General features: G+C 36.1%; 7 protein-coding genes and 1 pseudogene across 9 annotated transcripts; 2 read left to right on the top strand and 6 right to left on the bottom strand.

Annotated features, from left to right (window-relative positions):
• Positions 1–511, bottom strand: part of LOC117638431 — a 2,548-nt pseudogene extending 2,037 nt beyond the window's left edge.
• Positions 512–2,185: 1,674 nt separating this feature from the next.
• Positions 2,186–3,733, top strand: LOC117638430 (receptor-like protein kinase 7). The gene has a single exon (XM_034373561.1). It carries the CDS (start codon positions 2,186–2,188, stop codon positions 3,731–3,733), a length of 1,548 nt encoding a protein of 515 aa, XP_034229452.1.
• Positions 3,734–6,954: 3,221 nt separating this feature from the next.
• On the bottom strand, positions 6,955–12,677 carry LOC117637226 (DNA replication licensing factor MCM4). The gene is made up of 18 exons (XM_034372064.1): positions 12,530–12,677; positions 11,774–12,442; positions 11,519–11,647; positions 11,350–11,431; positions 10,574–10,706; positions 10,418–10,489; positions 10,201–10,329; positions 9,996–10,109; positions 9,666–9,878; positions 9,482–9,580; positions 8,918–9,078; positions 8,554–8,650; positions 8,302–8,463; positions 7,915–7,995; positions 7,748–7,826; positions 7,523–7,659; positions 7,386–7,439; positions 6,955–7,294 (listed from the first exon to the last, which is right to left on the bottom strand). Exons 1-18 carry the CDS (start codon positions 12,564–12,566, stop codon positions 7,217–7,219), a joined length of 2,526 nt encoding a protein of 841 aa, XP_034227955.1. The 5' UTR covers positions 12,567–12,677; the 3' UTR covers positions 6,955–7,216.
• Positions 12,678–24,322: 11,645 nt separating this feature from the next.
• Positions 24,323–25,184, bottom strand: LOC117638429 (protein SHI RELATED SEQUENCE 3). The gene is made up of 2 exons (XM_034373560.1): positions 24,917–25,184; positions 24,323–24,723 (listed from the first exon to the last, which is right to left on the bottom strand). The coding sequence occupies exons 1-2, from the start codon at positions 25,182–25,184 to the stop codon at positions 24,323–24,325; spliced, it is 669 nt and encodes a 222-aa protein (XP_034229451.1).
• A 12,525-nt stretch (positions 25,185–37,709) lies between these two features.
• LOC117637476 lies at positions 37,710–38,650 on the bottom strand. Its single transcript, XM_034372372.1, has one exon. It carries the CDS (start codon positions 38,532–38,534, stop codon positions 37,932–37,934), a length of 603 nt encoding a protein of 200 aa, XP_034228263.1. The 5' UTR covers positions 38,535–38,650; the 3' UTR covers positions 37,710–37,931.
• Positions 38,651–42,862: 4,212 nt separating this feature from the next.
• On the bottom strand, positions 42,863–49,084 carry LOC117637727. 2 transcript variants are annotated; one of them, XM_034372709.1, is made up of 11 exons: positions 48,919–49,084; positions 48,570–48,679; positions 47,922–48,027; positions 47,133–47,231; positions 46,959–47,024; positions 46,714–46,830; positions 46,131–46,205; positions 45,557–45,659; positions 44,293–44,340; positions 43,185–43,306; positions 42,863–43,082 (listed from the first exon to the last, which is right to left on the bottom strand). In XM_034372709.1, exons 1-11 carry the CDS (start codon positions 49,000–49,002, stop codon positions 42,981–42,983), a joined length of 1,032 nt encoding a protein of 343 aa, XP_034228600.1. In that variant the 5' UTR covers positions 49,003–49,084; the 3' UTR covers positions 42,863–42,980. The 2 variants fall into 2 exon arrangements, with proteins under 2 accessions (XP_034228600.1, XP_034228601.1); XM_034372710.1 differs by lacking the exon at positions 48,570–48,679 and having other exon boundaries at positions 42,871–43,082; positions 47,922–48,007; positions 48,919–49,050.
• A 7,297-nt stretch (positions 49,085–56,381) lies between these two features.
• Positions 56,382–57,861, top strand: LOC117637816 (B-box zinc finger protein 20-like). Its single transcript, XM_034372839.1, has 2 exons — positions 56,382–56,992; positions 57,094–57,861. The coding sequence occupies exons 1-2, from the start codon at positions 56,807–56,809 to the stop codon at positions 57,532–57,534; spliced, it is 627 nt and encodes a 208-aa protein (XP_034228730.1). The 5' UTR covers positions 56,382–56,806; the 3' UTR covers positions 57,535–57,861.
• An 834-nt stretch (positions 57,862–58,695) lies between these two features.
• LOC117637026 (kinesin-like protein KIN-7D, mitochondrial) lies at positions 58,696–69,383 on the bottom strand. 2 transcript variants are annotated; one of them, XM_034371765.1, is made up of 25 exons: positions 68,709–69,383; positions 68,487–68,584; positions 68,228–68,317; positions 68,018–68,070; positions 67,075–67,140; positions 66,511–66,564; positions 66,119–66,178; positions 65,841–65,919; positions 65,673–65,740; positions 65,117–65,173; positions 64,917–65,021; positions 64,441–64,545; positions 64,065–64,172; positions 63,817–63,951; positions 63,535–63,717; positions 62,874–63,089; positions 62,150–62,290; positions 61,810–61,929; positions 61,643–61,693; positions 61,425–61,472; positions 61,127–61,264; positions 60,008–60,742; positions 59,416–59,545; positions 59,212–59,322; positions 58,696–59,019 (listed from the first exon to the last, which is right to left on the bottom strand). In XM_034371765.1, exons 1-24 carry the CDS (start codon positions 69,047–69,049, stop codon positions 59,237–59,239), a joined length of 3,267 nt encoding a protein of 1,088 aa, XP_034227656.1. In that variant the 5' UTR covers positions 69,050–69,383; the 3' UTR covers positions 58,696–59,019; positions 59,212–59,236. The 2 variants fall into 2 exon arrangements, with proteins under 2 accessions (XP_034227656.1, XP_034227657.1); XM_034371766.1 differs by having other exon boundaries at positions 63,817–63,948.
• Positions 69,384–70,490: the final 1,107 nt, after the last annotated feature.

Genomic DNA, 70,490 nt, shown 5'->3' with positions numbered 1-70,490 from the left:
TTATTTACTTAAGTTCCTCCAAACGTTTCCCAATATTGAACCAAGATGTCACTGTATGACCAAATTAATCTATCAAAAAAGAAGAGACTAGCTAGCAGGATCTAAATACCTGTGTGCATCAAAGTGATACCGATCAACGGCTTTCTAGTTATCCACATCATAAGCAGTGTAATGCTTGCAACAACTGGAGACCATTAGCCCTTTTGCCTTCACTCACTTCTTGCAGACCCCTGACATAAATACTCCATAAGTTGACACCACCAACAGGTCCTCCCCAGGTGTTTCTTGTCCAAGGCTCCATCTAGGGTCATGGAACACATTAAACATTTGAGCTCCAATATGTCAACCTGGCTCAACCAACATTAATTGTCATGGCTCTAGCCTCGGTTGACACAACCTGCCCATCTTTGACCACATTGTTGGATTAAAACTAGCAGCAGATAGAAGAATCACTGCTGGGAAAACTAGTAGCAATAGGCACAGTGCCATAAAAATTTTGAACTTGGCCCATATTATGAAAAATGCACGTTATTTCGCTAACCCTTCCATTACATTAATTAGATATGAACAACTGATTGTTGCATCGTTTTCAACGAGATTTCTACAAGTTTTAAACAAGGACAGATCCAGAATTTCAAAATGAGGTGGGCTAAATTTACCTTACGTACAAACTTACTAAAAGATAGATTACTCGACGGTACGAGTGAATTTCATTGATAACAAAAAATACACAAGGGGACATAATAAGCCCCTCAAAATGCATCTAGTACAACTTTAAATAAAAATAATATTAAACTAACAGAAAAAAGCCGTTAGTTTTTTTAATACAAGTGATAGTCTAATAGGGGAGAAGGTTTCTCACACATATACTAATAAATAATATATTCACAATGATGTTGAGAGATTAATTTAAAAAAAATTAAAAGCAATTAATAAATAATTTTGTGAGTAAAATTTTAAGCAAAATTAAAGAGTGGTAAATGATTTTGTTGGTGTGAAAATTTTGAAGAAATAGGTGGGTTTTATAGGGAAAATTGAATAGTACAAAAACTTTAGAAAAAGAAAGAAAATTGAAGTTGGTATTAATTTTCAAAAAAATTGCCATTTGTATTAATTGCACTAATAGTATAGATGAGTAGAATAGATATAGCAGCTGCACTGAGGAGAGTGAAGCAGCTCCTGAATGGAGGTGTGTGGGGTGAGCTTGGGTGGGCTGGGGTATTAACGTTCGGCTATAAAAAAATCAAATTACCTGAGCTATAGCCTAGGTTAGCATGTGCATAGGTATTAGGTCCGTCCCTAGTTTTAAATTGTCAGTTTGGTTTTTCAAATATTTCCTTATTTTCCATCTGCCTCCATTTTCATTTTGTCCATCACGCACACCTCATTTTACTTGATCAACTAAAAGCTGTTTTTTCAGTTTTTTTTTTCTCACAACCCCACCGTGCCCTCTCTCTCTCTCTCTCTCTCTCTCTCTCCCCTACATCGGCACTAGTGTGTGGCGGCGCCGTCACCGTCTACGAGCCCGATCTCCACAGCCCCTACTTCACCCCACGTCGGATTCCGGCCCAACCCTGACTGGGTCGTCAAGCTCGTCACCTACGAGCAAAGCCTTGGCCACGCACCGCCCTACCTGATCTACGTCGACCACATGACCACAAAGTCTTTGCAATTCACAGCCTCAATTTGGTCAAAGAGAGCAACTACAAGCTCCTAGTCGACAAACCACACCACACCACCCCAAGGAGTTCTCTTTCTCTTCCCTCGACGACGCCGTACGTCCCCATTCACGGATCACCCAACGGCGATCTACACCAACACCAGTGCTGCCGGCGCCGCTGTTTCTCGAAGCTTCTAGAAACACACGGTGAGCAGCTCTTCCTAAGTTGATTTAAGATTATCTATTTAATTTAAGCTACTCATAATTATTTGAGAATCTTTTAGATTTGTGTTGGCTCAAATACCTATTTACCCTTGACACTTGGCTCAACTGCGTATGAAGTTGGGAGAAGTTCCAAGGGAGTTCACAAACTGCCACGTGGCGTTTTTATTCTTACTAAAAAAATATTACGAAATTGAAAAATAAAAATAAATAAATAAAAGGGCAAAAAGAAATTCATTTAGGATTAAAAATTGAAGGGTTTAACTGTCTTTGTACAGGAGAGTTGACGGTGTCAATAACCAAATGGATGCTACGTTCCTCAACCTCCGCTGCCTCCTCTTTCTCCTCTGCCTTCTCTCCCATCCGAAAGCTGGCGCCGTGGACGAGCGTCAACTTCTTTTGAAGTTCAAGTCTACATTCGAAAATCCAAGCACCAACAGAATCCTCAACACATGGAACTCCTCAAATCCTGTGTGTAGTTTCAGCGGAGTTGTCTGCAATGGAAAGAAGTACGTTCGAGAAATCGACCTTACGGATCAAAACTTATCCGGGTGTCTGGTGCTGGACGACATATGCCAGCTCAAGTTTTTGGAAAAGCTGGTGTTGAGAAACAATGCTTTTCATCCACGTCTCTTCCCAAGTGAAGTCTTCAACCTCAAGAATCTCACATTGCTTGACTCGGCGAACTGTAGCCTCCAAGGACCAGTTCCAAAGAGTTTTGGAAACCTCTCGGAGCTTACAATCTTGGACCTATCTTATAACAACATGGTCGGGGAAATTCCATCCGAGGTTGGCAAGCTCACCAAGCTGTGGCAGCTCGAGCTCTACGGCAACCACTTGAACGGAACGCTTCCTTTCGGGCTAAGAAACCTCACAAACCTGGAGAATTTCGACCCCTCAATGAACTTATTCGAAGGGAATTTGTCGGAGTTCCGATTCTCGAAGAACATAGTTTCTTTGCCGTTGTACGAGAACAATTTATCTGGAGAAGTGCCAGCTGAGTTTGGAGAATTCAAGAAGCTTGTGGACCTCTCTTTGTACAAAAACATGTTGACCGGTCCTCTGCCTCAGAAACTAGGCTCTTGGTCTAAAGTTGACTACATTGATCTATCTGAGAATTTCTTGACGGGAACTATTCCGCCTGATATGTGCAAGATGGGGACGATGAATAATCTTTTGTTCGTGCAGAACAAGCTCTCTGGCGAAATTCCTCAAAATTACGCCAAGTGTACGACGTTGAAAAGGTTCAGAGTCAACAACAACTTGCTCTATGGTGTTGTTCCTCCTGGGATCTGGGGCCTGCCTCATGCAGAAATCATTGACATTAGATCGAATCGATTTGAAGGTCCGATTACTTCTCATATCGGAAAAGCTAGGACGCTTGCTTTGCTGTTCGTGAGTTATAATCAACTATCTGGTGAATTGCCAGATGAGATTTCCAAAGCAACATCTTTGGTGTCGATTGTTTTGGATAACAATAGCTTTTCGGGTAGAATTCCGAGGAGTCTTGGTGATCTGAAGCATCTGGGTGTTCTGTATTTGCAAAGCAACATGTTCTCTGCGTCAATACCAAAGTCTTTAGGAAGGTGTTTTCTCCTGAGCGACGTGAACATGGCCCACAACTTGCTTTCTGGTGAAATCCCGTCATCCTTAGGCTCACTCCCATCCTTGAACTCCCTAAACTTATCACATAATCAGCTTTCCGGTCAAATTCCAGAAACATTAGCATCCTTAATGCTACGAATTCTTGACTTGACGCACAATGGACTCACTGGTGTCATACCAAAAGCTTTGTCGATTGCAGCCTACAAGAGTAGCTTTTCTGGTAACCCCGGTTTCTGCAGCATGTAGTGAGCTGGGCATGCAGTATGCACAGTAGTAGAGAGAGCATACCAAGAATGGTGGACTCATATCTTCCAGAGGCCTGCAAGGAAGAGGCTATCAAGGTGCTAAGAATTGCCATGCTATGCACAGATAGGCTTCCTGAGCGAAGACCTTCCATGAGAAGAGTGGTTCGCATGCTAGAGGAGGCTCATGAATTGGGATTACAGGATTAAGTGAAGGTCTTTTAATATTTTAGGAATCTTGTCAAGTGCCTTGGTGTTGAATTCACCAGAGATGGGCAGTCATGACTTGGGTCTAACATCGTACTGCAGAACAGTCTTAAACTTTCCATGATCGTCAGTCTACTTTTTGATTATCAACATATGATCCTCCAACTGTCAAGGTGTTTCTCTTTGTTGACAGTTTTTGAGTGAACTCTACCACTGCTGTTAGCAAGTCACCTTTGTTTGCTCTAAAAAAATTTCACAAGAAGAAGATATTAGTGTCATACTTTTCCCTTAACGCGGTGACATAATGTCTGTAATTAACTCAAATCTGCACTTTGGCCTCCACAAAACTTGTTATATTTGTTAACTACCGGAACTGTAATTTGAACTTATAATTGAATTTATTTTATTAATGTCGTTTTAGTTCAAAATGGAAAGACCTACAGAATTATTGAAGCGTCAGAATTGAGACTTTTCATGTGATGCCTGCACTGCACTTGGAGAAACAGCTAGAAGCAGTTTTGTACTCTGTCTCCATACCCCAAGGGCAATGCTTGAAATCCCTACAGCTGCTGAAAATTTTATTGCAGGGGACTGGTTCAAAGCCACAGACATGGACAGAGCAGCATATTCTTGGCGTATTCGAAACCAGAGCTGAAACCAAGATGGGTGAGTTTTTTTTTTGGTTCAGATTATAAATTATTCTTGTGCACGATAAGATAGGCTGACTAGTCTGTGTCTCTTTAAATTACAATCTGTTCAAAGGTTAAGTGGCAATTAGAAATATGTGTGTCCTGAGGAAATGAGCAATTTCTGTCACAGGAATGTTCTTTTTTCTGTCATAGATTTCTTATCAAGAGCACCAGTTCTTGGAGTATTTCAAACCAAAAATGTCTCAAATCAAGGTTGTCAGAACCTAGAAAGAGCTATTATTCTACTCTTGGGTTTGATTGTAATCTCATGATCAGACTAGTTCAATTTACCATGCAAACAATTATATAAATAGAAAATTGTTGAGTCATCTGATTATCTACATATTCGTTTTATATTTATTTAGTGAACTGCATTTTATTTTGCACACTTGAGATGACCATACAACTTCTGATATGGATGATTCTCTTACAAGGCCCTTAAAGGATGACCTGAATTTTTTGTGCACATCTTAGATGACGAACCAATTTCGAATATAGATATTTTATCTTACAAAGATGACCTAAAATATAGATGTTTTGATCATTGAAATACATTGTGGAATAGCCTAAGAAAAACGTGCAATTTTCTTACAATTTTCTAAAGAGAAGCACAGCTATCACTCCAGTTAGGTTTGTCTAGCTCTGTCAAGTGGCACATTTATGTGGTTTTCACAATTGTCTTGTAATCCTTATGGGTCTCATTTTATCATGATTTTAGGTTTGCTGGCCATAATCATTTGGTGTCAAGATAAAATCTCTGATGTATACAGAGAGTTGCTTCCTATACTTTCCGAGGCTCTTGAATCTGGAACCGTGACATTAAAGGTAGTTTAATATGCTTGATATGCACCTAATTTTTATTAATAGGACTTCTCCAAGATGTATGAATCTCAGACTAAAAATGTTTTCATGCAGATGTTGAATTGTTTGGCTATTGTGGGTTTTGTTGGTTCAACTAACTCGGAGAGGAGACCGAAAGTGCCATGCAAATTATTTGGAAGTTCATTCATCCTGAATCTGTCAATGACGTATGTGCACCTTTAGCTTAACTTCAGCTTAACAATTTCTTATTTAACTTCACTTCACCAGTCCCTATTTAGTTTCTCAAGTATTTAGGTTATAAATTGTTACAAATGGTATCAAATTTTAGAATAAAGAGCTAAAGTTGTTTTGTTTAACTGTTAGGTCAACACAAAAGAGCATTCGGCAGAGGTTTTGCTGCAATATATTCTTGGCTGTTTCTTCTTACAAGCATGGAGGGATGGAGACTCAGCCACAACTCTTGGAATGGGTAAAATGTTAACTCAAAATAATCAAACTGATACAGAGCCGTTTACTACTTCTCAAACCGATTAGAGCACAATGATAAGTTAGTTCGTGTAGCAGCTTGTGAAGCACTGGCCTTGATATTTGAAACTGGTAGTCTTGATAAGTTTTGGAAGGAAGCGAAGGATCATAGCAACTGTTCACATATGCAACAATCACTGAGACCGACTCCACAAGAGGCTGGGCTGCCAGAAGGGTGTGAGAGTCTGGACTCACTCCCAACACCAGAATAAGCCAATAATTTCTCCAAGGCATTGGGCTTGCTCCAAGAACCGATCGAACAGCTGCTACTTGCAGACCAACCGTCTTGCCTTGTGGCTGACATGTTTTTCCCTTGGGCAACTGATGCTGCTGCAAAATTTTGCATTCCAAGGCTGGTTTTTCATGGGACTAGCTTCTTTGCTTTGGCTGCATCAGATTGTGTGAGGCGATATGAGCCTTTCAAGAGCATGTCATCTGATTGAGGACCCTTTGTCATGCCCAATCTTCCAGGGGAGATCAAGATGACAGCAGCCCAAGTGCCTTATTTTCTGAAGGAGAATATTGATAATGACTTGACACAATTAATGAAACGTGCTCAGGAATCTGAGGTGAGGAGCTACGAGATTGTTGTCAATAGTTTCTATGAGCTCGAACCTGTTTATGCAGATTATTACACAAGGGTCTGTGGGGAGGAAGGCATGGCATATTGAACCTGTTTATGCAGATTATTACACAAGGGTCTGGGGGGAGGAAGGCATGGCATATTGGTCCTCTTTCTCCGTGCAACAGGGACAATGGGGAAAAATCATAAAACAACATACTAGTTCATTTGTTGCATTTGGATTTAGTTCATTAGTTGTATTTGGATATGAATCAGCATGCCTAAACGAACTTATCTAAAATGCAAACTACCAAGCAAAAATTGTTCCATTTTTTCGTTTGATTCCCTTTAGACTATCTCTCCCATTTGATCTCTGATTTTCCTTAATTTTCTAATTACTAACCAAATAAAGCATACAAATTCTGTAACAATCAACAACTTGTAAACTAAAAAGGACTAGTTATATCCATAGGTAGCTGGTTCAAGAAATTGGTGGCATACCAACCCATGGAAAACACTACAATAATTTACAGGCACAACAATCGGCTGCAAAAACATCTATGGAAGAGTGATATATATCAGTGAGTCTATCTTGAGTTGCTTTGAGATCCCACTTAGTTTGGCAATTAATAAACCAATGTCAAGTGTCAACCAATTCATTTGTTCTTGCTGTCCTCTCCCATCATATTCTTTTGACACTGTCGCCATGAACAAAAGCCACAAATCCCTCACTTGCAAGTGTTGTGATTGCAGTCCTCAGCTGAAACACCAATAAAAGCATAACCATCAGCATGAAAATTCGGAGAGAGAGAGAGAGAGAGAGAGAGAGAGAGAGAGAGAGAGAGTATAACATCATTGAGGTGGACTTCATTGCCAGAGCTCTGCGTCTTCAGCTCCTCCAGCAACTGGAGGACATATTAAACAAATGAAGATGTTAGTTTTAGATAGATTTAAATTTATAGTTTGCACATCTTGTAAATAAGCACACCTCTAACAAACGCATTGAGGGTCCCCCAAGTTGCAACTTTTCCATAATTATGTTGCGAGCTGCTGATACCAGACTTTCCCGTCTCATTCTTTCACTTGCCGAAATTCCAGTAGTGATAAGATCCATGTCGATTGTTCCTAAGTATGAGTCAAAAACGATGTTAAACTGTTTGTCTTCGTGGAAAGTATAATTAAGAAAAAACAGACAAGTTCTGAAATGCTATACCGGTGGAGTGATCGGTTGCTGATTGCTGCATTGCAACTTCCAAAAGCCGGAATGCCTCCACAACATCATGCTTTTCAACCTGGCATACATCAAGTCATAATTTTATTTATTTTAGTCCTGATGAATCAAATTGTAAATGGTTAAGACACAATGCAATCTTTGCTAACCCATTCTGAGAAACGAATTCGAGCTAGAGCTTCACTAAGTCGTATCAAACTCTCAATCTGCCTAGGTGTTGCTGTTATCACCTGTTAAGTAATCAATTAAACGAACATGATTGATTACAGAATTGAGGAATGTGTTAATAGAACTTTAAGATCAAAAACACCTAAAAATGGCCACATTCAATGTATTTTGCAAATAAAGCAAGCAAAAAAAAAAAAGGAAAGAAAGAAAAGAAATCACATAAAACCGCAAAAGGAATCATCACTTGATGGGAAAAAGATTATATCATGTGACTATGATGTTACAAAGGATGGTAACATTCTTTTATTTATTCTGCTAAACGAGCACACATGGCGAGAACCTGGTAGGAAAATTTGTACAATTGCTACCTTTTTGCTACTGCCTGGAAAATTTCCTCTCCTCCTCAATTCAACATAACCTCTAGTCAACTCTTCAGCAGCTTCATCAGATAATTGTGGATGAATATGCTTTCGCGCATATCCCACATATGCAGTCAACGTAGCAAGGTCTAAGACATCCTGCTGTATTGTCTGCAAGTGGAGACATGGAATTTTAAAGATGAACAAGAGATATGCTAAAAATTAGTCTTTTCAATAAGTGAAATCACAAATTGATCATACCTCAGGATTCTCAAAGTGTAATGCAACAATATGCTTTGCAAGGCGCCTGTCTGTATGCTCATCAGCCTTGTCAAGGAGTAAGTAGATCAGATCGAACCTGAGAAAAATTTAACGGCCAGAGAGCAGCTCAAAATCGTTAAAGAACTCTAGTTATGTTGTCAACAACTTCATAATTTTAAGGTGCTATTGGGCTTCGATGACAACATTCAAGAATAAAGAACTTTTACAAACTATGCAAGATGACGAATTTGACATTCTTTACACCAATAAGTCATTAAATAAGACAAACATATGCAAAGCCATAGTTAAATCATCGTTAAGGACCTTTTGATATGCTCGTGGCATGGCATAGGTATCTTCTTACCTAGATAATAAGGTAGGAGGGAGGTGTATGTTGTCAATTACTGATAAGTGAGGATTATAGCGTGAACCACTTGGATTTGCACAAGCCAAGACTGAAGTCCTAGCATTAAGGGAAGCAATGATTCCTGCCTTTGCTATCGAGACAGTTTGCTGTTCCATCACCTGGGGGAATATAAGTGTATTTAGAAAGAAACAATCAATGGCTAAATAGTTGCACATAAAGGAATACCAGAATGCATTTTCTGAAAATGTACCAAGTAGTATACATAATACACCTAGCATCTTGACATACTGTGGACATCTCTTATATGCCAAAAATAAATTAATGGTTTCACAAAAACAGAAACAAAAATAGAAATTAAACTTTCAAACTTTAAAACATATAATCTTGGATCTTCAAATTGTCAAACATTAAAGCATATATTCTGGATTTTCACATATCACTCAACAAGATGTAGAAGATAAAATTTCCAAATTTATAAAAAGAGATCATTTTATAAGCATTTGAAAGAAAAAAAATGCACACATCTCCCACATATATATAATAAGTGACGAAATAACCAACCTCATGTAACATGCTCCTCGCACTGTCAGACATTTTGTCAAATTCGTCAATGCAACAAATGCCTCTATCACTCAAAACTAACGCTCCACTCTCTAAAACCTGAAGAATCATAACATATTTCCACTCAACTTCATATATTTGTACGAAATATTCAAAAAATAATTTTTTTAAAACAAAAACATACTGTTTCCCCTGTTTCAGGATCTTTTGCAACATAAGCAGTCAAGCCAACAGCAGAACTCCCTCTTCCACTAGTGTATATTCCACGGGGAGCTAGCTTGTGTATGTACTGGAGCAGCTGGGACTTGCTGGTTCCAGGATCACCAACAAGAAGAATGTTAATATCACCACGGAAGCGAGCACCAGATGGCAACTTCAAAGCATTCCCACCAAAAATCTGCATTTACAGCAATTAACAATGAGAATCGGTTCAGCAAATAATTAAAGACAAACTAATTTGCTCAATTAATCAACAAAATACTCAAGGAATCAAAAAGTTAAATATTTAAAGCACCTGGCAAAGAAGGCCTTTTTTGACATCATCTAACTCCCAGATGTTTGGTGCTAAAGACCTGGTTAATCGATCATATATATCAGGCTGTTTTGCCAGCTCTTTCAATTGTTCCACCTGCAATTCCAGCAACAATATGATCAACACAGACAATACAAGCAAAGCCTGATGCAACCGCAAATGAATAAGATAGTATAAATTGATGTACCTTTTTTTCATCAAAAACAATTTCATCTGAGTGTCCAGCCACAGAATTGTCAACTTCCACCGGATTTTGATCCTCTGCCAGCATTCTTGACTTGTCAGATTTTTTTATATGCAGACAATCAATGTATGTCTGCAATCAAAGAAAAGGATTGTTATATCCAGGTCTCTAGAATGAAAAAGGAGCTTAAAATTTCACAGTAAAAAAGATAGAAACATGCCTTGAACAATGATTTTACAGTTCTCTGAGTTGGTCCAACTCTAACGGTCATAGCCCTGTATATCCCAGTTACCTATTGGAAAGGAACACATTAAAGATAACAAAAAATATCTGTATCTTTCTTAGGGTCACACAAACGGTTACAACATGGACTTACCTCAATTCTATCACCGGGTTTTCCAGCATCAACCAGCTTGTCATGCATCAACAAGCTCACCGTATGCGGTGTTCCTCCTTCAGGGATCTCATCAGGAGTCTCCTGAAGCCTCACGATCTGTTTATCAGTAAATCTGATTCAAAAGTACCCATTAGATGTATATTCATCGTAAAACTCTATTTTCAAACTGTAAAAGTCATATTGTGAAATCGGTTGTTGCTGAATCAGTTTATTTCACAAGTTTTGTTACTCAGTAACTCTCCTTTCAGTTGTATTTCATAGAATAGATTGTGCCATTTCATAAACTGCCTTGATCAGAAGTCTGAACCTATTGAAGTTTAGGGCAAAGGGTTTAGATTTGAATGTTTGCCACTTCAGCCACAACCACGAGTAACATGATCTTTTGAACTTTGCTTCAGTTTAAAAACAATTACAGGCGCTGCAAGTTTTATTTGTCAATTTTTCAATATTAGCATTCAAAAGCCCAGAAATACACAGGTGTCCATGATTCGTTAAAAGCAAAATTTTATATGCATCACTGGTTTAAGCAAAATTACAAAAAGAAAGGAGATCTCCTGAGATGGAAAAGGTGAAATTAAAGAGGATAAGCATATTAAACACCTTAAAGAAGGATTGAAAAAACTCTTCTTTCTCTCTTTGTGCAAACATACTTCTAGAAACCATCAAACAAAAGACCAAATGATAGTCTAACAGCCAAACCAACACATAATTTCACGCTACAACCTTGAAAATTCCAAATTAATGCCACGAATTACCTGCATCTGTTGTGAACAAGTGTCATAGAATTCCTGGCTTGACATTCTTCCTTCAAGCATATTGTAGGCTCAGTTATGCGCCCTGATAGCACTCAAAACTCAACATATAAGAGAGGAATCCATCTACATCAACATGAAACAAATAAACATGTGATCCCAAAGAGATTACCTTTCTCTACCGGAAGCGGGTCAGAGTAGTAGCCACACACAAGGCATCTAAATATTGCTTCCCTTATCTCGGGTATTATTGAACTAGACCGAATAATCATTCCCTTCAATGAAACCATCCGCTCAATGTCTAGTAATACATTTACTCAAATCAGTCCACATATCCAAATACACATTACATTGATCAACAAACAAAAAGCCCAAAACCAAAAGAAGGAAAATTGGATTGAAATACAAGAAGATAAAGAAAACTAACCAGATGGGTTGAGATTTCTCATTGAAGTGGATGTTTTGAGATTATAAATCCGAGTTTGAATGTGCTTTTCGAACAAGGGGTTTATGACGGGCAGCATTTCCATCAAAACAATATCGAAAATTGCAAGAACCTCAAGTGGGTATCTGACCATCTTCGCATACAAGTCCGAATCATAATCAAACACATTGCGTGCATCAACATCGAGCGAATCTTCTTCCATTTCAATAACTCTCTTGATGGCCTCAATGTACTTCCCTTCCGTAAGGTACTCACTCTCCGTATTCCACTGCGACTCGTCCCGAAAATTCTTCAGGAACCTAACGATCGCCACCTTAACGTCGTTCACGCTGATGTTCGTGCCCCAAACGAACGTGGGCCTGTCCTCGTCCATGTCGTAGCCGTCGCCGCCTTCCGAAGACGGCGGGACGTCACCGTCAGTGGAGGAGGGGGTTGGAACGGCACCGTTTTGGCCATTGGCGCGGCGGGTGCGCGATGGGGTTGGGGTTGTTTCGGAGCCGGAGAACCGGGACCGGTTGGCCCTTGGAGTTGCGAATTCCGAAGACGGCGTAGTGGATCGGCGCCGCCGTCTCTGCCTGGAAGCGCCGGCAGGGGAGGAGGAGCGTGTGTTGCCGATTGGGCTCGAGAAGGAGTCATCGGGAGATGAAGGTCCTGTGAAAAAATGAAATGAAATTGAGATTTACAAATACATGAAAACAAGCGATTCTCGGAGCGAGAAAGAGAGAGAAGGAGACTTACCGTTGTTGAAGTCGGCCGGCGTAGAATCAGAAGCCATGGCTAGAGAGAGAAAGAGAGAGTTGGGGTTTGGAGGGTTTGGGCAACGCAGAGTGTTTGCTTTGTCTGTTGGGTTAGGTTTTGGCGCCAAGAGGTTATGATTTTCCCTCCAGAAATCCTGGCTCGGGTTTTGGATGGTTTTTTTCTTCGTTTATAGGACTGGGCTTGGATGGATTTGAGGCCCATTAAGAGCACTTCCACCACTGTGGGCAAGGACAAGACAAGAGTTGTCACTATTTATGTGAATAATGGCAGCTCTTGTAATTTTGTCTCCACCCCTATAAGCATGAGCAATTATTATTCACTTTAATTTATTTTCTATTTTTTTATACTTAAACAATTAATTTTGATAAGATTTTCAGTTGTCACGTGTCACTATTTATTATAAAATTTTTGGATTAAATTTTCAGATAAAATTTTCGGTTGTCACGTGTCCATATTTATTATAAAATTCTTATCTCAAATTTTAGATAAAATTTTCGAATAAGATTTTCAGTTGTCACGTGTCCATATTTATTATAAAATTCACATCTTACTCATCATACAATTGAACTACCTACTCACTCATCATACAATTGAAATACTCTCTATCCTCATAGTTCGACACAATCAAGTACAAAGACAACTCAATCATTGGCGGAGGCGGTCACCGAATCACAACGTGGGTAAGTATTTTCCTTTGGATGACGTAATAGTGTCATTATTTCCAACACAGAACGCACTAGGGGAACCGACTGCAGGCATTGTTCACTTGAGGAGCCATGTGTAATGGGTTTCCTCTTTTATGTTTTGCCTTGAATAATCTTTTTTTTTTTAAATGAAATTGAAAATGCAAGAAAATATCAACAACAAAAAAAGACATTAAATTGAATAAAACGGCCTTTTTTTTTTTTTTTTACCTCGTCACCAAGATTTTGACTGCTTCAAACATTTGTCCACTAGCCTCTGACTTCGATGGAAGAGGCCATTTGTATTTTTACACAAATGAAAGTAGTAAAAAATTTGGTGTGGAAAGTGAATAATATTATTTATAGAAAAAATTTCAAGAATTTTTTTATATTTGTTACAAATGTTTTCTTTTTTTTTAGCCAAAAAAGGGATAACCGTTGGATTGGAGGACATTTTTCTAATCGAAGCCTCCAGGAGAAGCCACGTGACTTGTAGGGGTTGGTTTCTAGCAGCGCTAATGCCAGCATTGAGTCAGCGCTGACATCAGCTGTCAACGACATGCCAGATCTCCCCGTGGGCTTGACCGGGCTCGTGGGTTCCACGCCTTGTCCTCGCTGGGTCTTTCGCACTGGAGCTGACTTACGGGCCTAGGGCCCCCTCTTGCTTGGGCTAACCCATTGCGCTGGAGTTGCTCTAAATGAAAAGATCACAGTCTCTTGCCACGTGTTTTATTACAATGAATCAATTTAAAACATTAAAATGTGCCATACAAATGGAAATTTCAAATTTGATCCATGATTACTCACAAATAATCTAATACTGTTGTTTTCTTCTCAGCAAGGAATTCAAGATACAGTTGTCACATATTGCCAAGAACTTTTTACGTCTATTGGGGCTGAGTTGTCGGATTTGGTGGAGTTATTCAATAGTGAGGACTTTATAAAGAGCCTTAGATGAGGTCATATCTCTTAATCGTTTAATCAAACGTCTAACTAATTTAATCCAATGATTAAGGGCAAGTTTGGCATTGCTGTGCTTTGAAAATAATCGTTGTCAAATTTGCTGTGAGAGAAATTAGTTGTGAGATAAAGCAGTTTGGCGTTTGGTAAACTTTTTGTTAAAAGTGTTGTTGATACTGATTCCCACATAATCAGAAAATGATTGCCGCATAATCAACATCTAAGGCCTCTTCGAAACTGATTTCTACATAATCAGAAAATGAAAACACCTCATTAGCTGTTTTCCCTTATAGCTTTCTCTCACATCAGTTTTTAATAATAAGTTATTTTCTCATAGTTTACCAAACGGGCTGGGCTTCCCAATTTTTTTTGAAAATCACTTATCACCTCAAATAAGCAATACCAAACTGGCACTATGAGATAGGACCTCATCTAAGGGCCTTAGATAAGGCACTCATTATAGAATTCTATGATTTGGGTGATGGTTAGTGGGCGAGTCACTTATGACATAAACCAGTTGTCGCTCAGAGAGTTTAATGCAGAAGCGATACAGGCTGCTTTGTTTCAAATGCATCCTTCAAAGGTGTCCGGGCCAGATGCCATGTCCCCTTTGTTTTATAAAAAAAATTATGGGATGTGGTTGGTAAAGACATGGTGGCGGGATTGTTGCATTTCTTAAATTATAGTGTTCAGTTGCGACTTCTTAATCACACGCACTTGACTTTAATTCATAAAGTGAAGGACCTACACATAGCATTATGGAGGGCAAGATACTAGAAAAGGAAAGATCTTTAGGCACATACATGCTCTCTTCCTATTTCATTTCAAGGATTGTTGTTGACCTCCCCATGGAGATTGTGCTTCCAACCCTATTTGTCATCATAACATATTGGATGGTAGGGGTCAAGCCTAGAGCAGGACACTTTTTCCACACCTTGCTTATTCTGCTACTCAATGTGTTGGAAACTTTTTTAAAATTTAACAATAAATTCATATTTAACATACCTAATCGGTTTATTCAATAAATAAATAAAAAATTCTTTACTTATGAAGTGTACGTTATTAATTATATATTATATTATTGTGTCATAAATATAATAACATACATACAATTTTATGTTGAAAAAAAAATGTACCAATTACTTCTTTTACAAAAATAATGTACCTAGTATGAATTTACTTATTATTCAAGTAATATACCAACTTTTATAAACACATTTTGGATATAATTTACCTAATAATTTCCCATTATGCAATAATATAACTTGTAATTTACATATTGTGGGTATATTACAGGTATATTAAAGCCAACACATTTATAGGTATATTGTGAAAATAATTTATCTACCCGTATTGGATATATACAAGATATATATGTAAATTAGTAGGTACATTATATTGTATTGATAATAATTTACCTATTATATTGTATTGGATATATATATATATATATTGTAGGTATCTTAAAGCAATCACATTAATAGGTATATTGTGAAAATAATTTACCTACCCATGTTGGATGCATACAAGACAGGTAAATTTGTAGAAACATATATTGTATTGATAATAATTTACCTATTATATTTTATTGGGACAAAATTTGAGGAATTTTTTATTGGTTGAAAATTGAAGAATTGTTTTATTGGTCGAAAATTTAAGGATTTTTTTATAGGTCGAAATTTTAGGGATTAGAGGGAATGCCCAAAACAAAACAAAAACAAAAAAAACTTGAGTCATTGATATGCTACAAATGAGGAAGTATTAATTAGAAATAAGGGATTTAATGACATGCTTGAAAATCGTCAAGTTGACTTATTTGAAGTATGGTGGCAAACAATGTAAATATGTACGAGTACTATGCCCTATTATATATTTTAGTTTGAATTTGGGTTTTATACATAAATTTCAAAATTAATGGGTTGATATCTAGGAAATAGAAATTGTAGGGGCCTATATTAGACCAACCCTTGATTTTACAAGTTTTCATGTTGTAATATTTTTCAAGTTCTTGTGTGGATAATAATTTTCCATTGGTGTTGTAGGTAGGCATGTAAAATGGGTCGAATTGGGCCAGTTTGGCCATAAAAAGATTAGCCCAGACTTTACCCAATCACGGGCTTTTTCGGCCCTAAGGGGCAGGGCCAGGTCTATCATATTTTAAATATGGTAAGCTAATGCACTACTCGAGGGCCTAAAATTTTCGGGTTCATGAGCGAGCCAATGAGCCAAGCCTATATCAACATATCAAATAAGCCAGTGATAATAAATTAATTGTAATTATAATATATTAAATTTAAGCATAATTAATTAAATGTACTCATAATTAATACTAGTTTACTTTTATCATAATATTACTCATAATTACTACTAGTTTTCACTAACCTGATGAACCCGACCCAGCACAACGTCATCAACATATATAATATAATCTCACTCTTTAAAATAGGGCGAGTCAGACCCTGCACGTTTAACTTTTATAGTTGAAAAAGCCCGATATTGGGTAAGGTATGGGTTAATCCCTCTTAGGGCCGAGCTGGCCCGACCTGACCCATTTTACATGCCTACCTACAACACCAAAAGAAAAATAGTATCCGCACAATAACTTGAAAAATATAACAACTTAAAAACTTGTAAAATAAAAGGATAAGAATATTATTTGTACGTACGTAGCAGATTTCCATACTAATCATATGGGCCATCTATGGCTTTCCCATAAACCAAACTTGTAATATATTCTTCTAATTAAGAACCTACACATACTTTTTATTTGTAACTCCAATCCTAATGATAGCCAAACAACCAATTAACCTGTAACCCACAAGCATAATAGAGGGCAGGACTAGAAAAGGAAAGATCTTCAGCCTCATAGAGGCTCTCCTCCTATTTCATTTCAAGGATTGTTGTTGATCTCCCATGGAGCTTGACCTTCCAACCCTATTTGTCATCATAACATATTGGATGGCAGGAGTCAAGCCTAGAGCAGGACACTTTTTCCACACCTTGCTTGTTCTACTACTCAGAGTGAGTGGCTCAATGCTTGGGACTTGCTCTTGGGGCTCTGGTAATGGACCAAAAAAAGGCTACAATACTTGCATCAGTTCTCATGTTGTCATTTCTACTAGCTGGAGGTTACTATGTTCACCATGTTCATGCTTTCATTGCTTGAATCAAATACATATCAATCAGTAACTGCTCGTACAAGCTCTTGTTGGGGTCTCAGTACAATGAAAGTGACACTTACCCATGTGATAGTGGGCTTTGCTTGATTAACGATTTCCCAACTATAAAACATGTTGGGCTTTATGGGCAAGTGGGTGGGGCAGTTTCTTGGGCCATGATGCATGTGGGTTCCATGCTAATTGGTTATTTAGCTCACAAGGATTGGAGTTACAAAGAAAAAGTTTGTGTAGGTTCTTAATTAGAAGAACATATTACAAGTTTGGTTTATGGAAAAGCCATAAAAGGCCCATATGATTAGTATAGAAATCTGTCACGTAAGTACAAAATGATATTCTAATCCTTGGATTTTACAAGTTTTTATGTTGTAATATTTTTCAAGTTCTTGTGCGGATAATATTTTTCTATTGATGTTGTAGGTAGGAATGTAAAATGGGTCAGGTCGGGCCAACTATGACCTAAAAGGCATTAGCCCAAACCCTACCCCATCACGTGCTTTTTGGGCCCTAAGGGTTGAATGAGCAAGGCTCAACTTGCCCTATTTTAGATATGCTAAGCTAATACCCTACTCAAGGGCCTAAAATTTTCGGGCTTGTTAACTAGCCAATGGGCCGAGCTTATATGGACCTATCAAATGGGCAAGTGATAATAAATTAAATGCAATTATAATAAATTAAATTTAATTATAATAAATTAAATTTTATAATAGTTAATACTAGTTTACTTTTACAATAATATTATTCATCAACATAGTATAATCCCACTCTTTTAGTACCACATCATCTCCCTAATCTGGATATCCCGGAGCAAGCAAAAAGTAGGAAACATTAATACAACACAATCTAGTTGTTCAGTAACTTGGCTTATAGACAGTAAGTGATTTGACAAAGCATGAACAAGTAAGGTGTGGTGCAAAGATAAGGAGGGAGTGAGTGTAATGGAACTAGCCCTTGTCATGAGTGTGGTTTCACCATTTGCAATAACTACACTATCTTTGCTTCTTAGTCTTCTTAGCAACTTCTATATAATTTTTTTGTTGTTGAAGTTTTAGGTTTAAGACTTATTAATTTTGAGTTTAGATTTTTTGACACCCTTTTAGCTAGACCCTAAGCGATTAGTCGAATAAGAAAAATAGTTTACCATTTGGCCATTGTCACAGAGTGTGTAAAATATTTTATCTTTTGGTGTTTATGATTTCTAATACTTTACCTTTTTGTGTCAGCTACGCAATGTTTATGATATTTTAGAGACCACGTTGATGTGTATATTTTTACAATAATGCTACGGGCACCAACTTGTTTACCAACTTTTGAATACCAACACATGTGGCACATGACATGGCAACCTATGTCATCTGCCACCTCATTTATTTTAATTACATAATTTGTTATATAAATAAAAGAATTTCACACCGAAATTCTTTTATTTATATAACAAATTATGTAATTAAAATAAATGAGGTGGCAGATGACATAGGTTGCCATGTCATGTGCCACATGTGTTGGTATCCAAAAGTTGGTAAACAAGTTGGTGCCCGTAGCGTTATTGTAGACCCTTAGGTTGCAATGTCTATAATATTTCATACACTACAATGTAGTTTGTGTTGCATCGTATACTTTGTATTGCGCATTATTTGTTTCGTATATATATTTTTTATATAATATAAATAAGGTTTTAAAACTTGCAAATTTATATAACTTTAAATTGATATATTTATGTAGAACTCTAAAGCACGAGTGCTTTGGTAAATCGATATTGAAATGAATATTTACAACAACAAAAAATTCTTTTCACTTTTAATATAAATATTATGCAACTCAAGAAATATCACAAAAACAAAGTTGGTGTAGTGATTTGTGGTTGAGGTTTCCTCCCCTGAGGGTCAAGGTTCAAATCCCCTCAAAGACATAATATTCTCTATGTTTTAGAGTGAATAAAAGAGACGCCTTCGTTGGAATGTGATGGTTGACTTTAAATGAATATGTTAAAATATGAAAATAATGGCATGTGCGTAATTTTGGAGTTTTTGTTTTTGTTTTTGTATTATTGTTATTTTAGATTATATTTTGTATCGATTGACCTTATGTCAATATATATATATATATATATATATATATATATAATTCTTATCTTCCATGTTATGAAAGTTTTTATTGACCTTACCAAAAAAATAAAAAAAATAAATTTGCATAATGGATTTATATTGTGGTGGTGGTGGTGGTGGGTTGGGGGTCCCATTTTGCAACGTCACCTATAACAATGACAATTGGTAATCTACATACTATCCTTGTGGAACATAGAGTTCAATAGACACATGCATGAACGAATTAATCAAACTCAATAACCCTATGGATACAAGTTATATCCCAACTTTTGAAATCTCGACTGATGTCGGAACATTTTGTTTGGTTATACTTAAGCTCCTTTTAAATATTATTTGTTTATTAATAACCTCCTTGTTTTAGCTCAATAAAATATTAATAATATGAAGAAAAAAAAACTCTAACCGCACTTTGGTTCCCTTACTCCTTGCTGACAACCAACCGCAAGGAAGCTAAAAGGGGAGGTGGCCACTTCTCCTCCTCCCCTCCGCCCATCTTCCCCTTCATCTTCTCATCTCCCATTCCTTTTCTCCCATATTTTCCCTTCTTTTCCTCCCCTTCCCCTTCCCTAGGTAATCTAAATCTGTTTGGATCTATGTTTGTTTGTCTGTTTGTTTTTTTGATTATTTTGCAGTGTTCTAGATGGTTGGTGTTGTCTTTGTCTCGACAACGGCGACAGTAGTGACTGTGAATTGTGTCTCTTATAGGGAGAGTTGTGATACCTGGTGGTTGATGTTTTGTCTCTATTTCAACGACGGCAGCAGCAGTGACGCTGGTGGTAGTTGCTGGGATGTGGTGCTCTTCTCTACTCTGCGCTGACCAAAGAACTATGCTTGGCCATAGGAGGTTTTCTTTGTTCAGTTCTAAGTTGAAGTGGAGTGCTTCTCAGGGGTCCTTTTACTGTTGTTTATGTGTTTCTCGTTCTCTTATGGTTTGTTATATGGTATACCTTGCAATTTGTGTGAATGTCAAAGGACTATGATTTTGTTCATAGAAGTCTTCTTTTGATAGTTAGGATGTTATGCGGTCCTCTCATGTGGGTTTACTGTATTGGTCTATAGTTACGGTTCTCGTCGGAGGTCTATGTGTTAGTTTTCGTTTTTGATTTGTTCCTTTATTGTAATGATCCAAAATGACCTAAATCAGACTCTTTTATTAGTCCATGACATGTGTGGTACCCTTTCCTCCCCTGGAGTTTGTCTCATGAAATTGTCCTAGAAAGGTTTTAACGAGCCCACTGTATCATATCATTCTTTGTACGTCTTTCGTTCTATGAATGAATTCTCTCTCTAAAAAAAATTAATAATAATAATATTTGTCAAATTACTTGTCATATATTAGTTTTGTTTTTATTTTTTATACAAGATATATTTTAGAAGGGGTAATGAAATGCAAACCTTCGTACATACCATATCTGGTAATTCGGTCCATGACCTTTAAATAAAGTTTCATGCCATGTATTTTTGTTTAGTTTATAACAAACAAACAACAAAAAGAAGATCATATGTTACACTTCGATATAATTCATATAGCAATCATTGTCTAGCTATGACTATTTTCACTGCAGCACATAACACAAAGAAGCTCAGCAGCAAGGCTCAGGCTATTGCGAACTTGAACCCGAATGGGAAAGAAAAAAGAAGAGTTAATCGTTTTATTAGTCCTTGAATTTAGACCCAATTTGTATTTGAGTCTCTCAATTTCCAAAATCGTTTCGGCGGTCCTTCAACTTAAGTTTCGTTAGCATAAATGGTCATGCCGTCAATTTTATTAACTTTTCTGTCAAATGCAGGGGCAAAAAGGTTAACAAAATTGACAACATGACCATTTGTCCTAATGAAAGTGAAGTTAAAGGATCATCGAAACGATTTTGGAAATTGAAGGACTCAAATGCAAATCGAGTTGTTCAGAGACTAATAAAACAATTAACCCAAAAAAGAAAAAGAAAAATAATTTTTCACCATTCTAACATGACATTTTATAAATAAATAAAAACTTTAGAAAAACTTTATGTTTACACTTTCAAGCGAAAAAATTGTAACACAATAAGAACTGATTAGAAAATGACAAGTGACTAATTAAGGGCTTTTCTTTTTCCTCCAAATAGATTCTCAAAGAGTTTTTATATAAAATGTCATGTTAGAATGGGTCCATTATAAAAAGGGAGATTCACTATAATACCCAGCCTAAATTATAAAAAAACCCTATATGAAATGGACTTTAGAAACACACCCAAAACCCATTTACAACATAACAATAAGGCTTTTAACTTCTTTTAAATTACAAAACTGCCATTGATTTCTTAAAACAAACCCAACCCAAAAACCTCATAAAACAGCCCAAAACACTCAATGGGGTATCAAAGTAATTTAATAATTAAAATTAAATTCAATAGGGCCAGCTATTATTTTTTGGGTTTTTTTGGGGTATGTTTATAGAAATTAAATAGTGTAGGGTTTATTTATAATTTTAGTGCTAAGAATGGGTATTTGACTAAATATCTCTTATAAAAAGCCCGAAAGAAAAATGTTTCTCCGCCATAAGCTTTGTTTTTGTTTGATTTTAATGCTTGAATTTGACCTGCAACTTCTTTATGCTAACATAGCCAATTGATGCCAACATATATTAGATACCAAAAACACAAACCAACGATTCACCGTCTTGCAAAAGAACATTTTACTAGCAATGAGCATAACAGCCCCATTGTTTCAATGGAGAGAAAAATCTACGATTAGCTTTTCGGAAAATTTCTAAACGGATAATTTCAACGAAAATTTTCAATTTCTTATTTTACCATGTTCAACTCTATGTATTCCTCTATCCGTAGAGTACATTGAATGTACAAAAATGGCTATAACAGAGTTTTTGTTATTCGTATTAACAGCTACTTAGTGAGAAAAACATTCATATTTTCTATTAAAAAATCACGAACTTAAAAGACATTCTTCTTGCCATTACTTATATGAATATTTATTTCACACACTGAAGAACAAATTTTAAAAGCATTCTTTCTGTAAAAGTTTTTCATTGACAATTATCAATACTGAATTAATCTATATGAAAATTATAACATTGGTTGACATGCAAATTAACAAAGATAATGCATCCATCCACTGATTTTGACACAGCAGCTGACAGTGAAACATGAAAAAAGCTGCATAGAAGGTAAGATTGTGGATTGTGTATAACCAAACTTTCGACAAGCTAACCTAAAAGTTTGAATAATTAATAATTAATTAATTGAGAAACACCTTTTATGATCACCTCCCACACAACACTAGAAATTAGAATAAAGTCCATGCACTCAATTATGAGTTTTCAAGAATTATAAAAAAAACTTCTTTTGGGAGTGGTGTAATTTAGTGCCTGCATGGTTCCAGGATCAAAATTTAGTTTTTTATAACCTAAAAAAGAAAAAGAAAAAGAATTCAAAATCCCCCCATTTACTCAAAAGCTATACAAAGATTTGGCCTACCCTCATTCATTTTGTTTTTCTCCCCAAACATGTCTTCCTATTGAAGCCTTTGTCCCAACTATAATAGGCAAGTCCTCTAGAGAACTCCTTAATTATATATTTATATACCTGCAAGGCCTCTATCTTTTCAAGTACTGAGGATATATTCCATTGGTAGTGTGATTGTGGTATCCATCTTTTTCCTATACAGTCAGTGTGTGTGTGTGTGAATGTCTTTTTAGCACTAAAGATGTGAAAGATCAGGGCATGGGTGTTTGTTTAATTAATTACTGTTTTCTGATTAAAGTTTTCAGATGCCCCAACTGATCTAGTCTTTTTTTCTTGTACTGTAAATAATAAAATATCCCCCTTATGGGGTTAGCTTTATGCATGGTTGTAGGTCTATAGCTATAGGGTTATGATTCCCCTCAAAGGCTCAAACTAGTCTCTTAACTGTGAAAGAAATTAATATACATATAATACCCACTTTGAATCATATAAAAGTATGCATGTTAGTGCTGCACTTTATACAGAAATCAAAACATAAATATATACATGATTTAGAGTAACTTTCTAGTTTAGACTATCGCTTATACTCGAGAAAAAAGAAATCAGAGAGTCAGGCATTAATTATGATGACAATGAGCAAATTACTAAAATAAACAAAAACAGCTTTTGAGCAGCAATTCCTCAAATCTATATGAGTCATGATTCATGCTCTGTGATTGTGTCTCTACATGTGTATATTTTCTTGGACATTTTGGTTGTAATTTTATATTTTGATGCACATGGATAGTACTTGAAATTATATGATAAAGAAAACAAGCTTGCAATCTTTGTAAAATTTGTCCAGACATTGCTCCTAGCCGGCAAAGAAACGGAAATGCTGGAGAAAAGTGGTTTCGAAGTTCATAAAATAATCTGGTAGATTAACCTTGAAGATGAGAATTAACCATAAACAAATATACAAGAAGACAAATTGCAAACCCTGTTGTACACACAACATTTCACAGAGAATATATCACACATAATTTAGGCATTGAAATTTGAACAAAGAAAGAAGTAGTTAACTAAAGCTCATCTAGCTGCTTCTTCTTTCTGAATTTATATATCTTTCTCATTTTTGGAGTACAACATGTGGTTGAAATGTACAAGAACAGAAACTATGTACCTTGCTTTAAAGAGAAAGGGATCTGATCTCATGAGTCTCTTTAATTATTTACACTCCAATAATTAGCTGAACATATTACTAAAAATGGTTAAGATCATAAGAAAACTATTCAGAATTATTACATTAATTATATGTTTCCTTATTTTTTTTAGTCACAAGAACAAATTACAGAGAGAGAGAGAGAGAGAGAGAGAGAGAGAGAGAGAGAGAGAGCCTAATTAAGACTCATTTTGGGTTAATGAAAAATTGCGTACCAGGCATGAAAGCATTAAAGGGAATCAATGGGTATGAAGAAGGAGGGTGATGATGTGGTAGTTGATCTGCAGGAGGATCAGGAGCTGATGAAGTGGAAGCAGTATTTGCAGCAGCATTAATAAAATTACTAGTTTTCTTATTTAACAATACATGATGGGAGCTGGAGCTTTGGCCTACAGTAGTGTAACAATTTTGATGATGATGATCAGGACCTTGATCATAGAGAATTCCCTTAAATACATGCCCTCCGATCACCACGCTCGTCTGATAAGCGTGCTGATCAACCATGTCTTCCACTGAGCTCACTCGAACACACTTAAAAGTTGCCATGGAATTCACTTCAGCTGGAAAATTCACCTCTTGATCTAGCCCTAAACATAAAGAAAACCCAATTAACCAAAATGATATCTACATTAATATTGATCAATAATGAGAAAAAAAAAAAAAATCAAGCCACATAATAAAAGTGGTAAAGTATTCCTAAACAGTATCAGTACAAGTAAAGAGTAAAGAAAAAGGAACTTATCACTGTTAGGGTTAGCAAAAAAGAAAAATTAACAGTACTTGTTGAGGAAGACGGATTGGTGAGGTGTTCAGCTGGCCTCTTAGGGTTTTGGTGGTGATGTCCTTGTTCATGATAAAGCTGAAGGTGCTGTTGAGAAAGAAGAGCTGCTGCAGGAAGCTGCTGTTGGCGTCTTCTGTAGACAGGAACCCAAGTGCTTTTGACGTGGGTTTGGCAGTGAAACCCTTTGCTCTTACAGCAAGTCCTGCATCTCATGTACACACACTCCTTCTTTGCTTGGTTCCCACAGTCTTGGCATCTTGAAGCCATTATCACTCCTCCTTCTCCTCCTCCTCGCTTCAACATCTGAATCTCATCATAGCCAGCTAATTAATCAAGACCAACCCCTTAAACATTTCAACTCATCCATGGCAATTTTGATGATCTTTTCTTTCTCTTTTTTTCTCTTTGATTTTTGCAGAAAGATAGATGGGTGTACTTATGGGAGGTGGGGGTGGCCTTTGAGTTTTGGGTTTGTGTTTGTGGGTCATTTAGTACTTGTGTGCTCATGTGAGGCCAGCAGCTCTTTAAAAAAAAAAATTAATCTCTCTTTTCTGAAGTGCTAAATAAGTAGGAATTTCGGGGAGTTTGAAAAGGATTCAGAGAGTTGAAAAGTAGAATTGCACCATTTGTTGTGCAACTTGACACCTCCATCGATTCTGATTTTGAAGTATAAACTCTCTCTCTCTCTCTCTCTCTCTCTCTCTCTCTCTCTCCTCTCTCTCTCCTCTCACACTTTAGTTCACTGCAGTTAGCTCAGTCTTAAACTCTTAATAACCCGGCAGGACCTGAACAGAAAAGCAAATTAGAGAGAGAGTTGAAAAAGGCAGTATGTTCTTTAAAGATAATATTGATGATAATGCAAAAGCATGGTTGTTTTTGGAAGTGTGTATTTTGTCTTCTTGTGAAATTAACTAATTTACCTCATCCACCTCTGCTTGATTACAAATACCTGTTCTCATTCTTCTACTACTAGAATGTCTTTCATCAAGCTGAGAATTTGAACCATCCACGAATTAATGTGTCAAAATAAAAATATATTTATTTGGAAACCTAAGTATGTAATTAGAATATTACAATGCTTATTGAAGCTGTTCTCACGAGGTTTAAGTTGATAATTAACTTGAAGTTGCTCTAAGAAGGTCTTAGTTAATGACTTAAAAATTGCAATATACCTAGTTAATGATAATTTGATATGTCTTAATTCCCCACTTTACTTATTAGAACTAATCTAGTTATAGTGATATAGTGTATGTTGGATTAAAGAGCCTTATTAAACTTGAAGTTAATGTTCAATTAGATTCGCATTTAATGTATGTTCACAAAAATGTTATCATGTCGTACAGTCTAATAATATAAATATGCGTTGTTATAGGCTACAAATATTTTTTATTAATTAGGTTAGTAGTTATATAAATGTATAGTACAGGTTCACAGTTTTAGCAAACAACCGCAACTTTTAACGTATCCCATATTGAAAATTTGGTTCCGCCAAGATGCTTAAGGGCAACATAAGATAATTGGTACTTAGCATGATAAGAGAACATTCTCCATATGGTGTAGATACATACACAAAGATGTCCCTTTCCTTTCTCAATTTCCTTTTAGCTATAAAGCATCGACATCATTATTTTTTTTTGGTAAAAATTGCTATAGTTTGCCTAGAGCCACAAATTTGCTCATATTCTCATCGTACAATTCATACAGTTTTAGATGCTTACTATACATGATTGTATGATGCATCTCTGTGAGATTGGTCTGTCAGCTTTTACAAATATATTTGGTCCTTGCTCCCGAAAAGTCGCATTGATTTCTGACCATTCTTGCTCTTCTGGAGGAAATTGATTTGCCATGGTTTTAATGGATTTTCTTCCTCTATTTTCTAGTTTTCCCCATTAAGATGCAATTATTATAATCTATCTCTCTTTTTTATTTTTCTTTGTTTTAGAATTAGCGATAGCATTTTATTGAAAATAGAATCGGAAACAAGTATACAAAAATCAGGCTATATGTTCTAGAGGATTAAGTGAGTCTTTGTACGTATAAGGATTCGAAGCAGAAAAAAAAACTTTAACCCTTAATAAAGCGCCCCCGTCCCCATAAAATTCATGCCGGTAAAAATTACTTGTTATAATCTCTTCTTTATTAAGATACAAGAATTGCCGTACTGATTTTAGAAAAATATGAGACCTTGCATTTCCTGCTTTATTAATTTCTTTTGAGATTTTGTTATAATATTTGTACACATCTCTCAAGGTTGTATTGTAGTAGCTAGCTAGTGGCAGACTGGTGGTGTCAGGTGTGCTTGTAGTTTGCACTATAAACAGTAATTTCCGGCGCAAAGGTCTTCCGTGCCCCATCTGCCTGCGTACGTACCTGGTTGAAGGAGACTACTCCCCGTACTGTTAACACATCAAGGCAATATTTTTATACGCTGTGTGTGAGGACCATAGTAAAGAGATGCAAAGGCAATATTTTTATACCGCGTGAATATATGTTTAAACTTTGTAAAAATATCTTACCATTTTTTTAACGGTTATCATGAGAGCTTGATTTCCAAATCACTTGAGAACACACCAAAAGCTTAGGTCAATCTAACTAGCACCTTATTAGTTAAAAATATATTACCATTTAGTTTGGTCAAATCGTAATTATTTAATAATTTTAAAATGAATCTTTAACCGGTGTTTAATCGTCAAAATTTGAGAATTTAAAACAAAAAAGGGATCAAATGGTTAGATTTGATCGATTTTGTTGATTTTTCTATAGATTTGTTCACCCCAATCATTTGGTTCAAACGCTCGTTTTCTCCTAAGGTACAGACATGTGTCAAGAAAATCTCACTTAAATTTAACCTTTTTCTTACAAGAATTATTATTTATAATATAATGACTCTTTAGAGCTCCGATTTCATATTTGAAGTATTGGATTTTGAATTGAGAATGCAACCTAAAATCTAAGCGGTTAATGGATATGAGACAGGTATGTTTGGATAAGGAAATTTAAAAGTACTACGAAATTCATAAATGATGTGAATTAATGATCTAGAATTTGTAAAGTTTCTTATTTGATTAATGGATTTAAGCATAGAATTTACTATTTTAAAACTTCCACTCACTTGGAATTTTAGAAATGATAAGTTTAGATACAATTAAGTTAGGATTCATAACCTCCAAATTCCATTTTATTTTCCACATAAAATTTCTAAATTTCTATGTATTTTTATTCAAACATGAAAATTAGTGTATGTCAATTTAGAAATTCAGACTTTTATTTTGTCCAAATTTCAATTTTATTTCCCTCATCCGAACACATTGTAAAAGCTCTAAATGGTGTTTCTTGAAGTCATATCTATATATCCATAGAAAGTAGAAAATTGTACTTCTAGTTGTCTGTCAACATGAGAAAGCACGGCCCCCCAACCACCACCCCTGTCATCGATCCACGCTGCAATGAGTCTTAATTTATGTGCACATATTTATACCGCTACAATCAGTGGCGGAGCTAGAAGCTAATTTGTAGGGGGGGCCAGTAGCATAAATGCAAGATTATATAGAGCTGTATTTTAACTAATATTGTAGTTGATGCATAAGAAAATTTTGGGGTTTTCATAGAGTTTGGGGGGGCCCTGGCCATGGCAGGCCTACATGTGACTCTGCCCCTGGGTACGATATTTTTTATGTTGTTTCAATATATCTATACATATTTATATGGAGACAATATTTAAGAATATATGTTCACATAATAATATGGGTACAATGTTATTTGGTTATTATATTTTAGGCACCCCTAATACTAATATAACTTTAAAGCATGTAAAAGAATTTGATATTGTCAACATGGATTGGTTTAGTTAGTAATGTGCGAGTTGTGCGTTGAGTTTTAACCGAGTTCAATACTTACTGCCAGTAGTCCCATATTGGTGGGTAATCTAGAAAATATCTTGTGTAATTCCATGTCGAGAGATATGGGCGATAATGGTCTCATTATCCCCTGGGGGATAATGGTCTCTTACGTTAGTCCAATCGACTCTTAAGTAGCAAATTTGCTCTTTACTGGGTGGGGCAATGCTTGGCTCCTAATATATTAGGAGTCATTCCTCCTCAATTCAAGATGTGGCCTCTTATAAAATGACACCTGTTTTTTTCTTTCACTGACTCTGTCTTTCTCTCTCTTCTCACCCACTCGCTTCTGCTCCACGTCATATGTTGAGGAGAAATGGCTCCTGATATATATGAGGAGCTAAGCATTTGTCGTCTTGGGTGTGGTAGTGACTTGTCCCTCCCCTAAACTTTTTATAACCAAAAAGAAAAAAGACAAAAGAAATCGATACTTGACACCGTCTATCGAAAGCATCAACCAAAAAAAAAAGGAGATTGAATAGATGGTTTTGGGTTGGCTGGCCTGCTGTCCTTGGAAACACGTTCTACTTTTCTTATTGTCACATCGGATGTGGGAAAGAATGCTTTGGCGTTGAAAACATCTTGGTGGCTGAAACCACTTTATATTCAATCGTAAGTGGGAAAAATTAATTAAAATTTTTAAGTGGCAGTACGACATAATTATGTGATGGGCAAATGGTGTCATTTCATGCAAATTTGTGTAGAGGATTTGCCGTCAAAATTGGCACCATCTGTATGCAGTTTACAACAACCACAAGATGTGTGAAGCAGACCTAATCAAATAGGAGCACAAAATGGGCTACTCACGCACAAGCAAAGACTCCAAGAAATGGGCCAGATTACGCTACGACAAATAAATTTATTATTACTTGACAAGAACATAAAATCACACAAACTACTGGAATAAATCCAAGTACAAACACGAAATAATTTATCCTGGACACAAGCTTGTTCATTTTATTTTTTTTGTTTGCAATTTCCTCTCTTTCTTTTCTTTTTGGTTTCTTTTGATGGTATTTTTTGAATTTACAGAATTAAAGGATTTCTCTATTGGTTATGAAATAAATTAATTGAATGAGTTTTTATTTATTTCATTTGTATGACATAATTTTACTTCAAGATCATGTGACCATTCACATGAAAACGTCTCCTACATGAAATTTTTTATTGAGTATGGACACGTGTAATAAACAAGTTGGACTAGTGTCGTGTTAACATGAATTTTTGGTCAATCACAATATAACAGCATAAGGATTCGTTATATGGGTGGGCTAAACATTTGGAAAGGGGGAGCCGGTCGAAAGGTCAACCCAACCCAAAAATATGAACTCAATCCAATTCAACGTGAATTTGGATTAACTTGGGTTTCATTTTGATTGCCCAATTTTGCAAAATATACCTTAGTTATTAACAAGGAAGAAAAAAAAAATTACGAAATGCATTGGTTAGATGTAGTTTTATAAATTTGGATTAACGGATTGTAAGATGTTTTGTAGCTCAAGTGCATGGGCGGAACCACAGCCTAAGTAAGTTTAGAAGAAAAAAACAATAAGAAACATATATCTATATGGCCCACTACAAGAAGTCTCTGCCTTTTGGTTTTTTCATAGCAAAATATGCTCTTGGTTTTTTTTTTGAAATTATCTCCTGTCTCTTTTTGGGTGAAATTATATGCTGCCTTTGGCAAAAGGTTTTTTAAGGAAAAAAAAAAACCTATATGGCCCACCATCAACTACAACACATTAGGAAAATATTATTTTCTCAAATTTATTTGTATTCTTGAAAACAGAACAATATGTTAACCTAAATTTGTCAATAAATTTTTAGGGATTTAAACTGCAAAGGTTTTTTTTTATAAAAAAAATTAATTAGATTTGAAGCTAAAAATGTTAGCTAGCCCACTCACTGAAAAATTCATGATTCCGTCATTGCTCGTTAACATCATTTACAATAACATCCAATGGATGAGTGTTTTGCTTACATGATGAACCAGGGACTTACAAGGTTTGGAACCCAAATGGTAAGACCCATTTGGCAATTATTGTGTAAAGTAGTTTGTGTTTTTCTCAGTACATATCGTCAGTCAAAAACACATCACCGTCAGATATCAGTTTGTGATTCTAGCAACAAACAAGGTTAGCACATTTCATTTTATTTGCCAACTTTGTTCCAGATTGTATCAAGAAAATTTTGCGGTTTCCAAACCATACTGGTATCTTTGACTTCTAAAGTAACAGATATTATTGTTGTGTTTATTTCATTGAAGATTTGTTCAATGCAGGAGAGAGAGAGAGAGAGAGAGAGAGAGAGAGATTCACGTGGCTACCAGCACAAGGAAAAGAGAAAGGGAAGCAAAAAAAAAAAGAGAGAAGAGAGAAAAAGTTGGGCTCCTCACCTGGGCTTTTGAATTATGATTGGAGTTGGGCCACTGAAATTTTAGAAGAGAATTTGACTCTGAAACATTGGGCCTGTAGAACTGGACTATTTAAAAAAATAACTGGGTCGGTCCAATTCGGTGCGGACTAGTTTACTGAGGTGTAAAATTGGAACTGGGTTAAACCTTTTTTTTTCTTTCTGCTTTTTGACTTTTGTTGACTTTTTAGCCAACTCGGTTTTCAACTTTGTTTTCAATAAATAATTCGGTATAAGTCCAATTCTTATGACAGAATTTGGGTGCAATCCACACGCTAATTGTTAGTAATTCAAATACTCTGACTTTTGTACCACATAGGATTAGTTACCTTTTTTTAATTTCTATTTTATATTATATTATATATATATTTTCCAAATTTACCCCTAAGATATAAATCAGGTAAGTAATGGCAAAAATCCTCAGACAGCAAACACAAACCGCAAAATTAACAAATCGCAAAAATAACTTCTTCCACAATCAATCATGGTCCTGTCAAGCCAATTTCTGCTGATTTCATACTTCTTAATTGGGTTTAATACCTGTTGTATAGGTAACCTTCGACACATGTACCTATAGCACATGTATGTTTACCTATATTAGAATATCTTCACCTATATCATAGGTACATTTTGTTTTTATGGGATTATTTTCACCCATACGATAGGTACATTTGGGTTTAATACCTGCCGTATAGGTAATCAATTGCCACCAGCAGGTCAATTTACCTGTAACACAAATATATGTATTTTGTTGAAAATGAAACATTTTGTTATAAACTTTATCTTTCTAATTTTCAGTTGGCCTTGGTGTCTTTTTTGCCTTTTGTAGGGGCTTTTTTCTTCTGGCAACTACAAATGGGCTAGGCTGCCGTAAGGAGCGAACTAAATGAAATTATCCCCTGTGCCTGAGTTCAGAACTCAAGCCCCAAGAATGCTTCGAAAGGACAATAGAGCCTTAGGAAACACTTTGGTTACCTTCACCAACAAAAATAACAACAACTTACAGATGAATTCTTAGTGCTTACAGATAGAATCTTGACTTGGCATGAGAGACTTCTGGCATGGGAGCAAAGTTGTCATGAGTTTAGCCTTAAAGGGAAAGAGTTGTGAGTTTCTATGAAAAAAAAAAAAAAAAAACAAGTGTTCTAAGGAAAATGAGGAAATAATTATCACAAGTTTTGGCTGAGAAGAGGAGAGAGGCTAGGCAATTAGTGGCTTAAGGGGGAGAATGATGAATTGAGCACAAAATTGCTGGGTTTTAGAGGTAAGAGAGGAAACTTGCTTTCTGGATGTGGTTGTCCTTCATTGGGTAGAAGAGACCTTATTTATAGCCGCTGGAAACTATTATTTTCCAAGAAACCCTAATAGTTTCTATTCAATTTGGCCAAGCTTTTCCCTTTCTTTCTTCTCCCCTCCTTTGACTTATCTTATAATGGTAAAAATCCTCTCTGCCCAATATCACAAAATTATTTTTGGGAGTTCAATACTCTTCCCACAGCTACCTTAGTGGAGAACTCCCATTCTCAACCATCCCCTTTCCTTTCTTTCCTTCCTTCTTTCATGGCCAGATCTGATGAATGAAAGAAATGGGTATACATACTGGTTCGAAGGGTGCCCCTCTTCCTGGCAACCTGCGCGCTAAAATCCCCTGGTCCTTTGAATGCCTTTGCTTAAAATTTGTTTCCCCCCACTCCCCCACTTCCTCCCCCCAACAATGTGCTGGAGCTTCCAAGCAGCTCTGCATATGTGGACATCCTTGCTCCTTTCGTGGCTTTTGTTTTTCAGCCAAGTGCTGAGGCTTTTGCAGATCTTTATTCTAGTTACATGGGCCTTCTAGGATATGGGGTTGGTTTATCAAATAAATGGGCTAACTTCACGAAGTGTTGGCCCTATTTTGTTGAGGTATTGGGCTAATTTCTCTAGGGTATTGGGCTACCCTCTCTCTCTCTCTCTCTCTCTCTCTCTCTCTCTCTCTCTTATGTTCACCCACTCTCTCTTATGTTCACCCACATGTTTGGGCTCAAGAAATGGGCTTGAGGTTCGAGGCTCCCAAGCAACTCGAGACTTCCATTTCTTGGCCCATCAATGGGCCTCATGACAACTTTTTACCATCCATACCACAACCCACTCAAGCAAGCCCCGAGCATTCGAGTGGCTTGGGCCCACTGAGGCTTGTAGTGTGATTGGGTATGCAATAATGATTTCCTACTTGGCATGACATGTCGCTTGGCATGACATGTCGCTTGGCATGCTTTTAATTATGATGCTTGACGAAATAATTAGTATGGATTTGCAGAGCTAATGCATTTTATAATCTTAATCTTGATTCCTAGCATGACATATTATTTATTTGGCATAGCACGTGGAATGTGACTCGTGCATGACGGATTTTTGTGTTCTCCAAATTGGGTCTTTTTTCAATAATGTATCGTTTTGGACCGGGAATTTATTCATGCCCAATCGTGAATTTTTTGAGCCTCAACACCTTTTTGTAACAAATAAATAAAACAAGACGTTGAATATTTGTAGATACTCTATTTACCTATAACTACATATGATCTATATACCTATATCCCAGAAGCATGGATTACCAACGTGTTTTCTACTTGGAGGCTGGAATGATGGAAACATGAAAATATAGTTTTGGTCCTCTACCTATACCATAAAAAAAAAAAAGATGAAGAAAACAGTTCATCTTTGTTTTATGTTCCGTTTATGCCACACAAGCGTATACTTAAGAATCAGTCCAACTAATACATAACGAAACCCCCTAACTATTCCTATTCTCCAGGAACTAAGGGTTCGTTTGGTACACCTCCCTAACTTGGACTGGCTTGGATAAAAAATTATCCCATGTTTGTTGTCATACGATTCTAATTTTAAATGGGATTAATAATCTGGGGCCCACCAAATACACCTTCTTAACTGGGCTTAGTGAGACCCGTCTGGGAAGGGGGGACAAATAATCCCCTCCTCATCGCTCGCGACTTCCTCCCCTCTCCACGCCTTCATCTTTGCCATTAGTTCCCACCCCACCACACATCTCGTCACAGCCATCACCTCCCACCTAAGCACACACCTTGTCACAGCCATGGCCTCCAACCCTCATCCATGTCAACTGCTCTCTCTCTCTCTCTCTCTCTCTCTCTCTCTCTCTCTCTCTCTCTCTGCTACAAAACCCAAATGGAGGAAATAAATCAATTAATTCAAATCCCTTTTTCTTAATATGAAATTGGGAAGAACCTCATAAAACAATAGCTAACCATCAAGCCATTCATCATCAAAGAATCCACCCAGGCAGAAGCCTCCTCAAATAAGCAAATTCCCAAATTTAGATTGTGGGGTTTGGGCATGTGGCTATTGAAGAGAGAGGAGGGTGAAGAGAGAAATAGTGAAATAGGAAAATGAGATAATATAAAATTTTCAATTAAGAAGCAGAGAGACAAATAGATTGAGAAGAAGTGGAGAAGGAGAGAGGAGGGAGAAGAAGAAGATGAAGTTGCAGGTTGGAAGAAGAAGATGAAGTCGCAGAGAACAAAAGAAGAAAAGTTAAAAAAAAAAACAGAACAAATAAATCCACTTGCCTTTTTTTTTAAAATTAAAAATAAAAAAGTCAAAAAATTTAGTCCTAGTTCAATTGGCACCAAACACAGTACAAGTCTTATCCAGATTATGCCAAGCCAAGCCAATCCAAGACAGTCCCAATATTTAGTCTAGTCCATGACAATCCCGCGTACCAAACGAGCGTATTAGAAAAGTAATATCCCCAATCATACAATTTACCCGTAGAACAGGACCAGCAATTGACGTTTAGTGGCAGAGGAAATTTGCTACTCTAATAGTGAATCATACATAGAAACCCACAAATCTCTCCATTAAAGAACCAAGAAATCAGAGGAAATTTGCTTGGAAGGAACATGACGTTTTGAGGAAACGTAAATTCTGCGATTTGTCGATCTGTCTCTGCTTTCTGATTCTACATAGTGGTAGCAATTGTAATTACATTAAAATTTGTGGACATACTGTTTGCTTAGGTGGCTAAACACCTGGTCTTGTGGACTGGAATTAAGAGGTAACAACTCTAGTCCTGCATTCATTATATATTTGTAAAATTGGACCCATATCTAAGAGTCCCTTTTTCGGTCTATATTCCCACTGCTAGCTAAAAGGCCCACTGTTAATTGAAGATACTTTTATGTAGCGGAAATATACTTTTTTTGTATCTTTCTCACTCGTCATGTGACTATTTATATGATAAATCAAAAATAAAGTAAGAAGATAGTATCCAATACAAGGAAGTTTTTGTTGATTACAAACACGTATAATAAACCAGTTGGACTAATGTTTACATAGATTCGACAAAATTCAACATAAATATGAAGCAACATAATTCGATAGTAGTGCAGGTCAACCCAACCTAGCCTATCCTTGGCAATTTGAGTTTAGGTTCAGATTTCTTGAGGTTGGAAATAAATGAAATCAGCCCAACTCAAGGTGAATTCGGGTTAACTCGAGTTGGGTTTAGGTTGCCCAATTTTATATGGGTTGAGCTAAACCCCGCACTATAGAATTCTACTAGCAAGGTTTATCATAACTTCTTAGAAGAGTGTTGCTAAACGAACCTTAAAATTAATTGAATACACCTTATTACCAAACTATTTATTGAATTACTGATTTACCATAATATAAAATGACCAAAAATGATATATTTAATTATGAAACAAATATAATTTTAATAAGTACACCCTACTCACAATCTTCGACCATAATCAAATAATTGTTGTCACATATTGATTCCAGTATGCAACTAATAAAAGAAAAATAACAAGAACAAAAAACAAAAAAACAAAAGAAACCCCGCCACCTTAGCCTCATTTATACTTAATTTCAAGAGAGGACAACATTCATCTTCCATAGGGGAACACACCCATGCAAGCCAAAGAGCACGTACGGTGACATGAGTTTGGCTCACGTAAGTAGGAAAGCTCTTTGAGATTGATCCAGATGGAAAAGGCACTGTCTTGGATTTAGCTGACAACTTGACACGATGAATAAAAGAATATAAGTGCTAGCCCACTTGATGTACGATGGTCAAGATGATAATCTGGGGGTACGGCAGGGGGTTGGGTACCTTGATAAATTTTCTGTTATTTTAAAGGGATGTGTGTGGGAGGGAGGGTGTAGAACTTGGAGATGGATGGTGGTGGAGGAAGGAATGGGCGGGCCACCGGTGGGGTTTGGGTGTGGAGGCGGTTGTGGGAGAAGGGGGAGAGTGGGGAACTGGGTAGGTTTTTTTATATTTTAGTTTTATGAATAAATATTTTCAATTATTTCATTTGTATGGGTATTTTTGATAGTTAAATATAGTATATTTAATTAAATTTATATTTTGATTTAAATATTAGTTAAATAGGTTCGTTTAGCAACACTTTTCTAGAAAGAAGAGAAGAAAATTACGAAATGCATTGGGCGTATTGGGCTACCGAATGAACCACACAGTACAGCCTCGAGGACGAAATTGATCACAAATAACTCCCATTAGCAGCCCAACAAGTTCCGGGGGACGTTTTGGATTCTAATAATGGCACCTCCTCTGAGTCCTCCCCATTAAAACCAAGGCAAAGGATGAACTGCGAGACCTTAATTTAATACTGGTGACTAGGTTGTGAATTTTACTCACACAAACTACATCTTAGTATCATAAAGCTATATTAAACATAAGGAAAATGCTAAGGAGACCAACTTTAGATACCAACTTGTGTACTATCTCTCTAATAGAACGTGAGACCCTTTGTATTGGTGGGCTCCAACTCTATTAAAGAGATGGTACATAAGTTAGTATCTAAAGTTGATCTCCCTAGCATGACCCTAAACCTAATGCTGCTGGCTGACCATATTTTTCCAGTCTCATGGCAAGCACTCTTATGTGTTTAGAGAAAACCTTGCACGAAACTGGTTAATGTAATCACTCACTCTATCGCTCTCATCACGTGAGCGAGGTTCTAGCGAGAAACATTGATATTGTGTTGTGGAACATATATCTAAAAGAACACACAATCCCTACATACACCAATTTATTTCCAAAATCAGAGCTGATAGAGCTGATAGGAAGTGGTTGTGCCAATCCTCTTCAAGGAACAGTCTACTCAAGTGCTTTTCAAGGAACAGTTTTCTTTCTAATAAATTCTAACCACAAGCAAGAAACCAAATATCAAGTTTTGCAAAAATGGTTACTTCAAGGAGAGATCAATGCCCCAAAGTCATCAAATCAACTATCAAAATGATCAAATGAACAGCAGCAATTGCACCAGACATGAACATGAACACCCAATTCCAAAATTTTCCAAATGGGTTTCACCTTAACCCTCCAAATTTTCATTTCCCAATTCCAATACCCTAAACATCCACAAAAATGTAGGAAAAAAACCATTGATCCCCAACCATATCAAATGTGAAAGTTTAAAACATATACACAGTGAAGTCATCAACAACAGAAATTTGATTCTTATATAGACCATTGAAATATAACAAGTCAGAGATTCAGAATCAACAACCACATGTTAGATCCAAACCCCATATTTACCCAAATTAACATAAGACTACTACATCCCAACTACAAATAATTACATCCAAAACCAGTTGTAAAAGATACCCAAATCTCCAAAGATCTAATCTTTCCCAGCAATGAACTGAAGAAATCCTTTTAGTTTATGTGCTTCAAACCCAGTCCATGCTTCCCACGGACGCAGCCAGGCCTCACAAGCAAGTAAGGCGATCGCTTCGAATTGTTCATCTTCGGAAATGTCCTCTTCCCCAATTTCCTCATCCTCTGCCTCCCAAACTTGTCGCCCACCGACCACGGCACAAGCTCGTCATCTAAACCATACCCATCATCATCCTCATCATCACCATCACCATCATTACCATGGCCCTCATCCTCATCACCACCGTCAAAATCGTGACGGGGTTTGAGATTGAGGCCCACATCGAGAAATCGAACAAGATGGGGACGACGATGGCTATGGGCACCCACTGGAACTGCCATTGGCTTTGAGGTCGAAGAGATAGAAGAGGAAAATGAAGAAGGCCCGATACTTAGCACATCAGACCCATTTGCTTCTTCGTCTTTATCTTCTCGTTGTTCGGAGTCAGAGTGGTGGTTGTGGTGGTGCTTTTCTTCTGAGTCTGCATCAGAGGCATCAACGAACTCCCAGTGCGAAAGACCCACATAGTCCTCTTCTCCAATTTGCAAGAATTCAAATTCTTCGTCCATGGAATTTAGTCCTTGAAACTTTCCCAATTCCATTTCTCTCTCTCTTGTTTTTGGTTTTGTTTTAGTTTTGGATCTCCTAGTTTTGAAACGAATTATTGGGTTCCTTCCCTTCAGTAACTTCAGTTTTATAAAGACTCGTTGCCTTTCTCGGGAATCTGAGGTGGGCAATAAGGATGAGATGTCCACCCCGCCCGCAAGTTATCTCGTTCCATTGGTGCACGCGACTCTGCCCAATGGCTTTCTTCCACCTGTCACATTCCAGTTTCTAATTTTATTTTTCCTTGCCTAAACCAAAACTACCCCACAAAGCCAAAAAAACTTACATGTAACAGAAGCGCTTATAACTTAAGTGCTTAAGATCCTCGGTAAATCCATTTTCAGTTTTCGTTGAGGAGCCTATTGCTCAACGCTGCTTCCCCATGGGAGTTAGAGACAGGATTGAGAACAATGTCCTAAGTTCAGTTTTCCTTCCTTAATATTGCGTGTATAAAAAACAAAAATAAAAAAACCGTTACCCGCTAAAATTTAGCTTTTGTTAAATTCTCTAAATTTAGCTTTATAATTGTTCACAAAACTAACTTGAGGTATAGTTTAATTTTTTGAGTTAGCTGTTGGAGTAAAGTTTTTGTGGTTTTTGAGTTAAAATAGCCAAATAACATGGTGTAGTTAGACTGTTGGAGATACTCATTTGCCCAACTGATGACAGAAGATGAGAATCTATCCTTTCCAATGAAACCCAACACAAGAAAACTAAATTGTAATAAAATGTTTATTTTTTCAGTCATGTATAAAATTGTGTTGCCTAAAGTTAAGGTATGGGCTTCAAAATCCCCGATGCTTGGTTTGAAATTGAGTTTGATTAATGTTTTTGTGGGTCGGAAATTTGACTTCAAATATTTTGTTTTTGTTTTTGTTTTTGTGGCAATGCTAATTGTGATTTATTCTTTTTGACAAACCAAGCAATTGAAAGTGTTTGTGGACAAAGAAGCTGTCAGTCTCATCATGATTTGGATACTTTTTGTGGGCATTTTTTGTATATCTAAATTGGCGCATAATTTTTTTTTTTTTTCTTTTTATAGAAGCGATATTGAGGAAATGAGGAATCAAACTTAAGATCTTGAATACATGAGTGTTTTTAACTACTTGAGTTATAAGCCCTTACACACATGCACGTTAGTAATGCGTGGAGTAGATTAGTTAATTGAATATTTGTGTACACGTAAAATAAGTGAATTTCATAAATTGTCATTCTTCTCGTGTCCAGAATAAAATATTAACGATTTTTTAGTGACAAATATCTATATAGTTTTACAGTCGGTGAAAATCATGAACAAATCTTCGAAATCGTGGAGGAGCTACTGAAATTTACTGTAGTTTTATGTTACATAAGTTTAGATGTACATGCTTTCTTTCAACGATTTAGTTTTTTTTTCTTCTTAATTTTAATAATCAAAGAGTAAGAAACTTTCATTCCAACCAACAAACATACAATTTGCAATCAAAATAGGGATGCAACAAGAGGCGGCTTCGTTAAAACCTTGCCATAAAAACCCCTAATGGAGAAAATCCGGTTAAAGAAAAAGAGTACTACAACATCCGAAAACGATAACCAAAACAACTACCCACACTCCATGTCTGTTACCAACAATGGTACAAGCTAGTCAGGAGCTAGAATAGTCCAGAAATAAGGATGATGTTCGAGCAACCCAAACTGCGCCAAAGAGTCAGCGACCCGATTCCCCAAACCCTGCTGAAAAAGAACATTACTAACACACAATTGTACTAGCAACCTTCTAATGTCATCCACAATATTACCCAGATTACTCCATAGCTCACCATCTCCCTTCAATAAAGCCACAACTTCTTGCGAGTTTGATGCTCTCAAAAAGGAGGGAACTCCTTCACTAAGAAGGGAACTTCTTGCAAGCATGCATGATGTAGACGGGAAAGGAGGGAACTCCTTCACTAAGAAGGAGATTTTGCTTTTAAAAAAAGGAAGTCCCCTTTTTATTACATCCACACCCACCAATCAAATTTAAGTCCTTATAAAAGATCATCAAATTCACACAAAAAAAAATTCGTCTCCACCACCAAATATGTTTTTTTTCTTTCAATGAACTCAAGTCTTCTATAAAAACTTATTCATCGATCAAGTCAATGGCGAAAGGATTTTATGTGTGTGGTAGCCTCTTACAAAATATAAACAATAAAAAATTCGAACTCAAGAAATACCAAAACATCAAAATAATATTGTATATTCATTACAATTATAATGTTGATCCCAAAAAAAAATTTTCATTACAATTCATAATTGTCCTCTACAAGTTTTCATATTTTGAAATCGTTGCATAACAACCACGTCATCTATACTATTAAAAATATTTTTCTCAATATATGCAATTAAGCAATCATTCATCCATGAATTGACCTAATTTTAAAACTTGATAATATAATATTAAATTTGAGAGAAAAACTCACAACCAATGAGAAAGTTTGCTCCTGCCAAAAAAAGAGAAAAATGGATTAAAATCTCTTTGGTTTTTAGTTATTTGTGTAAAAAGGTAATATAATAATACAGTTCCGATCTCTTGGACCACATGAGTCCAAAATGTTGTGGTCACCCACCGTTGGATATTAATCCAATGATTCAAAAAAGTTTCTTAAAATGTGTGCAATAGTGAGTGAACCATTGAATTTGCATCCAATGGTAAGTGACCACAAATCTCTTGGACCCCTGTAGTCCAAGAGATCGAGATAGTTTTATAAAAACTTAGTCTTGGAGGAAACGTAGGTTTGGCTGGGTAAGCCCACGTGGTAAAATATATATGTTAATTAATATGGGTTATCTAATAACAGCATACTGTTTTCTTTTTTTGTAATAAAAACTGAGTGGGGGCCTGAGACTGCACTGGTCCCAATGTGCCTCTGTCCCCGAATAAGGTCTTATGCCAAGAAAGAAAATATTGTATTGATCAAGCTTCCAAAGTAAGTTCCTCAAACATGCTGAGGTTTTTTTTTCTTCTTTAGCAACCATCGCGTTAGTTTCATTTTTCTTGTAATAATATTTGGCCTTTCAAATATTTGGTTGTCAATTTTATTTTTATAAAGAATTTAGCCTTTCAAAATTGCACCTTCGTTAAAAAATTCTTAAGTCCGCTTATGGTACAACACTCATAAATTCAGTTAACATGTATTGTTTAAATTAGTTAAACTACTATTTAGAGACATATAAACGAATTTTAAACATATTTATTGTCACTGTAAACTACTATTTAGAGACATATTTATTGTTTGCAAAAATAAACTATGGTATAACACTCATACATTCCACTATTATGTATTGTTAATAAATAAATTTAAAATAAATTTTATACACATTTAATCATTAAAAGAAAAATAATAAAAAAAGAGTTAACTTTCTAAAAGATTCTGACCTCCAATAGTCAAAACCAATTTTTTATATAATTTTTAATAAAAAAACAAATTTAAATACATTTAAAACGTTAAATGAAATATATATATATATATATTGTAATGGCTAGCTATCACGCCTTTAATATTAGCTATTGGATTGCATTTGCACGAGATGTTCTCGCTATCACGCCCACGCATTATACTTCCTTTTGTAGGGCAACACATGTGGTGGGCCCACAAAAAATTTCGCATGGGCGATAGTTGGCCTACAAGTGGCATGGTTATATGGCTAAAAAGCTAAATGTGGCCCTCCAAATGTGGCCAAACTTTTTTTAGCCCAAGGCTGGAGATGGATTTTGCATGTTTTGAGGGCTAAATATGACCTATAGGCCATGGCTGGAGATAGAGAAACATTTACATAAAACAGGGATAACGCTATTTTGCTACCCAGCCAATCACGGTATGCCACGCGTGATCACTTTCACACATAGCAGTTTGTGATTGGCCTTAAAGAGTGCTTCTGGAAAGGCCAAAAGTACTTTTTGAGAACCAAAAGCACACTTTTGACTATACATTTGGCAGAAATATTTAAAAGTGCTTATGAGTAATAGAAACACTTTCTTGAGAAGCTTCAAGGTGCTCTTCCAAGTGCTTTTCCAGGAAGTACTTGAATTATTAGTAAAAAATTCAGCAATCTTCTATTAAAAGCGCTTATAAGCAAAAATACTTCCACAAAAGCAGACCCAAATGAGCCTTAACATGTTATAGGGCAACATTCAGGCAAGGCCAACTTGCTATAAACAATATAATATATATTTTGGCAAGGACCTGCTGTGAAGTACATTACACGATAGACTGGTATCTTTCAAGCCCAGTTGCCAAGTCTGGTTTGATGATCCCAGAATCTTAAACAGAATCTTAAACAGACTGGTATCTTTCAAGCCCAGTTCTTTCCTCTCTAAAAACGGTTCATCTTAACTTTCGGAACCAAAAGAGAGTTGTGCAGCCAGCAATGCCTTGTGATCCCAAACTCCGATGTCCATATTTTCAAATCATGAACATGTACTATTGCAGCTTGCCCTGAAGTAGTTGGACAATTTGCTCTGCTCTCAATTGGATGCCATTGAGATACTCCGTAAGAACACGTTGCTGGTATGAACCTCCCTCCTGTTGTACAGAAACCAAAAATAAAAAAGCATCAACATCTGGGAAATAGAAGCAACAAAACGAAAATAGATAGGTTATTCAAAAACCAAGGTTGTTTCTCACTGTTCGGATCAGAGTCCGTTCAACCCTCTTCTTAATGACAGCATAGAGCTCCTGTGGTAAAATTTCCCCTTTGCCAAGTGTTAATCCATTGAGCAGCAGCTTGTTCCATTCTTCTTCAGGAGCTGCAAGGCAGATCCACCAGACATCAGATCAAATTGAGTGACTTTCTAATTAACTGCTGAGAAATATAATAGAAAGGTCAACCAACCTCCCCCTACGACAGTTTTAGCTACAGCAAAACCTAGAAAATCCATCTTACACGAGACACAACAAAAAGTAGCCAATTCATAACAAAATAATCAGAATGTGATCAAAATGCAAAGAGGTAATTTTCATATCTGTTTTGTAGTTATGTGTTACAGGCAAGTATGTGTTACAGGCAAGTAACAATTCCACTTCCTTTTATTCAAATCCAGCAATCCCAGTCCACAACTCCATGAGGCATGCATAAACAAAAAGTTAAATCTAATAATAACCAATTATATGAGTAATTGATAGAATTTAGGATCAAACTTTTCAGCGTATGGTTCACAATGCAAAACATGTATCTCTTGTTTTGGTTCATCTAATAACCCTGATGTATTTTTTCCCACGTTATGTACACCATGACATAAGCATAATTACCATGGGAGAAACCCTTAGGATCAAACTTTTTAGCGTATGGTCCTGGTCATTGAACCAATCTATTGAGTTTACAGGATGCTTTTATCTACAATAACCCGAACCCTAAACTGAAGCCCTATTTCTTATCTTAGGCAGGATTCAACCAATCACTCCTTTCAACTACCCCACATCCAGGATATTCCTTCAACATACTAGAACGAATCACAAACGTGTTGCAATACCCTATAAACAGAATATATTCTTTTGAAAACAGCAAGAGACACCAGATTCTCAAAAGGAGCACCATCAATATGCATGAAATTCATAACGATGAAGAAACCATTACTACAGAAAACATATGTGGTTAGTAGTAAACACTTGAGGTTAGAAGTTACAACAAAATCTCTTTATCAAGAACCAGTAAGCTAATTCTTCAATCATAAGTTCTGCAAGATAATTTAGATTATAATGACAAATTCTCTTTTATAAGTTTGATGGCAGACACCTTTGATTATGGTTTCTAGAAACTGCTCGGCCTTCAGAATTTCATCCCCTGCAAATAGTACACAGTTATTAAGAAACCTGACTTATGAGATAAAACAAGCACAGAAGTATTACAAAGAAAATTATTTTTTTATTAAAAAATGTATTTGATGGTAAAGTTTGTTGATAATTAAAGCACTATTCAGAGACACACTAGTCTAAATATATAATGGAATAAGCAAGGTGTGTCATAACCTGCTCCCAGAAGGTCAAATATTAGAAATATCTAAGGCCACCCTATCTCTCAGTGTCCGCTCCCCAGGTCAACATGTCTTCATGTAGTACAACTCCGCACACTTTCGAATGGTGTCAACTCTTAACATTATTCTGTCACAACAATCCTTAAATGTGCTTGCCACATTGGCAGTTTGGCATAATACCTCAAAAAACTAGTCAATTATATAGTCCAGATCAACCCAGTATGCACACACACAATCAACACCTAACAGAATTGGTGTATCACAATCTCCCCCATTCAACTCCCTAATGTCTTCCTCAAGGCCCATGATCAAATCCACTACATCCTCCTCAGGTGCCAAACTTATCCTGCAATTCCTTTGAACCCATGTGGCACTACCAAATTAGCTTTGATACCATTTGTCGCGATACAAGGAGCACTCTATCAAAGTGAATGAAGTATCCCAAGAGGATTAGTTAGAAACAAGGCTTTAGATAAGTATAACGTAGATAGACCTAGTACATAACCAATGAGTGATTCAACACATGTTCGCACAACCCACACTAACAGAATCAGGGTATCACTTCGTGAATAGTGAACCATAATGGTTTGAAATGTCACCAACAATAGCATCAGTAGTGTCAGAGAATATAAAACTCTACATCGGAAACTGGAAGCCATGCATTATAACCTATTGGGTCTCTCCACCATTGCCAATTGGTTCTAAGTCGGATAATCTAGTTCTAACAAGTATATATCATACGCTAGTTTTGCTACCCATGCAAGAGTGCTACTAATCTTATGTCCAGGCTCCAGCCCTTCCTCAGGGGTTATCCTCCCTCTCTTTTTCCTCTTTTTTGTTTGAAATAAATTCATAGGAATAAACACAGAAACTAACATGAAAAATACTACTAAAATTATCAGAGCATTACATCAATTTTCAAACATTGGCCAAGGTCTTTATAAATCCATGACACCATACTATTTGCTTTTATACAAGTCCAAAGCATATGACAGCATGTCTAAAGGCAATGGGCACTGCAATTACCTTTTTTTGCATAGCTACGCTTGGATAGAACAGTAGAAGCATAGAGTTGTAAAACCTTTTGTAACATAGCCTCAAACCCTGGCTTATCTCCATCTCCTTTTGCCTGAAATTAATTAACAAAGTACATTATAATTGTATCTTATATGAAGATCACAACGACAAAAAAAGTTATCCAAGCAGTATTGCAAAAGGGTTTGAACTTCAATTCAAAGGTCTTGTAAGGAAGTTTACAACTTAGCGTGTCTAAAGCATCAAATGGAAGAGATTGTTCATGAAAACAGCAATACAATACAAGGACCACAATATGGATCTCTGTGCACATTCTAGTAGCACCACTTTGAACTTAAAGGAGAAGAAGAAGACGAAAGAGTAAATGACAAATTTTGAAGATAACTTCTTATACAACATAAACAACGCAAGAAAACACCACAATTCAAATTTTCTAGAGCCAATTCAAGGGCAATGTAAGAATGTAGTAGCATATGATTTACTACTCCTATAATGATGAAGGATCTTATGGTTCCAAGAAAAGAATATTCAGGCAGTAGCAATAAAAGTATTAAAACAAACTCACTTGTCGTAGTTGCGCATTAACTTCTGAAAGAAACCCTTCGTCCAATTGTCCATCTTCCTCCCTTTGGACTAATTCCTATTGATCAAAAACAGAAAACACTAAATAAACTATATATTGAAAATAGTTTTGATTTTGCATTAGCAACTTATTATGGTTGGAGCATCCAAACCAAAACCAATTAGCTATTGTGGAGAGATCCCGAATTTTACATATTGAGATACACAGCTTAAAATACCTAATGGGAGACTTATAATTGTCAACACTCCCCCTCATGTGTGGCCATAAGAGAGCCAAAGATGTGGATCAATTATATGAGGAGAAACAGAGCACGTTTAGTTCAATTGGGTCTGACACGTGGATGAATTGCCCACTCCAGTACCATGTTAGAGTTGCAGCATTTTACACAAAATTTATTGGTTACAGGTGGGGATCTCCAAGATTTTGTATTAAGATGCAACCCAATGTGGGATTCTTATATTTACAAAAAAATTAATGATTTGAAAAAAATTTAAACAGGCAAGAATTGCATATATTCAACAGTGAAGTAAATTTACACAAAAAGAAGAAAGAAAAAAGGACTCACTTTCTCCATTAATTTAAGAGCCTCGGGATCTCTAGGAGGCCATTGAATTTCTTCTACTTCATCAACTACAGGTTTCAGAATCCCCTTGAGGACATCAGTAGCTGAATCTATCTTTTCCTACAGGGAAAGGGGGAAACAATAAATATAAAAATTCGTGTTGCATAAAACACTCAGGAATATCATTTAACATAGACCCAACAGAAGAATAAGTCCTGGTGGGCTATGGTGTAGGGAGAGAGAGGTACATTGGTCTTATGAACAAGGCGATCCACTATGCTCATTATAGATATAGCCAATTCCTCATAGTCCTTCTGAAAGAATGCAAAAGATTAAGCCTTCTTTCACAAGCTTGAACTGGAAAGAAGTCAGCAATAAAAGTATCATCATAAAATTAGAATTAACCAAGTTGAAAACCGTGCTTTATCATCCTCCGATTTGCAGGTATCAGTTCTTGCCGCAAGCCGTATCCAAAAGCCCTCATTAAAAGCCAAGACATTTTCAACAACAAGCTTCTGAAGCTGTTCACCAAGCATAACTAGCAATAAGGATTACATTTATAATTTTACAGGTGGAGTCAATGAAAGATGCATTGAAGTCCCAACATAAAAGAGTCCATGTTTAATCAAACAATATATACCCCAAAACCCTTCTTTTCTCCACACATTCCATACGATTACAAAATTATATCATGATACATAAAACTAGAAATCTAGTGCAAAGAAGATCAAATCCTATTCAAAATATTCTAGCATTCACAGGTTAGGTTGACAATGGGTGGAGAGACCCATGATATTATATGCACTCATGCAAGGCTTCCATTTCCCGATGTGGGGCAGTACTCTCAACAACCTTATACAAGGAATTTATTAATTATATGTCCTTGGTCTTGAAAGGCATTCCCAAAAAGAAGCTATTAAGGAATTGCCTTTATGGTCCTATCTCATGAATCTTCAAAATTTCAAACAATAAAGTGCCTTTACTACTGCCATTCTGCTTAAGATTATTAACAATATTAATTTGCTCTTATCTCCTTTATCTTCAAAATTTCAAATAAAGTAAAACCCTTAGAACTAGTATTATTTAATGGTGTTATAGTCTCACTACCACAGAAAGAGGACAATGGTAAGTAAAGAAATCCAAATTAGTTAACTGATTGCTGAAAAAGAAATCATATATGAAAGCAAAGTGCAAACTCCACATTTACTTACTTCAATTGGATTTGCATGTCTTAGTTTGTCTATCAGCCTATCCACTTCTACAGTCTTTTTGAATGCTCCCTCGGCATCTTGATTGACTGCACAGATCAAAGTTCTCCTGTTTTATTAGATCGAAACACTCAAATTTACTATTGACAATTCCATCAACCAGATTCAAGAATAGCGCAACCATAAAAATGGAACAAAACAAATCAGCATATGGAGGCACCAACAGAAAAGCAGTGACCATGGCAACTGACTTTCCAACAAAAAACCGACAATGTAGGCCATAAGATTTAAAAGAATAACCAAACAACCCAAGAAAAAAGAAACTAGAAAGAATAGTCCTTCACAACTAGCTGAATAAGTTATTAACGGCTACAAATGATCATTCTTAGTTTTCTTTTCTTTTTTTCTTTCGAAAAACAAATAGTAAACTATTAACGGCTATAATGACCATAATAATCAATTTCTCTACGGAAAAACAACAATTGAGGAACTCAAATTAAAAGGGAAAAAACCCCAAAAAGTAAGAATCATCATTTCTAACAAACTAAACCACAATTCTTGGGGTTTCCTTTCTTTAAAAACAAATAAATAAAGACATTGCCCCAACATTGAGCGACGGTAGAAAGAGAATGACAATTGAGTTGACAATACCTCCTCTTCCAATTCATATGAGTGGTGGAGCCGAACCGCTTTGAACTCGACACCCCCGTGACATCCCAATTCTTGAGAAATGAAGTTCTTAATCCAACGCAATAATATACCTATTCAAAATATATATTTTTTTTTTTAAAGCAAATTGTCAACAATATTCAAAATCTATCTCCAAACACCAATTACAAAGTAAAAGCTCCAACATTTTGCTCTTTTTTACATTTTTTCAAAGCTCCACAAGTTGTAATTTTATGCATACAAATGCATAAATAGAGAGAGAGAGAGAGAGAGAGAGAGAGAGGGACTGGAGTTGAATGAACAAAAAAAGAAAAGTTTGTAAAAGAAGTACCTCTTGGCGGGGAGAAGGTGAAGAGGAGCATCGATGAGCTTGTACGGACGGGGGCGCGGGCATGAACGAGAAGGAGGTGGCCATGGAGGGAAGCTTGTACGGACAGTGGCGGGAGTAAGAGTGAGAGAAAGGCCGCTGATGACCATTCAAGTTTGTATATCAAGATTTTTCTTCTTTTATCGCTTTCTGGGAAATTTTTAGCGGATGGGAAGCTTTGGGCCTACACCAAGAGAATGCTATTTTAGGCCCCTCAGAAGGTCCAGTTTTCAAATGGGCCCATACCAATCTAAGAGCCTCTCCATGAGTCTTTATCCATAAATCGTTTCAAATTGGGGACTGATTCTAACTTAGAGAGAAGTATCATTATACTCAGAGCTAGTTGGTTTAGTTGGTCACGCTCTATTATTTGATCAAATTTCAATGATTGACACTCAAATTACGTCAAATCTCAACAAAGCATTTTCTACACTATGAAAGGAGGGTTTCAGTTTCCTTCTTATTTTCTCATGAGCTAGGTAGGTAGACTTACCAAATATGAGAAATCATCCAAACCCATTTTCCTCGAAACCAAACGCTATTGAGATACTAAAGATGGTCAATTGAGACACAAAAGTAATTTGGTTTTATGAGTTTCCATGACCAAAGGTACCAAGAGATGAGAATTGCAACTCAACCCAACAACCCTAAATTTAGTTGGCCCAAACCCTAATGTTTTTCTTAATGGTGTGCAAATCCTAAGTTTGTTTTAACAGAAAATAATTATATAAGTATTGAGTACCCACATGATGACTTAATTAGTTAATTGAGGACAAACTGACCAAACCCTCTTTTTGTCTTTTTCAACTTTGTCATCAATCAATCCATCGTATGAAATCAGCATCAACATAAATGTTGTCACTTGCCAATAGAGCTCTTTTGTCATCTAAATTAGAAGTGTGCTCGTACAATTCTTCTCCATGAAGAAAGGCAACTAATTAACACACAAGTTCCAAAGAAGAGAACCAAATCAAGGTCATCCCTCATTTCCCCACTCCACTCAACCACATGCATAAATGAATGAGTTGAGACTTCAACTTCATCACAAGGAGCATTCTTGAAGATATATTTAAGCTTTGCTTCCCTAAATCTTGGATCAATATCTGTTTTCTTATTTGGGAATAATAGGGTTAATTACACTTTGGTCCATGATCTTTCAAATCAATCATAATTATGCCTTAATGTCAAAAAGGAAGCAAAAATATAATCCTATGATTGATAAAAGTACCAACTCACTATGAATTTATGATTCTAATTGTTTACATGATGCAATAACACTTTGGACACGGACGCAAAAGCAATGTATTGGTGTTACATAGTTGTAATGTATGTGTCAACATCATCTCAATATGATTCACACTCTTAGTAGGTACTTTATATTCAATTCATTTAACTTGGAAATGACGTGACTTAATTTCGGAATAGACATGCTATGTTAGGATTAATGACCTAAATGGTCCCTCAACTTTTACTCCAATATCATTTTTATTTCAATGGTACTTCAACTTTTTATTTGGTACCAAAACGGTCCCACCGTTAAAAACTGTTAATCTTACCGTTAAATTGAGGGGTAAAATTGTCCATATAAATTAAAACGTTGCCTAAATAATTAAAAATTAGAAACCAATTATAAAACTTAAAAAATTGAAAATTTTGAATCTCACCACCAACTGTAGTCCACTCACCAACCACATGGCTTCTTCTTCTTCTTCTTCTTCTTCTTCTTCTTCTTTTTTTATTTTTTATTTTTTATTTTATTTTTAAATGTTGAGATTGACTTAAAAATTAATATAACAAATTCTCAATTATTTAAATTAATTTAAAAAATTCTCAATTATTTATATTAATTTAAAAAATTCTCAATTATTTAAATTAATTTAAAAAATCAAATAAATACAAAAATAAAACAACAAAAAGCTAAAAAGAAAAAGAAAAACAACCCACCCCACCTAAATCTTGTCTTCCCCGACGCAACCCCTCATATTTCCTTACCCTCAATGACTTGATGGCCTCACAAAGAGGCTGAATTCCAAAGATTTTGGTCCATTAGATCCCAACAAAAACCCTTCTCTTCCTCTGGACTTCCGTCGAGCAATTGGTAGGAACTCAAAGTTGCATCACCAGTAAACAAGGACCTTCAAGCCCATTTCCATGGCTGCCATGGGGTCCGCCATTGCCTCTAGCCCCCTCTAATTCCTACGACGTCATATGCCTTTATCCAAGCAATTTCCCTTAGTTGTCGGATCCAAGCAAAATAGGTCTCTCTGTTTCGGTGTAACCAACTCGGCTCGAGGCTTCAATTGCTCCTTCTACGGCAAGCGTGAGGTTCACGACCAAGTGGTTGGCTACGATGGCTGCGAGCGCAACTTTCACCTCACCTGCCCCAGAATGTGCGGCCGCCAAGCTGTGAATTTGGAGGAATAGGTATGTGAGGAGTGTACAGGCAGTGGGATTAGGAGCAAGCGTTGGCCACTTAGAGTTTTTTTTTTTAAGTGGTCGAAAGGCAAGTCGACTGGAACGTCGTCGTCTAGGCTGTGGAGCATAAAGGCTTTTTGGGAGGGAATGCATTCCTACGTTGGCTTGGTCGTTTTACAGGAGGATACTCACCTAAAAATACGTTCTTGTCCCTCGATTTCACGGAATAATACACGGACTTTGATGGATGGACCATCTTGGTACAAAATAAAAAGTTTAAGGACGTTTGAAATGAAAATTTTAGTTGGTGGACCAAAATGATACTAGAGCAATAGTTGGAGGACCATTTAGGTCATTAACCCTGCTATGTTAATATGCAATTTATTGTTTTTCTTTTAATAAAAAAAGTTCAAAGGAGATGAGATTCTAACTTGAGAACACTTTTAATAAATTAAATGAGCACTGTTATTAGACCGATATTCAGTGTGTAAACAGGCAAACTGGAAAGTCGAGCCGAACCACACGGAAAAAAAAAATCGAGTTGACCAAAAAGTCAACAACCGGTCAAAAACCAAACTGGACCAGTTTGGACCCGTTTTGGTTTCGATTCTGTCTTCAAAAATCAGACTGGGCCGAACCGAACTGATCAAATTAAAAAATATATATAATTTCAATATTTATTTATATTCAATGCTATATTTTTAATCTCATAACTAATATTTATTCAAGTTTAATTTCAAAACATCTCTCTCTTCTAGCTTTAATATTTATTTTTATATGAAATTGAATAATTTATTAATTTTGAAGTCAAAAAAATAACATTTCAGTTGAAAGTTATATTAAAAAATAATTAAATAATTTTAATTTTAATAATCTGGTTCAAAACCGAACCTGACCGAAATCGGATCGAAATCGGTTCAACCGAACTGGATAGTTTTTGAATTTTTTTAATTAAAACCAAACCGAACCAAATCGGTTGAATAATATCGGATCGGTTCTAATTAGAGACAAAAACCGGTCGAAACCAAACCGCGCCCACCCCTAGTGTGTATTATGCACTAGCAGGTCCATTTAGGGTCCAATGAAGGCACAATCATGTTATTTATCTATGAAGGTGCGTCAAATTTTCATGAAATTTTGTGTTAGGTGGAAGTAAACTGTATAAATGCCTCAAAGAAGACTAAGGCAAGGCAAGGGGGGCAACCTCTATCATCTACTTATGTTATTCTTCTTGTTCTTTGGACTTTTATGTAGAGTTTATGTTATCTAATTTGCGCATGATGTGTTTTTGTTTTTTTTTTCTTTTAAGAGTCGATTAATCTTCACTATTGGCAATAGTGTTTTATTGCTTAGACAAAGAAAATTCATGGATCCACCACTAGTATTATATGCTTTCTTTTTCACCAAAAGAGAAATATCACTAAATCAATAGCTAATAAAGAGTTGTATATTTGTGGAGTTGCCATGCTTATCTAATAATCAGAACGTATTTAAGCCCAAATGATTGAACACAATTAGCATTGGTGTCATGCTCTCATCACCAAATACTTCGTATCTTTCAAGTCTTAACCGAAATAGACATTTTTCATAGAAGACTGCTTTGGCAAATCCCTAAAAATTTGTGCTTAACATTTAAAAACTTTGGATTAATCGTTTTATTAGTCCCTGAACCTATACCTGATTTGCATTTGAGTACATCAATTTCCAAAATGATTCCATGGTCCTTCAACTTCAGTTTTGTTAGGATAAATGGTCATACCGTTAATTTTGTTAACTTTTCTGTTAAATGCATGTGTAAAATGGTATTTTTGTATCAAAATTGATTAAAATATGAATAAAAAATTATAAAACTAAAAAATTAAAATTAAACTCTCTCTCTGTCTCCCCCTCTATTCCTATTTCTATACCCCCCAAACTTTTTTTTTTTTTTTTGGGTTGGTTTTTTATTTGATTTTCTTTTATTATTGTTTTAAAGATATAATTTTTTATTCATTTTTTTGGTTTAAATATAAAAATACCATTTTGCCCTTGCATTTAACAGAAAAAGTTAACAAAATTGACGGCATGACCATTTGTTCTAATGAAAGTGAAGTTAAAGGACTACAGGAACTATTTTAAAAATTGAGGTACTCAAATACAAATCAAGTCTAAATTTAGAGACTAATAAAATGATTAACCCAAAGACTTTTTAGAAAACACAAAAGATCTCCCCAAGTGATCAAAAAGTTCACCAAGTATATACATTTTATCACTGCCAGAAGTGTCTTATGACAATAAAAAATTTATGACATACCGACAACGAGTAGTGAGCAAGTGAGTAGCTTTTCACATGGTCTTATTTATGTTCCAAAATAAAATACCATCCATGTGAGGAAGGTATTGGAACTTTACAACCAAAATTAAAAATAATTATTAATTAATTAATTAATTAATTAATAATGATAATTTATAAAGATATAATAGGAGATGTTCTTCTTCTCTCTCTCTCTCTCTCTTATCTTCTTCACGTTCTTTACGTTTCATGATTCAGTCTCAAGATCTTCCATATCCAGGTCTGAAAAAGTGTTCTTTTGTCCTCAAGTGCTTTGCCCATTTTTTTAATTTGCAATCTTCTCAGAAGTTCTTGCTTTCCCATGCTGTAACGTGCATCAAGGCCAATCCATGCATGATGGGAGGACCTGCCAACCACGTTTCTAAATTTGTTAAATCTTGAATTGAATCAAATTCCTAAAGGTTTAGTTGAGACTTACCAACAAAATCACCAAAGTCAATGGTCCTCTAATGCACAAGGCAAAGACAATTTTTCCATGTGTTCCAATTGGTTATAATTATGGGATTTGAAGTTTTAGAGTTGGTAAACTTGTTATTTATCTAACCAACCTAATAAGCATGATGAGATTTAAATGTATCGCTTTTGAATTTTTTTTTGCAACGAATCAAAATCGTATATAAATATTGTTGATGATGCATATGATGTTGAATTCTGTTATGTAATTATGGCAAAAACGACGTCACCGATAATGGTGGCCGCAATGACAGTTTTTCTTTTTATTAAAATCTCATTGTCATGTATTTAGAAATTGTGATGTTTGAAAAACGTTGCTTTTGATAGGTAGAGATGTTTGTACGTCATGGACTTTGAGCACACGAGAATTCATGTAAGTGGTTGACCAAAACAAAAGGATTCATAAGAGAAGATAACAATTTATTCTTTTTCTTTACCTCTTTAGATCACCTCCACCTCAAAGGGCGGACAAGGCAAAGACACGGTAAAGTTTGATACTATTTATATGAATAGTGTCAATCTTCTACTCAAATGGCAAGGGTAAGAGCAATTGCTATTTATTTTAATTTATTTTATATTTTATACTTAAACTATTAATTTTAGCATGAGAAGTGAAAAATAGGATTATGTATTTATATATATATAAATTCTGAAAATTTTGGTATTTTTTTGATTTTTATTAAAAAAATTCAGTTGCTGACGTCAGTTAACCCAGGCAAGATTTGCCTTTAAGCCTGCCCAGGCTTGTGGACTCCATCAACTGCCTAGTTTTGCCATTGTGCGCTGGAGCCAAAAGCTGGGCCTAGGCCCCCTCCTGCTCAGGCAAAACAGCTGCACTGGAAGTGCTCTTAGAGGTTTATAGCTTTAGGGATTTAAAAAAAAAAAATTACTTATTATTTTGTTACAGTGAACGGAATCGAATATGGAGAATCATCGAACTCCTTACCACTTGAGCTAAATTGTGCCAATTCTAAGAGCCAGTGGTAAAATATTTTGCTCCACAACGACTAGGCTTGTTTTTGACATCCAATTAGACCCTTTTAATTCATGTCTTGAAGAAAGAGACCAATTGGACCATTTGGGGAAGAAGAGGGCAGCTGGTGTGGGTTACCGACAATGACATAATGCGGCTAGTACAACTTTGTATAGATTGATTGAATCCTACTTGCCAAATTGTGCATCTATAATATCTCCAATATATATTATAATACTTCATTTTTTACTAGATAAGTAGGAGTTCTTACATTCCTATCAATAACAATGTGACATGTGTGCATAAGTTTTTTTTTGTGTTTTTGATTAATTATTTTTGCATATGTGTCAAACTATGATTCGCATGAAGGAGAAGTAGAATCCTATATATAATATTTTTGTATATATACTTTCTTTCTCTTTGCATTTTTTGCTCATTTATGTTTTGAGGAGCTCCTTTTTAAAACCAATGGAGTTTTGACACTTGTAAAATTCAAGTAAGGTTGACAAAGTTTCACCAACAACAAAAAAGAATATTAAATTTTTTTGACAAATGTCAAAATCACATTGATTGTAAGGAGGAGCTCCTCCTCATATTTGAAAAGGACAAAGGAGAGGGAAATTTTTTAAAAGAAGCCAAAATGAACAAAATTGCCCTTATTTATTTTTAGATTTCCTAAGGAATTCTTTACATTTACATGTCTTTAGTGTAAAAGTTGAGAGGTTTTTCCGTATTTTTTGAAATTTTTTTGGCTTTTTCTAAAAGTGAAAGCTTTTTTTGTGACTAAAACCTAAATTTACTTATAAAATAAATGCAAACAATAAAAGGGAGTCGTCATTTGCACTCCATAATAATCATTTGTATTGTTTCCTTATAAAAAGAAAATTTATTTAGAATGTAACCATCCAACTTAAAACCAATTGATAATAAATGCAAAAATCCAAGATATGAGATTTAATACTACTAACATTCACACAAGCCATAAAATTTCTTGTGAATTGTATTTTACATGCATTAATAATTGAGAGTCATCGAGACATGAATAACTAGGAAAGCAAAACCTCTAGCTAATTGTTAATTACTCTGTGATCTGGTCTCCCATATGCTAACACTGCTCCATCCACATCACCTCTCTCTCTCTCTTTCTTCCTTATTATATATAAGTATTATTCTTAGCAGAAAAAAGGAGGGATTTACCACTCTGACTCTCTCTCTCTCTCTCACACATTCCCACTATATTAGAGAGACAGAGTCTAGGATCAATGTTTGCCAAGATGTCCATCTCCCTCCAACCCCAAATATTCTCAGACTAATGACACTGAAAAGTCTGGTTGGGATAGGATATAATCAGCCAGAAAGAAAAGAAAAAGCCTTGGTAGCTGCCTCCTCTCTACTCAAAGAAAGAAAGAAAATAAATACATAATCGAGAGACAGAGACAGAGAAAGAGACATCATCCAGAGCTTTCTCAAAGACAGACAGACAAACAGTAAAAGCACACACCTTCTCTGAGCTTAGCTGTTCTCTCTCTCTCTGGTCCTCCCTAGCCAATGCCCAGAAGCCCATACTCAACTTTGTCTGCATCCCAGTCTCCCCCATAACATTTCTATTGCACCCATCAACACCTTAAAAGAACATAAATACACAGCACATCACAAGCCTGCATAGAAATTTAGAGATCATGAAGATCCGGTGTGATGTGTGCGAGAAAGAAGAGGCCACTGTTTTCTGCTCTGCAGATGAAGCTGCTCTCTGCGATGTCTGTGATCGCCGTGTTCACTACGCAAACAAGCTGGCCGGCAAGCACAAGCGCTTCTGTCTTCTCCACCCAACTTTCAAAGACTCCCCTCTCTGTGATATCTGCCAGGTAATGCATTCTCAACAGACTTCTCTGTTTTTTGCTCATAAACAATGATAATTTTCAATACAAAGTGCTCTTGTTTCTCATTTTCTTGGTGGGTTTTGCAGGAGAGGCGCGGATTTCTGTTTTGTCAACAAGACAGAGCGATTCTTTGCAGAGAATGCGACTTTTCGATTCACAAAACCAATGAGCACACACAGAAGCACAACAGGTTTGTTCTTCCAGGCGTTAAGCTCTCAGCTGCTGCTTCTTTATATCCAACCTCATCCTCCTCATGCTCTGGCTTCTCTCAAGTGGCCAATACCACTGATGCAAGAGCCTCCAAGTCTTCTTCAAAGAGACCCAAACCAGTTTCTGATAAGGCCTTGAATTGCTCTCCATCAGTGGAGCAAACGACGTCGTCTTCCTCCTACAAGACAGGAGAGAATTGTGGCAGTGACAATGGCTCTGTTTCAACAAGCAGCATATCAGAGTATCTGATGGAGACGCTGCCTGGCTGGCATGTCGAAGACTTTTTCGATTTTTCGTTTGCTCCCGATGGTTTCTGAGGATTGCAGCACACCTTACATCTAGGGAGATTTGAAAAAACCAGAGAGAAAAATAAGCCATTGTTTTGGTGATGTATATTTGGCTGATAACAAGGCCAATTTTGCTTGTGTTTTTGTGTGGGATTTGCTCTGCTTTTGGTGAAGCAAGATCTTGAAAACAACATAAGTTTTTTTTATTGTCATCAGAACAATTTGGCCATCTGGGTAGCTCAAGTTTCACCTGCAACTCCATATGACCCTGAGACTGGTTTTACAAATATGGTGAATAAAAAGAAAAAGGCAGTTCAGCAGAGGAAGGGGACTGATGCTGGTCTCTCAGTTCCTTCAAGAAATCCGAAGCTGTTGATAATCTGTTGTATAAACATTTCTGTTTAAAGGCTTTTATTCCATAATGGTTGTGTCCTTTCCTTTTCTGTTATGGGAGTGAGTGTCCTCATGCTTTATTTCAACTTCACAAGTTTATGCAAGTCCTTGTGGAATGCCTATTTTAATCCTCAACTGTTACTGGATATGGATGGTTCCCCAAAAGAAAGGGAACTTCTCTATAGAGCTAATAGGGTGTGAGGAACAGAGGCAAAGCTAATAGGGTGTGAGGACATAGATATAGATACAGATACAGAGAGATGTTAGGGGTAGGCAAGGTGCAGATTGGTGCAGATTGGTTCGGTTTCATCCAAAACTGCGGTCTAACTAATTACAAAATAGAACGGTTTAGTTTGGTTCGGTTTTGACAAAAATCACGGAAGAAACTGAACCAAATCAAACTAATTAATATATTGTTCTATTCTATCAGAGGCAAAGCTAGTAATTCATTTAAAACAAAACCACACCAAACAAGCAAATATCAAACTCACTGCAAATATGTAATAACTCGCATCCATAAAAGTCAAATCCGAAATCTACTCACATCCACATTCTGTTCATTGAACATTATTTTTATGGTGACCTAAAAGATTGGCTCAATATCAGTGAAAACCACAATGCAAACAACCCCCTATGTTCTCTCTTTTTTTTTGGGTAAATAAACCCACTATGTTGCAGGAAACAAGATAACTACTCATTTATTTAGTATTTACCACCCCAAAAAAAAAAGTCAACCCTAAAATCCCACCGTGCATATTTCTACTTCAAGAAATGACAGAGGAATGACCCAAAAGAAAAGAACTGTGAAATAATGAATTAACATTGCAGAGGTGGAAGAATATTGCTTTAAGCATTACATTGTTTTTTTTTCTTTTCTTTTTCTATACATGGTTTCAATCACAACATTTTGCTGCATACTCCAAACAAAGCAACATTCTGCATCTCAAACTCCCAAATTTGATTGGTTTCTATTTCCCAACTTTGTCCCTTGTTATTTTACAGGACCCAGGCGAGAGAGATAGAAACAAAATATTGATATACCTTTTACACAGTTTACATACAGGCAAACTAATTAAAGAATCGCACCCACTATTTCACATAAAACAGAATCATGACAAGGCCCTGCAAAATAAAAAGTCAAAAACAAAATGAAAACCATCCTCGTTAAATTACCGATCCAATACTGCAAATCGATGAAATAAATGTTATGGCAACGCCCTCTTAAAAGGAACCATAGCAGATAGGATTTGCTTCTTTTTTTTAATCCGAAAAATAATCAGAAGGAAAAAAAAATATATTAACAAATTGCATTACCTTCATTTGAGGGCATAAAACAGTGTTATGAGGTAAATGCAAAAAGCCTATCTGCAATTTTTGTACGACAAATTGGGCACTCGGAACAAGCAAGTGAACAAGATTTACACACTGCAAAAGGTACCATAGTTACTTACTATAAGAAATGATGAGCATATATTGTTTTTTTTTTTTTTTTTTTAACACAGCTTCAGAATGACTTACAACAAAAATGCCGGCAGGGCAGAAGAATTGCTGCAGTTGGTGATTCAAAACATACTTTACACAGATGGGAATTGGCATCTCCGTTGCCCTGGTGTTTGAGCTCTTTGTCCTTCATCTCCTGCATTCGAGCCTGAAAAAATAAAAGGATGGTGCACAAAAACAATCAAGCTTTTAATCAACTTTACAATATAATTCATTAATCTTTTTCTTCTTAAGCAGATTTGACCTCCACATGCTTTTCCGGAAAATGGCTGATCCCTCACAATCATAAGCATGATAACATCTAGAATAAAACCATTTTGATTGAGCCAAGTGGGCCTAATCTCTATGCAAAGATGTATTAGGTCCAAACTTAGTGACCTAAGAAAATATCATCCTCTTAAATTTATGTAGTAGTAGCCTCTTTTAGTTTTCATGTTCTCAAAGCCATTAAAACATCATTGAGAGCTTTTGTCTCATTGGTTTAAAAACACTAAACAAACCTTAAAACAGAATCGATCATCTCTTAATACGTCTCCAGAACAAATTGCAAAAGAATTCCAAAACAATCTAGAACAATAACGTTAAAAGATAATGCAGATTCTCAGGTTACCTTGAGGCGAAGAACAAGAGGTTCTTCCGTAGGACTTTCATCATCAGCTGGTTTCGAAACATCCAAAACTTGTCTCTCTTTGGGGACAGTATTACTGTCACTTGTTTTTAAACCATTACTATTTCTCATCACATCATTGTGCCTTTCTTCTGTGTGTGTCTCAGGAATAGATCCACCCTCTTTTTTTAATTTTGCAACCAACACCCACATGTTTGCTAAATCATTTTCTAGAGCTTCCTCCCTTTTCTTTGCATCTTCAACCTTTTTTCTGTATTCCTCTTCTACAAATTCCTTTTCAGCAAGGGCAGCCTCAAGAGCTGCCTCTCGCTGTTTCCTTGCCTGAAGTTCCATCTTTAAATCATCAGCATCAAGATTCCATGACTCAAAGTCATCAGACATCCCTGATATCTCATTAGCACGACCAGAGAGCCTCCCTTTCCTCCCAGATCTTGCTCCATCATTGTACTTGCGGTTAGCACCATTAACAGGTTGCATAACAGAGCTTCTAGAATTGGCCAACTCCCGAGCAGCCAACAACTCTTTCTCTAGTTTTGCACTCTGCAGTGAGAGCTTTGTCACTTCACCAGCCAAATTCTTCAACTCCACAGCAGCAGCAGATGCCAGTTCTTTTGCATAAGAAGCTTCTTCGGCCAGTTTTTGATTTTGCACATGTAACCCACTGTTCTCTTCTGAGAACCGGACGTGCTCCAGCTTTAGTTTCTCATTCTCAATCTCCTATGAGAAGGAACAAAAGCATCAACCAGTTAGAAGTATTGCATGAAAGCTAAAGCAACCTCTTACATTAGTACAATAGCATCTTCAGTCACGATACAAGAAAGATTAAAAACTGATAATAACGAAGTTATGCAAAAACAAAAAAGAAATGACTACACAAAACTATGGACTGCACCATTCTAACAAAAGAAAAAATTGTCACTGTCAAGTAATAATGACAGAGGAACTAAACGTTCTACATGAATGAACCAAGAATAATAAACTAAAACAAAAGGAGTGCAAGTCAAGAGTATGGCAAAATACTTTGACACTAAAGGTAACAGCTAGAAACTACTAATCTATCAAGCTTTATGGATTTATAAGCTAGAAAGTTCAAATAATCACCTGAGACTGAATTTTCTTTTTGAGCTCCTCAACATATTCTTCAGATACACAGTGCTCAGAAGACGTTTCACCAGACACTGAAGCCAAACGTCGCTCTAACTGATTCACTTTTTCGTGCAATTCCACATTCTCTGCACACTGCAAATAAGCAAAGATAGATAGTTCAGCAATATAACAAGTGGAAATAAAAGTCTGCACTGAAACACGGAAGAAAGCTTCAGATAAATCAGCTGGATAGAATAAAAAATTAATCAAAGAATATGACTGAAAGGAACCAAGGAAGATGAAATATTCTAACCTTATTTTGCAATTGCTCCTGAAGAATACGATTGTCTGCTGATTTTATCTGCATGAACGTTACACTTAAAAGAATAAATTATACCGCCAACATAATGCATTGGGCAAATGTTATAACATCAAAAAGAAAACTAACAATTAAAGTGTTGCATGAAATTTATAAATGAAACACTGCCCATTTAATGTCCATCACACTGATATAGTAATACATTCACTCACTTCCAACTCAAATCCCTTCTCATTGCACTGGGTCGTCAGTCTTTTAACTGTCTGTGGCAGAAGAAAATGAAAGGGGTTAAAACAAAGCTTCAGCTATCTGTTGACAACAGTAGAACAAAAAATGAGAACTACTTATAATAATGAAGATGATGAGAACGCAAAACTACCTGCTGCATCTCAACAAAAGATGCATTGGCAATTGAAGCCTCGCCACTTTCGTTTATGCGCTGTTCTAAAACTCTCATTTGCCTTCTCTTTTCATGGATATCACGTTCCAAGTTCTCAATCTGTAAGCATGCATAGTTGTTCATCAGGGTCATTTTAAGGAAAATAGACATACTTCTGCAGCTGCCAAATGAATCTCTAAACTCCTAAATTATTTAGGATGGTGAATGCTAAATTTTAAAAAAAGGAATGCATATTAGCACTTCTAAAAAGGAATGCATATTAGCACTTCTAAAAATAATGATGCAGAATAGGATTAATAAGAATAAATGGAATTTATACTTGAGTTTTCGCGCTATCAGGATCATTTACAGACTGCTCCACCAATCGCTTCAAGGAGCTGGTGCCAAGTGCAATCTCTCCAGCAAGCATCTTAACTTGCTCAACAAGCAGGTCTATATGATCTGACATTGTCATCCCTCCCTAAAGTAATTAAAATAAGCAGTCATACTTACATCAAAAGAATGAATGATTAGTACTTAAATGAAAATGACTATTTTAGCCAACCAACGAAATCATAGACACTCACCCAAAGACAATTATTAATTACCATAAGTTTGTTCATAAGAGATATAGCTGTATTAGGTGGCAATCAAAGCAAATAGTGTATAGACAAAACTTCATGCCACATTCTAATTTGATAATTGTTTGCAAGTAAAATTAAGACTTCCTGATTTGACAATTGCATGTCTAAGTTGTGAACAGAAAAAAATATATACAGGAAGACTTGACAAAAATCTGGAAAATAGAGAAGATATCTTCCCTACAAATCCTATGTGTAAACTCCTCCAAGGGAATGCTTGTATGTCTACAATATGCAATGTGCCTACATCAATATATATATATATATATGTGTTTGCATGCACACATGTGGGAAAGAAATGAGCACGTTTCACTTCCCTCTCCTTCAGAAGAAAATTTTTGCAAGATTACTAGGTCAAGTAATTGAGCTTTATATGCTGAATGGCGACAAAGCCAAAGTGAACGAAAAAATAGCATAACTTACCACTGGATGTCTCGAACCACTGATAAGGTCACCGGCTTGAGTTGATTCCGTAATTGTACTGCTAGCTGGTGAGAGATCGTCATTCCACCTGCTGGAAGATCTTTTGTGTCTAAAATCATTAGCCAGATCTGATGGAACAGAAGAGGCAGAACACGGTGACTCCTTCTGGTTCTCACTTTCTAGAAGCAAGGGCCCATCTCGCACTACTTCTACTTTCTGACAGAGAAAAATCACAAAATGTAAGCATCTGACCATGCTTTTCCACCAGAAAACAAGAAGTACAAAGGATCTGTTGCCACTATGAGAATAATAAACTAGAAATACAGTCACACACACACACACACACACACACACACACACACACACACACAAAATGCATGAATATCAAAATTGAAGTGATAGGAAATGAAATCCTTTTCTTATTTACTAAAACTAAGCAAGCAAACAGTGACAGGAAACATGCATCCTTGTCTATATAGCTTACAAAACAAAAGTAACTTCTCCAACATTCAGCATAATATTTTTCCTCGCTTATGATTGGTCTCATTTCGAATAAATATTATCAACATTCAAAGCTCAAACAACTAAGCTAAAGAAAGGGGAAGAAAACAACAGCACAGAGCATGCTATAATCTACAACTTCATTGGGTAAGGAACTCACATCATCCTCACCAACCGAATAACTACGCTGGTGGCTGGGAATATCACCCAAACATCCAGGAATTGTATTTTTTGAAGAAACAAGAATGAGCTTCGTCAGCCTCTGGATTCTACTCATAAGAGCAGCCTTCGCTTCCTCTTCTTCCTCCAATCTTGATTGCATTTTAAATTGGCCTTCTTCCAACTATTTCCAGAGAGCAATGATCATATGTAAATCTTAGTCAAACTCATACTAAGCCATTGCCACCATCAAACAAAACTGATATCATTTCAAAAGCAAAACCTTTTGTTTTAAGGTGATAATCTCCTCATGGCTGATGCCAACAAGCATCCCCTTCCTTAGCTGATCAAGTTCTTCTTTAAGGACTGAAATTTCTCTTTGATACTTCTTAATCAAAGACTTCTCATCAATAATCTGCTATAAATAATTTCAAAAAATAAAACAGAAAACAAAGAGCAGAATTGTGAGCTAAAGTGTTTACTTTTGAGTATTGTCTTAAAACATTATTCAAGCAATGAATTGTAGCACACCTTATTGCGCGATGCATAGATTTCTACTCGCTTTGCCCTGCTTGCAAATTTCAATGTATTATGAGTTTCCTCCATGCTGCTTGATGCAGGGGTAACAGTGCAAATAAGCTGGGAACATATGCATAAGAACAAAATAAAGGCAAGTTATAATAGTTTTAATTGCATAAACTTTTAGAACAGTTTATTCAAAAGCACATCCCCTGGTAAAGGTTTTTTTTTGGTCCAAAATCTACATTGGAGAGCTTTTAAAACAAACAATAAACAATGAAAAAATCAACAGAAGGCCATGGGAAAAAGTAAATCATGTATATTACACATTACATGATTTACAACAAAAATGGAATAATGGGCTAACAAATGTAGCATTCAAACTCACCGAAACATGACCATGCCCACCTAACGAGGATTGTAGAAGGCGCGTAAGCTTAGAATCTCGATATGGAACATGGGATGCCTTTCCCTCACTCAGTTTTCCTATTACCTTCATTGCAACCATACAATCAAGTTACGAGCAAAAGATTAGCTTGTTTATCTTTTCACCAGAAACATTAAAATGATTTAAAAAAATAGTGACCATTTTCTTAGTAAAACTGAATAGAGTGACCATTAAACAATACAGCAATATAAAGTTCCTCTCAGCTAGAAGTGAAAGTGAATCAGCATCGTGTTGCATAGACATTGTCACCAAATACAGTCTTTCATATGGCTGGAATGGTGTGCATGAAGGCTTTGCTTAGGCTTGGGAAAATAGATAATGCAAATTATGTAGTAAATAATCTATAATAATATATATAAAAAAAGGCCTACAAAATTTCTACGTTTGGTAATATAATTGAATTTTCAGGTACTTACAGTTCCAAGAGTTAGAAGGCTCTTGTTTATGTAAGATCCTTCCTTTCTTCTTAGTCCAGTTGTTTCGGTTTTTGAGCTCTCAGATCCAGCAAGATCAATCAAATTCTAAAGAAAACAAACAAACAAAAAATACGACTAAACATACATGTATATAAATAAACAACCTCATATTTCGGAATGAAAATTTAATTGAGCCATACAAGTTGAGAGAAGATCACTCCATCATATTCATCACCATGGGCACTACTTTCAATCATCTGCAAATGCATCGGTCAGTTAAATATTAATTAGCAGGAATGTAGCAGAATTGATAGCATTCACAATTCCATGTGCAGAAATGAAGAGAGAAAATTACTCTGATAGAATGCAAAAATTTTACAAATAAAAGTAGGCAACTCTTAAATACAATTACTGCCCAAATTATTATAAGGAGCTGTTAACCACGTATTTTCCAGGAAAATATTATTTGAAATCATTTCATTCACAAAATTTTAAAAGTTATTTATGTGTTCCAGAAGGAATACCAAAGGCTCAAATAAGTAACAGCGTGATACGGTTTATATTTTATTTAACAGTGACTTACATGTTGCTTTATTAATGAATGCATTGCATGTCTTGGTGTGTGCACATATTGGTCTATTTACATTGATAAAAGATACAATACCAAACACAATCTCAAAACTATAGATTGAATAGTTGGCAACTTATCACGATCAAGGTAGTACAATTCATTGATACATTACGAAGAATGCTTACCAGTGTAAATATGGTGTGGCTTCGACTACTCAACAGATTAAAATTGTTGGATCCAACATGACGATGTTCTGCCATTACCATGCACCAGTTAAAAACTCAGTAAAAAGAAATCATCTTTAACCTAATAAAATTGGGAGAAAAACTAAAGTCATCACTACAAGTAAGTACCTTCTCCAGCAGCAATAAAAGAAAGTGCATGCCCAGGAGACAAAACAACTTCTTCCTTTATACCCTCAACATATGTACCCTGAAAATATAAGCATAATGACACAGAGAAATGATAAATCCAGCAACAAACTAAATGTACTTACAAAAAGCTTTAAAAAGTACATAAGTACAAACTTTTTATTTTCGAATAAGACATAAGTGGGGTATTTTAGAAAAGGCCTTAGAAAGAAAATAGATACAGTTAAATAAGGACTTCCAATAAAAGATAAGTAACAAACCTGTGAATCTTCTCTCACACGCAAATTTTGACCTGTTGGATCAAGCAAGTCATTTATCACCTGATATCAGATGCACAAATAGCACCAGAAATCAATACAAATAAGAATGATGAACATAGCAAGAAACTTTGACTTGGACAACAACTATAATCTCCATGTTAAGGTTAACACAAAAACTAAGAAGGACAAAAAGAGCCATCTGTCAGGTAGAAAATTAGACCATGAATATGAAAACAAATGAATGATGGTTGAATGAAATCCCAGAGTTTAAATTATAGAGCTTATTTTCATACCTAAGAAGAATGATAAATACATTTTACCAGGAAAGGAATGAGCTACCGTATAATCTGAAGCCTTAAAATGTGACTGCCAATAAGAATAGCTCTACTAACCTCATTGTAGATCTCAAGATATGAGACACGGAGTAAAAACTCCCTCCCTGGGGTCTGAAATGAGAATGCAACTTTCAGTTAGTCATCACAGCAGGCAACTCAAGTAAGTCATTTGTTAGTATCAACAAAAACAGAAAATAAACCTTCCATGAGTATACAAGGCAAAGCAAATAGTCATATACTATTGGCAAGGTAAGAAAGAATGCAAGATAAATTAGTCCACAGAAAATAGTATATAGAACTCTGGTCTGTCAAGTATTAAATTGGTTCAATAAACCTAAAACTCCATGCCCATGATACAATTATGGAACACTGGTCTGTTAAGTATTTTATTGGTTCACATAAACCAGCAGAAGACACAATTAAAAGTCTATAAATTACTATGATAACTTGCTGAATAAAACATATTGCAATCAGGACGAGTATGTTTTAAATCATTATGCAACATCAGTGTGCAACATCCTGTACAAAATAAAACTGACAAGATCCTGGGACAATGTTAAATTGAAGGGAAAGGGTGGAGGAACAAAGAACAACTCATACAAAATTCATAGGTGCACTTACATCTTGGATGATACTGAAGACATCCTTTATCGCCAATGGTATAATACCTGGAGAGTTTTGATCTCCCTGTGTATTATGAGAAATGAGTTAAGTAACAGTATTGTTACTGTCCATGGAATATACCATAACAGTGAGAAAGTTTCACAACATTGTAAGGTAACAGAAACAAGAAATATCAAGTACGGTATTCATAAAGCAAAATGTAGGGTAAAACACAAACATATGGCAAAGATTATGGAAGATAACAAATACGTCCAAAAGATGATATTCTTGCAGAATCTACAATTGGACTTTGCTTCATAACAATGTTCCAAAGTAAACGAGTTCAACATAACTACATGTTCGTGCATAAAAAGTTATTTGTCTACATTTCTGCTAAGCAAAAGCCAAACCTAAGACTTCCCCAAGTGCACCTTAAAAAAATTAATCATTTATAGCCTCCTTAAATTAGATATTGATAGTTATTTAGATAGGTGCCACCAGGGGTATTTTGACTTGCTCAAAGAATTAGAAGAAAAAAAACGACCATTGATAATTTGATGATCCTCTTTACATATTGTAAGAATGCAGAAGAGTCTTGAGTTTGGGAGCTTTTGGGGTTTACTCTTGCACTTTAGGATTCCAATGAGCTATATTAGGTCCTGTTAGTCTGTTCCGGGGTCGCATGGTAGAGTTGGAAAGACCAAAAGTTATCTGGAGACCTGTTCCTTTAAGTATCATGTGGTTCTTGTGGCTTGATTAGTTGAGAGACATGAAAAGATTTTGAGAGAGTGGAACACTACATGAAGTAGTTCTCCATTAATCATTATTCATTTATTTTTGCAAAGCCATACAAGGAAAGTTTAAATTTAATTGCCTAATGTGGAACCAAACAGGCCATCATGGTTTTTAACATTCATAGGCTTTCAGTAGCAAAAGCCCAAGAAAAGAGAGTGGCACTTACATGCATAGTGTGTGTCTTTCCACTACTTGTCACACCATAAGCAAAAACAGTACCTGCATTGTTAGTAACCAGGCCATAAGATAAGGAAAATTAACAAGAGAACTGAATGAAATTTAATTAATTAACTTTTTTCAAATAAAGCTAATAGACTTTTCATTACAAGCAATAACGAATTCTCCCTTTGGAGTCTACAAGAGCAGTATGTCATACCATTGACACCTTCCATGGCAGCTTTGACAACAGGTTTAGCTGCAACCTCGTACACCTCTTGTGAATTGGCATGCTGTCCAAAAACTCTATCTGCAACAACAAAACCATCCTCAAATCCAACAATTTTAAAACCCTGTAATTTCTACGTTAAATGCAAATGAATTCTAACACATTTTCTTTTGAATTTACCAAAATCGAATTAGATTCACATTCAAATTTTCAAATTTGGAAGTACAATTAATAACAATTAAGACAATACCAAATGCATATGCTGTAGCTGGATTGTACTCATTCCTCACTATCTTATCACCGTCCGCGTACCAAGTGATCTCGTCCCCTCTCTGAAACTCCCTCTCGCTGCAAGAAAAAGCCCCAAAAGCAAAATCATTCAATCACATTACCTCAAGACCAAACGGTCCAAAATCCGCCAATCCCAAACCCCATAGATCTGATCCAATACGCTCAGATCTACCATTATTACCTCAGCGGCCTAAACCGAATCGTGACCGATATGCTATCCCCACCCCTCGGCGCCTCGAGCATCTCCGCCAAAAGCTCCTCGGACGCGAAGCCCACCGGCGAGCGAGTACTATAACCGCCTGAACCGTACTGCATTGAATCGGAGCGGCCGCGACTCGGCGTCATGGATCGGGACCCGAGTCCACCTCCCGAGTTGTAAAACGACGTCGCTGAGGTCGAGCAGGAGCGCGGAATGATCCGGCCGTTCATCAACGAAGACGAGGACGAGGTCGACGAGTAGGGGCTGGAGGGCTTGCGGTAGGAGAAAGGCGAGCTGCTGCGGGCTCGTGAGGACGAGGCCATCCAGCTGAGTCAACACGGACGGTGACTCGGAGAGAGGAAAATGCAGCAATTTAAAAACAAAAACAAACGAGTGGAAGGAAGAAGAAGAAGAAGTAAAAGAAGAGCAAAGAGAAAGAGAATATGTCAGAGAGGTCACATGGCTTGCGAGCCAAAAGCGAAGAACATTGTTTTTCCTTTTTTATTAATTGAATTAAAGCTTTCAGCTATTATTCTTCTTCACTCTCTCACACTGTGTGCTCGACTGTAGAGAGAGAAACTGAGGGGTAGAGAGAGAGAGAGAGGGAGTTTCGTCTTCTTTAAGACAAGGTGAGAGTTGCAGAGAGAGAGAGAGAGAGAGGGACTAATAACCGGTGAGTGGTGAGAGTGAGAACGACGGTAGTGGATTAAATTTTGAAATTTTAAAAATAAAATATTTAAATTACTTGGGGTGACGTGGCGAATTGGTTTAAATTTGGTGAAGGCAGGCAACCGCGCGCATTATGTATTAAAAAGATGGACTTTGAAAAATAAAAACGCTACGAATGAGCGGGAATAACAGCGGCCGCCGATTAAGACAATTTATATAATGCCAAAAAAATACCATTTAACTTATATCATGCATTGTATTCTTGCATCTATTGAACGATATTCATCGTTTCCTTTTTCAAAAAATAATTTTTGGGTTTTTTAACTTTTATTATGTGCGAGCAAATAGTAAATACTTACACATAGGTAAATTAGGCCGGTTAGTCAGAGTAATAAACCCGCTACTTGCACGCAAGTTTGAATCCCTCTCCACATAGATTATTATCGAACATTGGAAGAGGAGTTCGGCTCTTGCTAGCCCAACATATTTCAATTGCATATTTTGAAGTGACTTGTGATCTAAGTGCCCGTTTGACATTACTTATTTCAGGTGATAAGTGATTTTTTAAACATTTCGGGAAGCCCAACCCGTTTGGTAAATTATGAGAAAATCATTTATTGTTAAAAATTGATGTGAGAGAAAGCTACAAGGGAAAGCAGCTAATGATGTGTTTTCATTTTCTGATTATGCGGGAATCAATTTCGAAGAGGCGCTGGGTTTAATGATTATGCGGGAATTATTTTATAATTATGTGGGAATCAATACCAACAACACTTTTAACAAAAAATTTACCAAATGCCAAACTACTTTCTCTCACAATTGATTTCTCTCACAGCAAATCTGACAGCGATTATTTTCACATCACAACAATGCCAAATTGGCCAATCTAAAATCGGAAACAAAACAAAACAAAACAAAATCCATATTCATACCTCATTTGATATCTCCAAGCCACAATTTGACTCTATATTTGTTAAATACTTATGGCACATATTTGTGTTTAGGGATGAGCGTGGTAGATTTCTTGAATATATGAGTGATATACAATAGAAGTCTTGTTTGCAAGAATGCATGTAATGACTGGGGAGGTGTGTA

The sequence above is a fragment of the Prunus dulcis genome, chromosome 8 (genome assembly GCF_902201215.1).
Source record: "Prunus dulcis chromosome 8, ALMONDv2, whole genome shotgun sequence".
Taxonomy (NCBI): domain Eukaryota; kingdom Viridiplantae; phylum Streptophyta; class Magnoliopsida; order Rosales; family Rosaceae; genus Prunus; species Prunus dulcis.
The sequence above is the reverse complement of the archived record's forward strand: the minus strand, read 5'-3'. Positions and strand labels throughout refer to the sequence as shown.

What these genes read in the sequence shown, in the direction of transcription:
- LOC117637816 (XM_034372839.1), top strand. Translation starts at nt 56,807, where the DNA reads ATGAAGATCCGGTGTGATGTGTGCGAGAAAGAAGAGGCCACTGTTTTC. An exon ending in CTCTCTGTGATATCTGCCAG is followed by an intron (nt 56,993 to 57,093) that starts GTAATGCATTCT and finishes TGGGTTTTGCAG; the next exon opens with GAGAGGCGCGGATTTCTGTT.
- LOC117638430 (XM_034373561.1), top strand. Translation starts at nt 2,186, where the DNA reads ATGGATGCTACGTTCCTCAACCTCCGCTGCCTCCTCTTTCTCCTCTGC.
- LOC117637476 (XM_034372372.1), bottom strand. Translation starts at nt 38,534, where the DNA reads ATGGAATTGGGAAAGTTTCAAGGACTAAATTCCATGGACGAAGAATTT.
- LOC117637226 (XM_034372064.1), bottom strand. Translation starts at nt 12,566, where the DNA reads ATGGCTTCTGATTCTACGCCGGCCGACTTCAACAACG. An exon ending in GCCGGCCGACTTCAACAACG is followed by an intron (nt 12,443 to 12,529) that starts GTAAGTCTCCTT and finishes ATTTTTTCACAG; the next exon opens with GACCTTCATCTCCCGATGAC. An exon ending in CTTGTTCACAACAGATGCAG is followed by an intron (nt 10,707 to 11,349) that starts GTAATTCGTGGC and finishes CTTTTGAATCAG; the next exon opens with ATTTACTGATAAACAGATCG.
- LOC117638429 (XM_034373560.1), bottom strand. Translation starts at nt 25,184, where the DNA reads ATGGCTTCAAGATGCCAAGACTGTGGGAACCAAGCAAAGAAGGAGTGT. An exon ending in CAATCCGTCTTCCTCAACAA is followed by an intron (nt 24,724 to 24,916) that starts GTACTGTTAATT and finishes CTTTATGTTTAG; the next exon opens with GGCTAGATCAAGAGGTGAAT.
- LOC117637026 (XM_034371765.1), bottom strand. Translation starts at nt 69,049, where the DNA reads ATGGCCTCGTCCTCACGAGCCCGCAGCAGCTCGCCTTTCTCCTACCGC. An exon ending in GTGGGCATGGTCATGTTTCG is followed by an intron (nt 64,173 to 64,440) that starts GTGAGTTTGAAT and finishes ATATGTTCCCAG; the next exon opens with CTTATTTGCACTGTTACCCC. An exon ending in AGAAGGGATTTGAGTTGGAA is followed by an intron (nt 61,473 to 61,642) that starts GTGAGTGAATGT and finishes ACGTTCATGCAG; the next exon opens with ATAAAATCAGCAGACAATCG.
- LOC117637727 (XM_034372709.1), bottom strand. Translation starts at nt 49,002, where the DNA reads ATGGCCACCTCCTTCTCGTTCATGCCCGCGCCCCCGTCCGTACAAGCT. An exon ending in CACCTTCTCCCCGCCAAGAG is followed by an intron (nt 48,680 to 48,918) that starts GTACTTCTTTTA and finishes TATTTTGAATAG; the next exon opens with GTATATTATTGCGTTGGATT. An exon ending in AACGGACTCTGATCCGAACA is followed by an intron (nt 43,083 to 43,184) that starts GTGAGAAACAAC and finishes TCTGTACAACAG; the next exon opens with GAGGGAGGTTCATACCAGCA.